This window comes from Phoxinus phoxinus, assembly GCF_949152265.1.
Source record: "Phoxinus phoxinus genome assembly, chromosome: 3".
Lineage (NCBI taxonomy): Eukaryota > Metazoa > Chordata > Actinopteri > Cypriniformes > Leuciscidae > Phoxinus > Phoxinus phoxinus.
Window position 1 is genome coordinate 4,036,354 of NC_136878.1, and position 72,089 is coordinate 4,108,442.

Consider the following 72,089-nt stretch of genomic DNA (forward strand, 5'->3'; position numbering starts at 1 on the left):
GTTACCCCCTGAGACGTTGGCTCCTCACCCCATTTCAAAACCCTCAGAGTGCAGAACAAATGCGTTATAATGATGCCCACGGTCGTGCGCGCTCTGTAGTGGAGAGAGCCATTGGCCTCCTCAAGGGTAGATGGCGTTGCCTTGATGTTTCGGGTGGTAGACTTTTATATCAACCAAAAAAAGTCTGCCAGATCATCATGGCATGCGCCATTCTACACAACATGGCACAGAGGAATGGTGTCCCTCTCCCCCCTGACCTCCCTTGCCTCCAGCATGAGGAGCCTTTTTTTTGCCCCCACCTTAATGTCGGACCACTTCGTTTTTATTTCAGGAACCGTCCTGTTAGCCGAACCAACTGCATTCACCGCTGCAGTCACATGTTGCCATTCCACACTTTTTTTTTTGTTAGTGATGCCAATGCTATGGCTACTAAACAAAATAAATTGTCTTTCCTCCACCTCCGTGACAAGAACCTCGATTTCAGTATCTGAGAAATTTCGTTTTTTCCCCTTGTTCTCCATTGCTGCCATTTTTTCGCATAAACTACCTTTTGCTGGCTCATATTAATATGCATGAGGTGATTTGCATGGCCTATATATGGTTGAATGTGGGCGGGTAAAGGGCGGGATGTACATTTTTTTCACGTGCGCAAATGATCAGGTAGACTGTGATTTATAAATGGAAAATTGCGTGCAGGTGTGCGTACGCACGGTTTTATAAGTCTGAATTTTTTTTGCGCACGCCATTTTTGGCTTTCGGGCGCACGTACACTTTTAGTAAGAATCCTACGCACAGTTTTATAAATGAGGTCTCTGTCTGCTGCCTGCCCCGACCCTAGCCTGGTATCGTTGCTGAGTTTGGATTGCCCCTTAACCCTGCTCTTCACTGTTTCTCTCTGTGTGCTTTTCTGTTTAATAAAACTCACTGCAAATGGATTCGCACGACTCTGCCTCTTCGTTACAGACATAGCCCTAAACAGAGTTCAGTACTAGAATGGCTGTTTACAGTTATTTACTGCACTGTAAAAAAAGTGTCCTTTTACAGGTAATGGTAAATTTCTTTTTACAGAATTTTACCGTTTTTCCATTATACAGTGAAATGCCTGTTATTATACAGATATTTGCTGTAATTTAAAAGTCCACTATGAAATGTACAGGTAATTGCTTGTATTTTGGTTTTAAATAAATTTTTATGTTATTTAAAATAAAATTGTCTGTATTTTTACAAAGTTATGTGTAATTTTACATACAATATTAAGTAATACATTACAGATTCTTTCTGTGAAATTAGAAAGCAAAGAAAAGAAGGTATAACTGCAGATATCAGCAGTCATTCAACATGTTTTTTGTGAAGATCATTAAGCATTTGGGGGTTAAAGTGAGTTTTTTAAGGTTAAATAATAGTATTTTTACATACAGTAGGCTACATACAGTATTGAATTTATTTATTGTATAGTCTTTTAATCTTGTATCATAAATACAGGAAAATACAGGAAAAAAGCTTTCCTGTAGCTCAAACAGTAGAGTGTTGGCACTAGCAACGCCAAGGTCATGGGTTCGATTCCCAGGGAAAACAAGAACTGACAAAATGTCAAATATGTACCTTGAATGCAATGTAAGTCGCTTTGGATAAAAGTGTCTGCCAAATGCATAAATGTAAATGTAAATAGACAGATAGATAGATAGATAAATACTTTATTCATCCGCTAGGGAAATTCAATCTTCCAGTAGTGACAATTAAAAAACAAACAAGACAAGACAGACAAACTGCCCAAAATACAATTAAATTAAACCCCGGTCACAGGGATAAATTAAAAAGACGTATTGCCTGAGGGACAAACGACTTCCTCAGTCTATCTGTGGAGCAAGACAGAGAGAGCATCCTGTTGCTGAAGGTGCTCTTCTGTCTGATGATGATCTTGTATAGTGGGTGTTGGGCATTGTCCAAAATTGAAAGAAGCTTTCTAAGAGTCCTTCCCTCTGCCACAGATGTTGAAGAGTCAAATTTCACACCAACCACAAAACCAGCCTTCTTCACCAGCTTATCCAGCCGTAAAGCATACCTTCTTTTGATGCCTCTCCCCCAGCATACCACAGCATAAAAAAGGATGCTAGCGATGACTGTCTGATAAAACATCTCCAATAGCTTTTTACAGATATAGAAGGATGCTAGTCTTCTGAGGAAATAGAGTCGACTCTGTCCCTTCCTGTATAGGGCATCTATGTTTTTGGACCAGTCCAATCTGTCATCCAGCTGCAGACCTAGATATTTATAGGTTTTGATTACCTCAACACAGTCACCTTCGATAAGCACATGCTGCAGTAGGGGCCTCTGTCTCCGAAAGTCCACCACCATCTCCTTTGTTTTTGAAGTGTTAAGCTGTAGTTGGTTATAGCCCACAAAGTCCTTTATCAGGGTCCGACACTCCTCCTCATCTCCATTCTTAATACACCCCACGATTGCAGTATCATCAGAATACTTCTGCATGTGACAAAATTCCGAGTTGTACTTAAAATCGGAGGTGTACAGGGTGAACAAGACCGGGGAGAGCACTGTCCCCTGCGGTGCTCCTGTGCTGCTGACTACAGTCTCAGAAGTGCAGTCTCTCAGTCGAACGTACTGCGATCTCTCATTAAGATAGTCTGTAATCCACGTTATTAGTTTTAGGTCCACACCCATCCTCATCAGTTTGTCCTTCAGTAGAGTGGGCTGGATGGTATTAAATGTGCTGGAGAAATCAAAGAACATGATTCTTACAGCGCTACCACCCCTATCCAGGTACGAAAAGGACCGGTGTAGCAGATAGAGGATGGCGTCGTCCACCCCCACCCTCTCCTGGTACGCAAACTGCAGAGGGTCGAGCGCGTGACTGACCTGTGGTCTGAGATGATGTAACAGCAGCCGCTCCATCGTCTTCATGACATGCGATGTCAAGGCAACTGGCCTGAAATCATTCGGCTCCTTAGAGTTTGACTTTTTTGGGACAGGCACAATACAGGACGTCTTCCACAGTTCAGGAACCTTCCCTAACCGCAGACTCATATTGAAGATGTATTGTAAAGGGTCACCAAGCTCTGTAGCACATGCTTTGAGCAGTCTTGGACTTACTTTGTCTGGGCCAGCCGCTTTACCGGGACGGAGTCTTCTCAATTCCCCACTCACCTGGGCAGCTGTAATGATTATGGGTAATGGAAGTGGTATATTAGTCTCAAATCCAGTGCTGTTAGTGTTACTACAGGGAGTAGGGCGATACAGTGCGGGAATGGCATCAGTACAAGCCCCAGTAGCAGCATCAGTGGGTACAGGGCAGTCAAACCTATTAAAAAAGTTATTAAACTGGTTGGCCCTCTCCACGTCCCCCTCCACGAGGTTACCACGCTTGGAGCTCAAACCTGTGATGGTCTTCATGCCCTCCCACACACTGTTTTGCTGCAACTTCTCATTTTGATCATCATTTCATTGTCTTATTCTCCCCTAATTTCATATATATTTTATGAATATTTTTCCAAATATACATTGCTGCACATCCAGGGCTTTGTGTGTGTGTTTGTGTGACTCTGTTTGTGTGACTCTGTGTGTGTGTGTGTGTGTGTTAATAATATTCCCTCAAATAAAAGGAAATATTATTAAAACCAAATATAACGTTTTCTAAACACAAAAAAAGTTGTAAATTATAAATCTACATCTTTCCAAAAGTTTCAGCCAATGTATTGCAAAAAGAACAGTGTTGTGTTCTTCTGTGCATACTGGACAGTAGGTGGCGGTAGAGGTTTGTGATATGTGGATATTGAGGATAGGAGAATAAGGAAGGTGAAGCGTGGCACGAGCTGCGATCTGTGCTGTACTATTTTGCGACTGATACTGCTGATTAAATAATTCCTTATTTAAGAATTTTCTTCATTCTTTCTTACTAAGAATATAACAAATTGGCGACGAGGTACTTTTTTTTTTTTTTTTTTGAATTGTTTCTACATTTCCCACGCCATTTTTGCCATGTCCTGGAGAACCTACTATTCCTTTCGACACGTGGCGGATGTTCCGGAATTATTTGCTGGTTGTTGGTGCATCTGGAGATGCATGGCCGGTCGAGCGCAAACGAGCACTACTGCTACATTGTCTGGGGACTGAAGGACAAAGATTGTTCTATTCCTTGCCGAATCAAGGTGATTCGATGGAAGATGCGATTGCGGCCTTGAAAGCGCATTTTTGCATGAAAAGCAAAAAGTTATTTTGCTTGTGAAACAAAAAGTATTTAAACAATTAATTAACTTTAAAAAAAAAAAAAAAAAGGAAGTCAGAGTTGCGTTAATATATATACTTATTTGTTTAAAAAAAGAAAAAAAATACGTAATTATGAGAAGTGCCCTTTATTTCACTTGAGCCCCTGCCCCTCAAAATGTCTGTGCACGTCCCTGTTTACAAATAAACAAAAAACAGAACACTTGCGAAAGTATCAAAATGCTCAGTGAACAGAGTTGCTCAAGAGTGAAGATGGCAGGATCCTGGTCACAAACCTCCAGCTGAGCAACTCATGGTGCCATTAATAAAACCGGTCAGTATTTGAGTTATTGGAGTTAAATAGATTGTAGTCATTTGACATGCATGACTTGATACTAATCTGAAACTGATACAGTAGAAGTTATTGAAAAGATGAACGAATGTATTTAATGCTCACTTTAAATGTGCACATTTAACATTCTTAAACAAGAATATAAAATAATGTCATATAGGCCTGTTTCACGTTTTTTATTTCATTTGAAAGGTGGAGGGGAGGAGGGGTGCGGGCCTCCAAATGTCTAGAACCGACCCGAAGTAAATGTGTGGTCTTTTTCAGATCTTTCAATCTAATGGATGAAATAAGCTCACGCAATTAACATAAATGCGAACGGAGACCACAGAACAACATACGGAGGGCAGTAGCTAGTTTCTGCTCTGCGATCCGCAAGAAGTGTGTGTTCGAAATCAGGAAGGGTTTGGTTTCATCTTCAAACTAAACTCGGGTCTTCAGCCGACAAAGTTTAAATCCACTAACCATGGTTAGCGAGCTTCCCATAATGTTTACTCATTAGGTGGAAGTTTACTCGGAAGATGGAAGTTAACAGGATGTTTTATTGACAAAAATGAGCAGATAATCATTAAGCAGGTATAATAAGTTCAAAGATAATCTGAAGAGCGGGATTCTGGCGGTGAATGAAATATGAATTCTTACAGGTTCGATGACTGGTAGATGAAGAGATGGATGATGGAGCTGGTGGGAAAGGAGACACGGAGGAACGATGAACGCTGGAGAGGATCCTGGAGAAGGTTCGCTGGAGATATCTTGGAGATCACTGGAGAAAGTAAGGTAAAGCCGGGTGCACACTGCGATTTATAATAGTCCTTTAACGATTGTTGCTTGTCAGATACAAACTTGATAATCGCTGTAAGCCATGTCACACTGTAAGATCTCAGTTGTCATTAATGACAGACTGTACAGTCAAGGCGTGCTAAAAACGTAAGCATGCAAGAAAACTTGTCCAGAGTTTTACATCATCAGTCAATGACACGTTCAGTGACTGAGGTGCATTACACACGGGATTGAAATGGTGGCTACAAAGAAATCTCGGTCCCACTTTATATTAAGTGGCCCTAATACCTGTGAACTTACATGGTAACTACATGTGTACATAGTATGTAACTACAGTGTAAGTACACATTGGTACATAGTATCTACAACTGTATTATTAGTGTAACTACACGTATGTAACAACCCATGTAATGGTATGTGTAAGTACAAATGTGTAACAGGACATTGGTAACAACACTTTTTTCACATTAGTAAGTACACATGTGTAACAGGAATTATGTAACTACATTTTGTAACAACAATATGTAGCCTATTTGTTGTTCCACTTCCACATGCAGTCTTAGATACTGCAGTTACCAGTTTGGGTATAAATGTATTTGATTTCCAACAAGTGGACAGTTCCTATGGAATTATCATGTAACGACACTGATGTACACAACAATTACCTTAACAATTACACTTTATATTAAGTGGACAGTTCCTGAGGAGTTACCATGTAACACTGGTATCACAAGGTGAAACTTTAGTTGTAATTCAACATTAGTCCTGCCAGTCATAAATACATGTATTCCAACTGGTAACTGCAGTATCTAAAACTGCATGTGGAAGTGGAACAACAAATAGGCTACAAATGTAGTTACATAATTCCTGTTACACATGTGTACTTACTGAAGTGAAAAAAGTGTTGTTACCAATGTCCTGTTACACATTTGTACTTACACATACCATTCTGAGGGTTGTTACATATGTGTAGTTACGCAAATGTTACCGCTGTAGATACTATGTACTAATGTGTACTTACACTGTAGTTACATACTATGTACACATGTAGTTACCATGTAAGTTCACAGGTATTAGGGCCACTTAATATAAAGTGGGACCGAAATCTCTAATGTTAATTTTGGTCACGGCTTGTCTTGAAAAACGGTGGTCATAGGAGAATAACACTGCAAGACTGTGAGTCAAATCTTCGGACACTGCCAGAATTTTGGTCAAATTTGATCTCAGCGGTCATTAATCGGCTGTCAGTTAACATGTCAAACTAATGATCAAAGGCTTCAGATTTTAGTCATCTTTCAGGATTTGCACAGTTTGCACCCGGCTTAAGTGTCCACTTCGTGTAAAACGAGACTGGACAATGAGTTTGGGTAAGGTGTGTGCATAGTGGAAGTAATGAGGGTGATGATGAGGTGCAGGTGTGTGTGATCAGAATTCAGGAGAGGGAGTGTGCTGTGATTGGCTGGTGTGAGAGCCTGGCAGATCTGTAACAAGGAGGAGAGTAAGCGTCCTTTGTGGCTGTTTGAACACATTCGACCACATGAGCGTTTACGAAAGCAATCTGGTCGAATGTGTTTACAACTAGGTCAAAAGTGGACAAGCTCAAAACTTTTTAAAACCCCATTTACACCTGTATTTAGCATCGTCCACTTGTGATTGGATCATGTAGGACTAACAATTTGTTTTTAATTTATTAAATATGAATAGAATAACTATTTTACTATACATAGGAAAATATACACAGTTTGGATATGAAAAGATTGTGCCAAAATTATAAAATATATTTTAAAATATGAATTTATTTAAATAAATGACCTTTTCAAATCAAAAATATAAATTTAATAGCAGTAATATGGTAGTTACAGTAACTTTTTACTGTACATGGTAATTACAGCTTGATATTGTAGAATTTACTATTTGTTTTACCGTAACTCCAACCACAAATTACAGTAGATAACTGTAAACAGCCATAGCTTACTGTTGGCAGGTTTTTACAGTAACTAGCAACAGTGTTGTAAGGTTTAACAGTGTATGCTAACACACATTATTACTAAAACATGATTTAAAAAATAAGTGCTAGATTTTTTTCTCCCACTTTGGAGACAATGTGGTGTATTGAGTTATTCACCAATCTACACAATGGAGATGAGTTAATAATCTAAATAGGTCAAATATTAATTTGCAGCAGAACAAGGTTGTTCCTCCTTCCTGGTCATTTTGTAACATATAACAAACAGCACAAATGCTCATTATTACAAAACTAAGAGAGTTGTGGTCCTGGATGCTGATTGGTCAATCCAGAGCTCCAGTCATAAAACACTTCAGCTACTGTGTTTAACTTAATAACCTTTTATCATTTGTACTTACATTTCTACCAGAAAGACTCGGGAGAATAGATACTCGATAATTGTACATTTATTAACAGCCCAGCAAGCCACATGCAATAAGTTCTTTGGCGTAGGCCCCGTCCGTAACTCGCAATCCGAGGGTACGGATTCAGCATTTCCCGCCTGAAGATGGCGGGGGCGCAGCCGACCCCCAATGCGGTATTGGAAGGGACCATCCTGGTGGTGGTGGGGAGGTTGAAGGGGAAATCCTATGGTGATAGGAAGGATGGACGGAGGAACCCATCTCTTGCTGGAGGGAAGAATCATCTTGGTGGTGGAGGGGTGGATGGAGGTGAGTGAAGCGTCAGCATCTGCGAACTCAGACAAGTGTAAGTACGGTTCTTTTATACTTCTAGTATTAAAACGTGATTGGATAGATGAGAAGATAATCAATGACGCAACAATTGAGTCTTCCCAGCAGAACTTACGCTAAAGCTTCCATTTATAGGATTTTGGACATTTAGGTTGTCACTTAGACATGTCTAACATTACCTAAACATAGTTCAATGTAAGTGTAATATTTTTATTATAAAGCCTCCAAACTGCCACAGATTGTATTGTTTACACTAATATGTCACTGTGAAAATGAAGATAATATTGTAAAGTGATCATATGATGTCCATTTTGTCAACAGAACCTTATTTTTTAACTTCATTGGAACAGAAACAATAATGGACAAGAACACAATATAAGTAATACAACTTTTTAATCTGCAATTATACTTGTAATCCAGTTTGTTATTGCTGATTTGATCATTGATGATCAGCTATTTTTAATGAAGGTCAATCATGCAGAAACATTTTTAATAGATATGAAGCACAAACTTTACCAACCTCCGATGATCTTATAATGGCACACAAATCACAGTTTGCAGAAAAGGTAATAATGCTGATTAAATGTTAAGTGATTATTAAAGATAGAAAATCAAATTAAACACTATTTAGGCTATTGTTAAATTAACTATATGCAGATCAGTTTAGTCTGCATTTTGATTGTCATTAATTGTGTTGAGTAAGTGTTAAATTTAGTCTTGTTATCGGCTGGATCCTGGATCATGTTACTCCGGAAGCCCAATGATCTCATGAATCTCTTCCAACACTTTTGCTTTATTGTTTGTGATGTTTTTTCCAGCGACCTCCATAAGATCAGTGATCATCTCAGCGCTGTAAGCACCTTGAAACGTGCAATATTTTTTCCTCCAGTCCTCAATTTTATCTGAAGAAACAGTAACACACTTAAATCAGAACACAGTTGATATGTCAGATATTATTCAGGATATTGTAAGATCATAACTTGCCTCCACAGTTGACCACATTAAAGAGAGGGATGTGAATCACGGTTGGAACGTTTTTGCCTTTGAACACATAGAAGTCCTTCGGTTTCTGGAAGTCCTCACTGGGAATGTTGACCTCAGGGAAAGGGATGTTTCGTTCTCTGCACATCTTGGCAGCGTCCTTCACTGTCTGCAGTGGAAAAGCATTGCAAATCACTTTATTAAAAGTGGAAGTACTTCCAGGGGTTCATGTTTAAGCCGAGAAAAACAGATTTAAAACATGTTTAAATGTTGTTGTTTTTAATTTTTAAAATGATACACAGCATTTCAGTATCTGTCAGTGGTTTTTATTTTATGTACATTTAAGGTTAGTGTGACCTCTGGTGGTCACTGTGTCATGAAGAAAAAAGCAGCAAGGTTTTTCTTTAAAGGGTTAGTTCACCCAAAAATGAAAATAATGTCATTAATGACTCACCCTCATGTCGTTCTAAGCCCGTAAGACCTCCGTTCATCTTCGGAACACAGTTTAAGATATTTTAGATTTAGTCCGAGAGATTTCTGTCCCTCCATTGAAGCTGTATATACAGTATACTGTCCATGTCCATAAAGGTAATATAAACATCATCAAAGTAGTCCATGTGACATCAGTGGGTTAGTTAGAAGTTTTTGAAGCATCGAAAATACTTTTTGGTCCAAAAATAACACAAAATAAGACTTTATTCAGCATTGTATTCTCTCCCGGGTCTGTTGTCAATCCTTCACAGTTACGCTGATGGCGTAAGACGCTGATGACGTGTTATCTGGTGCGCCCGAGCTTCATTTATAGACTGAGGGAAACGCACGCTGTAAAAGTGTCTCATCCGCGACATGCACATTTACGCACCATTAAAAAAATGATATCCACGCAAACAATGTAGAATAGCTTGAATATAGCGTGCGTCTTCAGACTGTAAACGAAGCTCGGGCACGCCAGATAACACGTCATCAGTTAGCAGCGTCACTGCGGAGTCCTGAACGCAGATTCACAACAGACCCGGGAGAGAATACAATGCGTAATAAAGTCTTATTTTGTGTTATTTTTGGACCAAAACGTATTTTCGATGCTTCAAAAACTTCTAACTAACCCACTGATGTCACATGGACTACTGTGATGATGTTTATATTACCTTTATGGATACGGACAGTATACTGTATATACAGCTTCAATGGAGGAACAGAAATCTCTCGGACTAAATCTAAAATATCTTAAACTGTGTCCCGAAGATGAACGGCGGTCTTACGGGCTTAGAACGACATGAGGGTGAGTCATTAATGACATTATTTTCATTTTTGGGTGAACTAACCCTTTAAAGAAAAAAAACTAATTTTGTGAAGAAAGTAAGTCATACGTGTTTGGAACGACATGAGTGAGAGTGATTGATGATTGAATTTACATTTATAGGGGAACTAATCCATTAACTTAGGTTATATGAGAGTATGTGTGCATTATTATATTAGAGATAATTATATATAATACCGTGAAAGGATCACCATCACTGAAATCCAGGGAAATGATGAGGTCAATGTTTCTCTCTTTTCTCAGCACTGAGAAGTAGGGTGAGTTGAGCAACAGTCCAGCGTCTATATAGTCTCTCGTCTCACTTTCCAGTAGAGCGACGGGCACTGCTTTAGCTGACAGTATTTGAGTGAGAGATCACGGCGAGACATTCGTTTTTTATTATTCACATTGAATTGCCAGTAATCAGCAAGTCTCTTCTCACCTGTCATGTTGTGGAGAAAGTCATATTTCCTGCCCCAGATCCACTGAACGATGCATCTACAGAAGCTGTAGAAAAAATCTGTACAACAAATACACTCATATTGACAAATACACTCAATACACTGAAAGTTTCTTCAGTGGTTTGATTGTTATCTAAAGGGTTCTTAAGACAGTCTTTGCCAGTATTGGGTTCTTGGCTTGACTATAAGGCTCTTTGGAGATTCATAAAAGTTCTTGATGTTTCATTATAAGTTCTTTGAATCAGTGTTTTCTATTTGTTTTAGCTTTAAAGAACTACATAGCTGGTTTTCGAAAGAACTACAAAAAAAAGTTCTAGGAAACTAAAAATGTTTGTCTATAAATCCAACTCCTCATGGACTGCAAACACAACACAAATGCACATCGTGACCTGAAGGCCTATAGTCCGATTCATGAACAAAAGACTCAACTTAACCATCAGCTGGTTCTTTTATTGTATTCAGACTCGTGGTTTAAATCAGTCTGATGAGTCCTACTAATAAACATAGCAAAACACCAAGAAAGAAAATATGCTTTAAAATGAGTGTGTGAGCGTTCTGTAAAGAATGTTAAAGGTTTATATTTACAAAGTATTTTTGCAACATTGCACTTTGTAGCAAATCACAGGCATATCTGTAGAGTGTGTGAACACAACAGCCAATCAGAAGTGTTTATCGCATTGTAGTTAATGCGTTCATGACCTCAAGGCTAGATTATTGTAATGCTCTACTAAGACTGCTTCGTTGATAATAACCAAGGGGGGAATCCATCCGCCGGAAACTGAAGCTTCCCCGGGGCCGCCATTGGCTATCAAGCCATCACCAGCTGTTAGCATTCCACTGACTCCTATTCATTTTGGCTTCACTTTGACAGCGAAAAACTTTACATATGAGGTGTTTAAAGACTCCATTTGTCCATTATTTATTTCTAAAGTTTTATTTCTCTGTCGTACAGGAGAGAAATTACCGTATAGACCGGCGGAGAAGCTCGCAAGCAATCGGGGGGACTTGGAGGCATAAAGTCTGATAAAGTCGATGGAGAAGCCCATAGAGAGTGATAAAGTTGCTCCCGCTGCTAGCTCATGGACAGCTAATGCTCACGCTCTCCGTCTCTGCGAGATTCAGAAGGGAATGATTCAGATTTCTCTCGGCACAGCTACTAGAAGACTGACAGCTGTCAGACAGGCTCACATCTACGTCGTCAAGCTCAGTTTGAGCCGGCGCAGTTCGCCTGACGATCAGGAAGTGATGCTTCTAATTGACTTCACTTTTCTCCGTTGAAACCTATGGGGTCGCTGTGTCTTATATACTGTCTATAATAATAACGGGAGTTTTCCAGTGGAGCGTTGTTTACCTCACATTGTAACTGACAGCTTCAGTGATTAAAATGGAAGCAATAATATATTATTTATAATGTATATAGCTAATATATATGGTTATACTTTATTTTAAGGTGTCATTGTTACAGTGTAATTATATATTTAAGTACTGAGTAATAATAATCAAGATCATGTACTTACTATAGGGTTATGGTATAGGATTTGGTTGATGGTTAGTTGCATGTAATTATGCATAATTTACTGTTATTACCATGGTAACTACATGTTACAATTATAACAAGGACACTGTAAAATAAAGTGTTACCATATATATGTAATGTGTTACTATGATCTATCCTTACAGTGATTCTTTTGTATTTAATGAATAAATAGGATAAATTAATATTTTTAATCTGATTTATTGTCAGTACTTGGCTTGCAGTTCACATGGATAGGGTTCTTTGCACTGTGTGTAGATGACCGCGTTCATCCGGCACCACCGAAGACTATTTTTGACCCAGGAAAACCTCTGACAATCCTTACGCTAATGCAATGAAACTGACAAGTAGCGTTTCTCAATATATGACAAGGAAAATAAAAATATTTACTAAAAGAGAACAAATGCAGTTTTTTCTCCTTCACAAAAATGTGTTTAGTGGTTCTCGAGATAAATGATGCGTCTCTAGGGTCCTAGTATGAGAAAGTTTGGGCATTAGGCATTACATTACTGGTTCAAACTTGAAGCTCAGGTGCTATATTTAAAATATAAAAATGCTTTGGTCTTTATTCATTAATCTGGCTTGAAAACTAAAAGTGAAGTAGCCTACATTGTATACATCAGGTCAACCTACCGAACGGCCAGAATTTGAACCAAACACTCAAATTGTTGCATACGTCCATGGTGTAATGCTCCATATACAGTTTTGCAGCTTCTTTATCAGTGACATCCAGTTTCCCCACCGGGAAAATCAGCTGACCTTTGCCTCCAGCGAGGTCTGTAAAAAGAGAAGAACATAACTGAGTTTTTCTTATCTGACAACATATAATTCCAGTTTGTGTAACTACAAACATAACTTACAAAAAAACAAAAAAAAAACATGTTTTGGCCAAAACAGTGGATTTGGGCAAAAGGCTACTTTCTGTTTGACCAATCTAAATATTTAACGTCACCACAGATCATGTGCCTTTAGGAAGTAGCACAGGGTGCTGAGCAGACTCAGACGCAGTGAAAGTGAACTGTTTTCTAGATTAATCAGCTTCATCTCATGTTTGTTGGCAGCATCCTGACCTTACTAATGTAATATAGTGTGCGTGCATATAATAATCAACCTATTTTGCATTTGAATTATCATCAGTAAAATATTTGAAAGAGAGTCTGGAGAGTGAATTTCCTAAACTTGATGTCTTTACACAGTTCTGACCAACTGTCTGCACTCTGCAGGGGTTCGAATCAACCCGAATTTTTCATTTATTAAACATTTAAGTAAATTAAGAGGTTTGATTTTTGATATATTATATGTTATAATATCCATTTTTGTTGTTGCAATAATTGTTTGTTTAAATTTAGCTGGAAAATGTAATACATTTTAAACACAGATACGATCTATATTTGAATTGAAATAGTATTTTTGTATTTAATTTAAAAAAATAAAAGGTATTCTTAAATCACTGTCAATAAACAGCAGGTTCCTGATGTGACAACTTACCACATATAATGTGATAACTATGGTGTCAGTGTCTGGTGGTTCCCTGGGGACATCTAGTGTTTAACCCAGGGAACCACCAGACACTGTGACATCCTGAGGGAGACGCACGCTATATTCAAGCTATTCTACATTGTTTGCGAGTGAGCGCTGTGTTTGTGTTTGAAGCTCCGTCGACTTGATTCATAAATCGTTGATTTTGTTCTTTACACTAATTTAGAAACGAGCATTTTCTATTTTTCCAGCGTGTGAACATATCTCCGATACTACTCTCTATAAAAAACAATCGGATTGCTTTGATATCGCTAGTTATATCCAACTTTCCGAACTTCCGTTACTATCTCTAACGATAGCCCGCTAGCATTGCTCGCGTGGCCTCGCCTATCGACCGTCTTATTTACACTCGAATCACTGAAATCGCTCTGTTTGTGTTGGAGTTTGTGTTTGTGCTTCTAATCGCTTGTTGTGTTTGAAGTTTGTGTTTGTGCTTGTGCTTCGAATCGCTTGTTGTGTTTGAAGTTTGTGTCTGTGGTCGAACCGCTTTGGTTGTGTTTGGAGTTTGTGTTCGAATCGCTTAACTGTTAACGTTAGTTTGTGAGCGTGTGAACATATCTCCGATACTACTCTCTATAAAAAACAATCGGATTGCTTTGATATCGCTAGTTATATCCAACTTTCCGAACTTCCGTTACTATCTCTAACGATAGCCCGCTAGCATTGCACGCGTGGCCTCGCCTATCGACCGTCTTATTTACACTCGAATCACTGAAATCGCTCTGTTTGTGTTTGAAGTTTGTGCTTGTGCTTCGAATCGCTTGTTTGTGTTTGAAGTTTGTGTCTGTGTTCGAACCGCTTTGGTTGTGTTTGGAGTTTGTGTTTCGAATTGCTTAACTGTTAGTTTGTGAGCATGTGAACATATCTCCGATACTAACGTTACTCTCTATAAAACACAATCGGATTGCTTTGATATCGCTGGTTATATCCAATATTCCGAACTTCCGTTACTATCTCTAACGTTAAGTTAGCCCGCTAGCATTTGCACGCGTGGTCTCGCCTATCAACCGTCTTATTTACACTCGAATCACTGGAAGGATACGGGTTCTATCCATGATTTCAGTCCTAAATTAGTAGTGATATTGGTAGCATCACTGCTAATTTATTGTTCATCTGTCATAATGGCGAATATATCGGATGTGTGTCTACCTCTGAGTGCAGGTGAGGACACGTTTGAGCTGCATTCGGTGCGGTTGGAGCTGGAGTCCGTGGAGAAGCAGATCCGTGATCTGCTGGGGAGGCAGGCCGAGCTGCGAGACCGACGATCAGCGCTTGAAGCATCACGCGCCGATGCTCACAAGTCAGTGGTTATTAACTTTTCGACTCCGGCCTCCTCTACTCCGTGTATTTCTCTGCACAGGACCCGAGCACCCCTGGTTTCGTTTACCCCGACACCGACACAGCACCATGGACCCTGGATGATGCCACAGCGGAAGACACGAGCCAGGACCAGAGCAAGGACCTCTCCGCCCCTCCCGGTCTTCGAGATCTCCACCCGGAACCGCTTCTCCCCTCTTCGCGAGACGGAACGCGACGACGCTGTGATCATCGGCAGTTCCATGGTCCGGCACGTCCGCGCTACCTCAGGTAAAGGTATGGTGCGCACTCACTGCTTTCCTGGTGCTCGTGTTCTCGATGTCGCTGCGCAGGTCCCCGAGATCCTGAACGGTGACGAGCGCGTCGGAGCTGTCGTGCTGCACGCGGGGGTGAACGACATCAGGCTGCGGCAGACGGAGGTTCTGAAGAGGGACTACAGGAGCCTGATCGAGACGGTACGCAGAACATCGCCTGAAGCAAAGATCGTCGTGTCTGGACCGCTTCCCACGTACCGACAAGGACAAGAAAGGTTCAGTAGATTGTTTGCACTAAATGAATGGTTGATGTCATGGTGTAATGAACAGAGACTGCTCTTTGTAAATAATTGGAATCTGTTTTGGGAGCGACCTAGGCTCTACCGTGCTGATGGCCTGCACCCCAGCAGAATCGGAGCGGCTGTTCTGTCGGACAACATCTCCAAGACGTTACACACCATATGACTAGTAAGTCAAAGTCCAAATCACATTCTTTGCTGTCCCAAATTAATTGATATAAGTACCAGTGTAGAACACTATATAGAAACTGTGTCTATTCCTCGTTTAGTGAGGCCAAACAATAAATCTACTGCAGGATCTAAGAAAAATCTAATTGTGATTAAACCAGAAAATCTCAATATTAGTGAACAAAAACAATTTCTAAAGCTAGGTCTTCTAAACATTAGATCGCTTACACCTAAGGCGGTTATTGTAAATGAAATGGTCACTGATAATAGCTTCGATGTACTCTGCCTTACTGAAACCTGGCTTAAACCAAATGATTATTTCGGTCTTAATGAGTCCACTCCACCAGGATACGGTTATAAGCATGAGCCCCGTCTGATTGGTCGTGGCGGCGGTGTTGCAACAATCTATAGAGATATTCTTAATGTTACTCAGAAAACAGGTCACAGGTTTAATTCGTTTGAAGTACTTGTTCTAAATGTTACGCTCCTAGATGTAAGAAAGAAATCCCTATTATCTCTAGCCTTGGCTACCGTATATAGACCGCCAGGGCCTTACGCTGATTTCCTAAAAGAGTTTGCAGATTTTCTCTCAGATCTATTGGTCAATGCCGATAAGGCAATAATTGTTGGAGATTTCAACATACACGTTGATAACACAAATGATGCGTTAGGAGCTGCGTTTACAGATTTATTAAACTCCTTTGGGGTCAAGCAAAACGTTAGTGGTCCCACTCATCGTCTTAATCATACTCTAGATTTAATTATATCATATGGAACCGATCCAACCGATATAGATATTATACCGCAAAGTGATGATATCACTGATCATTACATGGTAACTTGCATACTACGTACGGCTGAAATGTGTCATGTTGCGCCACGTTATCGACCAGGCAGAACAATCCTTCCAACCACTATAGATAGATTCTTGAATAGCTTACCTGATCTATCTCCGCTCCTCAGTGAACCCAAACAAACAGATGAGCTAGAGGAAATGACTAGCAGTATGAGCACCATTTTCTCTAGTACATTAGAAACTGTTGCACCAATTAGATTAAAAAAGGTTAGAGAGAAAACTAAAGCACCATGGTACAACAGTGCTACGCATGTTATCAAGAGAGAAACTCGTAACTTAGAGCGCAAATGGAAACAAACTAATTTAGAGGTCTTTAGAATCGCGTGGAAAGACAGTATGTCACGTTATAAAAAGGCTCTAAAAGCAGCCAGGTCTGAGCATCTACGCAAACTAATAGAAAATAACCAAAACAATCCAAGGTTTTTATTTAACACCGTGGCTAGATTAACAAATAAACAGACATCACCTGAACAAAATATTCCGTTACATTTTAATAGTAATGATTTCATGAATTTCTTCACTGAGAAAATAGAAAGCATCAGAAACACAATTGTAAATGTACAATCTTTGACAGCGTCTTATGATTCAGCCTCAATTATCGCCCCTCAAGAACAACTACAGCGCTTTACAACTATAGGACAGGAAGAGCTAAATAAACTTATCACTGCATCTAAACCAACAACATGTTTATTAGATCCAATACCCACTAAACTACTGAAAGAAGTGTTACCTGTAGTGGAAGAGCCTCTTCTCAATATTATTAACTCGTCTCTATCTTTAGGACATGTTCCAAAAACATTCAAGCTGGCAGTTATAAAACCTCTTATTAAGAAACCACAATTAGATCCAAATAACCTAGCAAATTACAGACCCATTTCAAATCTTCCATTTATGTCTAAAATACTAGAAAAAGTTGTGTCCGCTCAATTGTGCTCTTTCTTGCAAGAAAACGATATCTATGAAAAGTTTCAGTCAGGATTCAGGCCACATCATAGCACAGAAACTGCGCTGGTTAAAATTACAAATGATTTACTTTTAGCTTCTGACCAAGGCTGTATCTCAATACTAGTTTTACTCGATCTTAGTGCTGCGTTTGACACTATAGATCATAAAATACTCTTAGATCGACTTCAAAATTACACTGGTGTTCAGGGACAGGCATTAAGCTGGTTTAGATCGTACCTATCAGACCGTTACCATTTTGTCCATTTAAATGGGGAAAAATCAAAGATAACATCAGTAAATTATGGAGTGCCACAGGGATCTGTATTAGGCCCCCTGCTATTCTCAATTTATATGCTGCCACTTGGTAATATTATAAGAAAACATGGAATAAAATTCCACTGTTATGCTGATGACACTCAACTATATATTTCATCTAGACCAGATGATAACACTAAATTATCTAAAATGACAGAGTGTGTTAAAGATATAAAATATTGGATGACGTGTAATTTTCTTCTATTAAATTCAGATAAAACGGAGGTATTACTGATTGGTCCAAAAAACTGCCCACAAAACCTCTTACAATACAACCTTAATCTAGATGGACGTCCTGTTACTTTATCCTCTACAGTAAAAGACCTGGGTGTTATACTAGACCGCAACTTGTCTTTTGAAAATCATATTTCAAATGTCACAAGAACAGCCTTTTTCCACCTTAGAAACATTGCTAAGCTACGTAATATGCTATCAGTTTCTGATGCAGAAAAGTTAGTTCATGCATTCATGACCTCGAGACTAGATTACTGTAATGCTCTATTAGCTGGTTGTCCTGCATCCTCAGTAAACAAGCTACAGTTAGTCCAAAATGCAGCTGCTAGAGTTCTTACTAGGTCAAGAAAATATGATCATATAACACCAATTTTATCATCTCTACACTGGTTACCTATTAAGTTCCGTATCAATTACAAAGTATTGTTACTGACCTATAAAGCCCTAAATGGTTTAGCTCCTGTATATTTAAGAGATCTTCTATCGCCATATATTCCATCGCGCTCTTTAAGATCGCTAAATTCGAGGCTTCTGGTCGTACCTAGGATATCTAAGTCCACTAAAGGAGGGAGGGCGTTTTCACATCTAGCTCCTAAACTCTGGAATAGCCTTCCTGATACTGTCCGAGGCTCAGACTCGCTCGCCCAGTTTAAAACTAGATTAAAGACGCATCTCTTTAGCCAAGCTTTCACATGATGCATCTCATACCTTTTATACTACAGTTAAATCAGATCAAATGCATTCGTATTAAGAACAGCAGCTACGCTAATTATTTCCCATCTGCCTTTTTTTGTTGTTATCTCGGGACGCCTGTCCCGAGATAACTCAAATAGAGTTTGTCAGCTCCAGTTAGTATCCAGCCTCTCATGGAGACTTCAGATGCCCCAACGCCTGTGATGAGACGACTCGACGCCTGTGAAGAGACGACCCAACGCCGGCGATATGTTATGCCCTAAATTTCATGATTAACTAACTGTATTTTTGTATGTATATTTTTGAAATGCATTTTCTGTAAAGCTGCTTTGAAACAATGTGTATTGTGAAAAGCGCTATACAAATAAACTTGAATTGAATTGAATTGAATATGGACAGTAGATGGCATATTAAATTTGACGTGAACGCAAGGCTGTGAGGGACATACTGTCCAGTCAATGGGTTGTACTGTTGTGCACTTTGTGTCAGTCATTCAGGCGACAAAACAAGAGGACACAAACTCAAGAAAACATGCAGTGTGGATATTAGATGTGATAGGACAGTATTACAACTGAACATTATGTCTGAACAGGCACAATCTGATTTTATTTGACATCAATATAAACATTTTTTTTTGTGGAAATGTTCAATACATCTGTTTGTTTGTTTGTTTGTGTCTCTTCAAAAAAACAAAAACAAATCTTCACTAAAAGGTTTACCGGTCAGTGTTGTTCTGATGGATTCATCATGAGCAGAAGGATCTTTGCCATCCAACACACAGAGATTCATGTCCACAAGGTCCAAGATCACCTGGAAACCCTTGTCTATAGATGGGTCTGGATCTTCTGAAGAAAACATTGAACACATTTTTTTTTTTCAAATATTGTACTACATGTAACTTATTAAAAACTAAAATCAATAATACATTATTTACCTTTCCCCATTTCCTCAAGTATATTTTTTTTGCTTTCAAATAAATCTGAAAAAAAAAAAACAGTTCATATGACAATGAATTCCACCTTACACCTTGATAAATTGACCGTTCGCAAAGACCCGCCCCCCTTAGTTACTGTCGCTATGTCCGACAAGCTACGCCGCTCTCACGCCACACCATGTTCTCACGCAGTGAAAAATACATCGCGGAGCAGAGAGGAGACTGACAACACACTGACAGACAGGACAGACCAGCTTACTTTTCGGTTACTTTTGATATTAAACATATTATACAAAGTCTCAAATTTGGTAATTTTTCAAAATAAATTTAAACAATTAATACCGTTTTGTGGCTCTTTAATGTGTCTGACAGATCTCTGTAGAGCATCAGTTAAAGGCACACTATGTAGAATTCATAATAGGGCGAATCATCCTGGTAGTAAAGCTTGGAGGGGGGAGTAGCGCCCCTGATAAATCTCGCGAGAATCACAACTTGCTTTACGGCAACGCCGTCACACACATCAACAACATATGAAGCACGAAGACACTTTCGTGCATTTCAGACGTGATACCTATGCGTGATACTCGACGATGGAAAAAGAAAAGAAAACGCGGTCGGAAGAGAAAAGGAGAAGAGAATCTGACCGCGTGAGGAACCGGACAAGAGTTACTCGGTCAGGCTTTCTCTCGTTGGCGCGAGCTAAAAAGCAGCACTGGATGCAACAGTGAGGCTGACCTGGCGATCTTGTTGATGGACTAGTAAATAAAATCTCTTATTTGTAAACTTGTTTGCATTCTATGTTGTATGTTGTTGCGCTTGCTTGTTATATGTAAGTTTTTTACGATGCTGTTCATTCATCCATTATATCAGACGACGCTGTTGACGTTGATTCCTATGATTATCATGAGAAACATTGTCAAAATCTCACATAATTATCAGGACATAAATATGCATGTAAACGAGCACAATTTGCAAACTATTATGATACATTGCAATAACGATGTCTAATGACACCATAATGGCCAATGTTATGAAATAATGCGACGTACATTTAACTTTATTGATGTCATCTGGCATTTTGTAATGTTTACATTACAATAAAAAAAACACAAATTAAATTATACAGTAGGCCAGTAGACTATAGGCTATTTACTTGTGATTTATTTGCAATCATGTAAAAACATTATAAGCCAGCAAACGCGGTAGGCTACTTTATTATTGGTATTTACGACAGTGCAAGTATTCCACATTCTACATAGTATGCCTTTAAAGCTGCTTGTGAACCGATCATCTCTTCCTTCTAGTTAATTTATATCATCAAATAAACATGAATGAACATAAGAAGGAATGTTGTTTTAACCGCGGAAAGACGTCAATACACTCCGTTTTTCAAGTTCAAATCCTCCCATGTTAATCTACTAACTCTCCTGACTGCTTTGTCGGACAAAATGGCGGATGGCGAAGTATGATTGGTCAAATCACCTGTCAATCAAGCTCCCTGCGAATGGTCAATTGACTGTAAGTTTTAGGAAGAAGCGTAAATCTTGAGAACAAATGCAACTGTACCTTTTATCTTTTGCCAGAGGAATTTCAGAATCTCGCCTCCATCAGCTAAAGCGCTGCCACACAGAGCTGCAGAAAACACACAATACCAAACAGAAAGTTTAAGATAAATGGGACAAAAACCTAATATCTTATACAGGTTTCAGATAAATAGGGTAAGGTGGATATCACATTTCAACACGTTTATTGAGTTATTTTGCTTGACTTTTTATCTGTGACATTTAATCAAATTTTGAGGTTTAATGATCAATTGATTTTGTTATTGGATATTACTGATCTGTAAATTGATTTTATGTTAGCCATAAAAATCTAAGAAGTTTGATCCAGACAGATATTGAAAGTCGATCTGTTTCCTTCTCCGTATCATCTGCATATGCACACGGAGAATCAAAACGTGCAGCCCTGCTAGTAAGGGCAGCATCCCTAAAGAAAAAACAACAGCTTGAAATTGAAAAGATGCAGCTCATAGCCAAAATGGAGAAAATAGAAATAGAAACAGCGCTTGCAGAAAGCAATGCTAAATTAAAGGTACTGAAAGAGCAAGTACGCTCAGAGGACGGCACCTGATTCACCAGGTCATTCATCCGTGTGGAAAAGTAAAATGAAGGCCATCTCAAATCCAGTGTTTCTTGCAGCGCTACAATTAGACACATCAAGGGCCACAGACCACAGTAATAATTGTCAAGTAGATGACAGCATTATTAAAATTATGCAGAAGCAAAATTACTTGACAGAATAGCTTGTGAAACAGCAAACACAAATTCAGCTTCCAAGTAAAGACATCCAAGTGTTTATTGGTTTATTGTCCACTGACGTTCAAATCCTTCATCAGGTCCTTTGAGCATACCACAGAACATAAAACAGACAATGTAAAAGACAAGTTATATTATCTAGAACAATGCACTGCTGGAGAGTCACAAGAGATGGTAAGAAGCTGTGTATATATGCCATCAAGCAAAGGTTTCAAGGAAGCAAAACAATTGCTCTAAAGGCATTATGGAGACGAGCTAATAATAGCAAGTGCTTATATTGATGAAGCTTTAAAGTTGCCTCATATCAAGTCTGATGATGGAAAAGTCTTGAGTGCATATGCTCTGTTCCTGATTGGTTGTCGGAATACAATGGAATATGGAGAATTCATGGAGGAAATGGACAATCCTACTAATATGAGAGTTATACTTTCAAAGCTAACATACAAGATAAAAGAAAGGTGGAGATCAGAAGCTTAAGAACATCAAAGAGCGACAAGCATCCAAAGAGAGGGTCCATGGCCCCTTTAGCTTGACGATCAATAAGGTCAACCTAAGCAGTAAGAGCAAGATTTACTCAATAGGTTGACCTTATTGTTCGTCAAGCTAAAGGGGCCATGGACCCTCTCTTTGGTAACTTACTGGACCATCGCAATGTTGTAACAGCAAAGGTGAATCAGAAAGAGAAGTATCCTACAAAAAAAGGAATAACAAGGAGCCTCTTTGCAACCAAAATTTGCATTGAGGAAAGAAAACCTCAACATGTGTCAAGGAAACAGGTCAGTCCACCAAAGATACTCAATGCCTTTGAGTAACCATGTATGTTTTGCACAAAGAATCATGCTCTCGAGTCATGCAGTGAAATAAAAAAGGTCAGCCACATATGGTACGTTTGGAATTTCTGAAGTCTAAAGGTTTATGCTTTGGATGCTTAACTCGAGGCCATCTTAGTAAGACTTGCAAAAAGAGAATTGAATGTAAAGAATGTTCCCCAAAACACCCAGACATTCTACACATCAAGGATAACCAAAAAGGAACAAAATATGTTTAAATCAGACAAGAAGATCTCATGTGCCCAAGTCTCCCTTAAACACCAATAAAGATAACTGTGTGCTGTCAATAGTGCCAAAAGTCAAGTCAAACAAGAGTGACAGATATGTAGAAATGTATGCTTTCGAAGTAGGAACTGCAAAGGAAACTGAACCTGAAAGGGAAGCCAACTCAGACTCTACTGAACAGTTTTTGTAAAGAAAAGACAGGAGAACAAAAGTTAGTAAACAGGTTCATACTCACAGACTTGGAAGTGTGGTACATATCATGAGGTGTACCACCCAAAGAAAACCCAAATTCGAGTGGTTTTTGATCGTACTGCTTCGCTTCAAGGCATGTCTCTGAACAGTCAATTGCTACAAGGTCCAAACCTCACAAACACACTTATTGGTGTCCTTACCAGATGTAGGCATGTCTTACCAGACATACCAATAGTCATGATGGCAGATGTGGAGTCGATGTTCTATCAGGTGAGGGTTCCTGAGGAGTATGCAGATCTGCTTAGTTTTCTTTGGTGGCCAGAGTGCAGTTTAAATGCACCTATAGAAGAATTTAGGATGATGGATCATTTATTCAGAGACGCTTCGTCATCTAGCTGTGCCTCTTATGCATTGAAAAGGACAGCAGAGGACAGAAAAGATGTAGCATCTCCAAAGGCTGTTGAAACAGTTTTGCACATGCGTTTCTTGATCAGTGGGTCAGATGGCTAGAAGATCTAACTCATTGTATACAATTCGCTCACCAAAAATGCCCGCAGGTCCCCCTCAGGTACCCTCTTGGTGGAAGTGAGCACAGTCAGAAGTACTGTCTTTAGAGACATGATCTTAAGCTCTACTTACACCAGCGGCTCAAATGGAGCTCTCTGCAGACAAGAAAAGACCACAGAGAGCTCGTAGGAGAGGATGAGGCACGGCTTGGGAGGATTTAACATACTGGCGCCTCTCAGAAACCTAATGACCAGATAGTGCATTCCCAGCAACCTACCATCAACTACATCTTGATGTGCTGCGATGGCGGCAACATACTGTACACTTTCAAGGTGGAGGGGACAGCCTGCGCTCCCACCTCTCTCGCAAGAAGGAAAGCACTGAGCTGATCTGGCATTTCTGGGGGTCTTCTCGACGGGAAGAACACCACTCAGTAAACAGACTCCAATTCAAAGTATAAGCTCGCCTAGTAGAGGGAGCTCTGGCTTAAGTGATAGTGTCTACCACCGCCACTCAAGTCCTCCATGTCTCCATGCCTCGTTCAGGGAATTAAAAAGCAGGCAGTAGGAGAACTTTTGGAAGACAAACAGGTCTACCTGTGCAGCCCCAAATCGACTCCAGATCCCCTGGACCACCTGGGGATGGATTCTCCATTCTTCTAAAGCGTGACCCTGCCTTGGCGTTTCATGTACGCAACTGTCGCAGAGTTGTCCGTACGGACCAACGCGTGCTTGCCCTGAAGCAATGGTTGAAACCGGCGCAGGGCGAGCAACACTGCTAGCAACTCCAGGCAATTTGTATGTCACTACAGTCGAGGTCCCATCCAGGAGCCTGAAGCTGCATGCCCGTTGCACACAGCGCCCCAGGCCGTTCTGGAGGCATCCATTGTAATAACGTGACTGGACATTTGTTCAAAGGGCACTCCAGCCCGTAGAAAGGAAAGGTCTGACCAAGGGCTGAATGTGCGGCGACAGATTGGTGTGATGGTCACACAGAGTTTGCCGCAGCACCATGCCCATCTCAGGACTCGGCCATGTAGTCAGTGCTGAAGCACTAATCCTATGCATCAATTCAAGCGATGTTACCTAAATCCACCCCGCTCATATACTCTACTCTGTCTGCTAGAGGCACACCTCAGCCCATGAGTGCAAAGGGGCAGTGGCTTGGGCCCAGTAGCCACCCAGTGCATGTACCTGAGATAGGGTACAAGTTTTCCCTATTAGTGGGCCAATATGGAGCAATTACTAAATTATCAAATGTTTTTAATTGTTTACCCTTAATATATTGGACATGCTAAATTCCTCTTCAAATACTCAATGTGTTGTTGAAATTGAGGTCTAAATGATTTTTTATATATTTCTAGTCAATGTTACTGTTTACATTTCAGTTTTGACATGGAAATGAGTAACTACTACAGACCCGATCACCATACATGCCAACCCTCCCAATTTTTCCGGGAGACTCCCGAATTTCAAAGCCCCTCCCGAAAATCTCCCGGACCGACCTTTCTCCCGAATTTCTCCCGAATTTCTCCCGATTTCCACCTGTACAACAATATTGCTACACCATCCGTCACTGGGCGCCGTTTCAGACCGAACAATAATAAAGGTTACACACCTAGAAGTCAAGCGCGGCAATCAGAACGGAAAAAGAACGAAGCAGTCTATGGGTTTGCGAGCCTCCGCTGCGCGCGCCTCTGCTGACTGCGCGCGCGCCTCCCCACGAGGCATTTATACTTCGCGCTCGCCGGTGTACTATTCTTTGAAAAGACAGGGTGCGACTCGGTGTAATTGTCCTCTAAACCATCAGGAATCAGCGGTGAGAAGAAGTCAGGTACACTCGTGAATGTTTATTTTAGTACACTTTAGTAGGCTACACCAAAACCACACTACAAAAGAATCGTGCAAAGCAGTAAAACAGATTATTCCTTGTGACATTAGAAAAAAAAAAAAAATGGATATGAGAATGTAATCTACAACTAAACTAACATTGCCTGCCCAAACCCCCCCCCCCCCCCCCCCCACGCCGCCGCCGAATATCTCCCTAATTCTGAGGTCTCAAGGTTGGCAAGTATGCCGATCACCGGATCAATACATCACAGAAACTATCGATCTATTAGTTTGTTACCTTGCAGGTACAGCATGTCAATTTCAGGCTGCTTCTTGATCATAGAGCCTTTTTCAAACTGACTGCCAAATTTGGAGGCTTCCACAAACGCTCCGGTGAGGGAAAAACCTGCTTCATGTGGAGTGATCTCGAACCAGGGGTCTGCAGACAGAAACACATCTATATAACAGCCGACACAAGCACATTAACTGTCTCTTTCTTTCAAACAAACACACAGACCTCCTTCCTTTTTCTGTTTGCATTGCTTGTCGATCACTGTGTAAATGGGAAGCGGGTCTTTACTGTGCTGATCCAAATATTCTGTAAGTGTGTGTTCATCGATCTATAGAGATATGTTATTGTAGTGGAGATCAGGGACAGTTAGAAAAATTTCTTCAATCACAAGCAAGTTAAAGTGATAAAACTTGCTCAAATTATCTTTATAAAAGAAACGCGACCTAGAACTAGTGCACAATCTGAAATGTGTTTATTACTTTATTATTTTACATATTTATTTGAAATCACAAAACTTTGTTTATTTCCAGGTTAAAATTAGATTATGAATCCCATATTTACATTTTTTGCAAGTATGTTTCCTTTACCAGAGGATGGCAGGTAGATGTTTAGTACTCAATGTTGCAATATTGATACTATTGATTAAATATTTTATATTACAATCTATTAAAATTATTTAACACAGAACTTGTTAAACCTGAATGTGACGACCTCATAAATCACGTAAGTCATGAAGGCTGTGTTATGAATAGTTACAGACCTCTTTCACATATGTTGTGACGATCATCGCTGCCCAGAAGTCAGTCAAGCTGAAGATGTCTTTCTCATAGTAATATTTCTTCAGTTTGGCAAATGAATCTCCCCAGCTGACTGCAGGACCGCCGAGTCTCTGGATGATCTTGTCTTTCACAGACTCTAGTTTGGTGGACCAGTCTGGTTCCTGATATAAGGAGGCCATACACCTTCAGAGGAACAACATACTGCTGTCATTTATGACATTCAACCCTTCTCTCTCTCTCTCTCTCTCTCTCTCTCTCTCTCTCTCTCTCTCTCTCTGTGTGTGTGTGTGTGTGTGTGTGTGTGTGTGTGTGTGTTCTTTCTCAGGGTTTGTACCAGGTAGATCCAGAGACTCCGCTCAGATAAAGGACACAGTCCAAAAGAATGGTTTTCTGGAAATGAACTAAGGATCCCAGCAAACCCACCATGGCTCTTTCTCCTCCTCCAGAACCCACTAATGCAATGTTTGGCACTTTATCCTGAAACACACATGGTTCAATTTTGCAAACATTTGATATATTTAGCAGCTACAAAAGCATTGTGTAGGTTATTTCAAGAAGATATAGTCAGACTCGGAGGTCGCATTAACCAAATTTTTTTTTTTAGCTGTGATGGAAAAATCTAAACGACATCCATAATTTTTACAGATTACACTGAGGGTGATCTATATATGCCTATTGTAACATGTAACTGTAATTCCCACCCATCCCCTGTCCAGTTGGTGGCGAGTGTGTTCCAGTGCGGCAGCAGAGCGCAAGTTCAGTCTCCAGATTAAAATGAAAACTGACACGAGAAATCGCCCACTATACCTTCAAAAAGGGATTTATTTAAGGGGACAGCCATTTTTAGGGGTGTCCGAAACCATAGTGGACATTATTGAGTGCACTCATTCAATCCCACAATGCTCTGCAATAACAAGTGTACAACTGATGAACACTCAACGACTGTCCGAATTCGCTCACTTGTTTTGATTTACTCCTTTAGGTGAACTGTATTAGTGGACTAATGAATAGTGATTAAGGGTTTAGGGGGCGACTTCGGATTTAACCAGAAAGACTGTCCAAGCCGATGTGTTTGATTAGGCTACAGTACAGAGTACACACAGATGAGCACCCAGTTTAAGACCATTTTATAATTATAATTCCAGTTTGTTTTGTTTTAAATGGTGACCGTCATTAAAACTTGATGGATTCATTCAAATATGCATTAAATATTAAAGAACAGAAAAAAAGATTACGTAACACTGTGCATATATTTTCCAAAACGCTCCTCTCTAGAGTTATTTTTTCTTGCTGATTATCAAGTTTAAGTTTACAACGGGCTTTTCTGAGGTATAATGTTACGTGACATTGTTTGCAACACTGATTGAGAGATTGCATGAGACATGATACAGATTTTGGTAAGTTGAAGGCTACTGTATCTCTAAACATATTTTCTGATGTTCATTCATGTTTATTTAGGCTATGTTTACACGGAAACAATCTGAACAGAAAACGCAAAAGTGGCGTTGCGTTATCACTTTTTATTCTGCGTTTAGACGAGCGTTATTGGCGGGAAATCTGCGTGCATATGGTGACGCAAAAGTGTGTGAAATTCGATGTAGTGTGCACTCCAGGCGGCTAGGTGGCAATGTGAAGCACTGAAAGTGAAAGAGCCGCTGACACAGTTCTTCATGTTTAATACGGTAAAGCTGCTGCTTTAACCCTCTGTGCTCTTCGCGTGTCACTCAATAATGACAGATTTTTATTTTTTATTTTTTATTTTTTGTCAATGAAATTAATGCTATATTTTAGTTTGATAATGTTTTTTTTTATTTTCCTGTACTGGTGCATGCCTGTGACGTAAACACGTACGCGATGCCTTCACTGTCTAGCAGACTTTTGCGTTTTTACCGTTTTTACCCTTTAGACGGGAACGCGATGGTGGAGCGTTTTTAAGATTCCACTCTGGAGGGTGGTTTCACTTTTTTGAGTTTGTAAGCCCCAAAAACGCCGTTGCCGTGTAAACGAAAGGCACATCCGATAAAATATTTTTACGTTTTCACTCGCGAGCGTTCTCGTGTAAGGGCCTTAGTTCTGTAATGTAGTAAAGAGGGATGATCGGGTTCACTCACAATCCACGACAAGTTTCTCTAGTTTAACATTATTTTCATAATATAAATAAATGCATAGCCCATATGCATGTCTGTAAGCTTGTGAATAAAAATGAAAATGTGAACGAAAATAGAAAAAAGAGCTATTAATTGTCTTTTTATCATTAAAATATGAAAATGTTGACGATCATGTCCATTAAAATAAGTAACAGACAGTGCGAAAGTCTAACGTGACCCCGGAGTCAGACATATAAAGTATAAGATGTTGTACCACACTGCAGCGAATGCCAAGTTTCTGCAGGCTTTGCTGAACAGTATTTCTCCTGTCGACTCTAAACTTCTCCTCATTCTTATTCAGAGAGTGTTTGATTCTCACCTCACTGTTGCAGCGACAGACAGACAGACTGACCATGAACATCATCATCACACACTGCTATTTAATATATTTGTATTTGTAACACATAAATATTCTTGATTTGAATACAATTTGCCATGGGCCTAATGTTCATTTTAAACAGTTATTCTCAGAATGATCCATTTTGTTATACACTTTAATTGTGTAAGTAATGTAGTAGTATATGTAATAAAGTGCACTGCTTCATCATTGTAGGAATCTGAGCCGGATTACATACCTTTCCTGGAGTTTGGATGAACTCATCTATAAAACAGTAAAGTTGATATTACTTTAGAAAATCTTTTGAAAACAACCAGGGGTCCTGAATCCCACAAAAATTTATGTGTACAGTGTATGTTAATATGATATGTTTTTTTTTTTTTCAAACAGCAAATTAGTACATGTTATATGTAAAGTAAAAGTAAATACAAACTAGGGCTTTCACAATATCAGATTTTTCACACTTCGACCCCGGTTATCATGGCCAAAAGAATACACGGTAAAGATATGTTGCGATATCTTTAGAAACCTTAAACAAAATGTTATCAGTCAAACTCATCTTTACTTTGTTTATTTTGTGTTTTGCTTTCTTACACGCAGGCACAGAACTCGCATGCTAATTTGCAGTCGGCTGTAGTCTGTGCTGTGTTCAAGCCGACGCGAGGCGACACTGTTGTTTTTTGTCGGTCGCTACTAATTCTTTGAAGTCGTCTTGGTGTGTTACGTTCATATTCTGAGGGCATCTGCTTACCTGAATATAGTACTGTATGCATCACCAATCTATCCTATACTATAGTAGTATTTCTTTATAATGGATTTCTTAGGGTAACGCATAGCGTGAAACTTTTCGTCCATCTGGTATAGCCTGTTTAGTATTGCCTACATCACTAAGGTATGGCTTTGGTCATTTTATATCACTGTGGCGAGGGGGCATGGTTTAAGGGGCGAGGTCTGTAACGGGAGAGAGAGAAAGGAGACAAGAAAATGTAAGTAGTCTTTTAACACCTGTGTCTTGTTGCAGTAATTGGCGTGGAGAGACCGGATAAAGCCGCTGTGGAGTGAGAGTAGCTATGTTTCCATCCACACGTTTTTATCTTAATTAAGTGATATCGAATGAAAAATGCCTTATGGAAACAGTAAAATTCAATTGAATTTCATGAATATCGACTCAAATGAAATGCGTTCGGTCTCATCGGATTTGATCTTGATCGATATACGGCTTATGTGATAAACGCTGATGGAAACGTTATTTGCCGAATAAATAATGAATAGCATTTTGTTTAGCAAAACTTTGTTCGCAAATGTTCGCTTGAATGTTGTGCGATTCAGTGCGAAAATGAATGGAAACACCTTAAAATGTCTCAAATCAATTCGATATACTAATTTGATCGCAAAACAGCATGTGACGTTGGATGGAAACACACTTTCACCAGCTTTATTCGCGTTAATTTTTTTTACCGAACTTCAGATAATTCGATTGACAAGTGGATGGAAACTTGCTAGTGATTAGGCTTGTTCGACTTGAACCGGCGCTACACAGACCAAACGGTTTATGACATCAAATGCTCATTATGCTTTTGAATCGTTCTCGCGGTACTTTGATGTCATAAACCGATCGAGTGGCTGACGACATAGTGAAAAGGGGCTGAGCCTTTCTGGTGGAAAGAGTTGATGACAAGCTGTGGAAAGAGTATTTTATGAGAGCCTGTTTTGCGCTTTGGCGAGGCTACGGTGAATTCGCTGTGTATGCGCCTTTTGTTTGTTCTAGTTGTTTTGAGTTTTCCAATAAAACGTACGAGTCCCAGTCACGCCGGCCCTGTCTTCTTCCTTCCAACACGTGAACCTCATCCCAAAAACTGTATTATTCCATTAAGCTACTTTAAGCGTTTTATATGTCTGGACGGAAGGAGAATCCTGGAGTATGGGAAACGTCTCGGTTACGTATGAAGGAGGGAACGGAGACGTATTTCGTTCCCTGAAGGAGGGAACGGGGACGTATTTTGTGACCGACAAATAGGAATCTCGCTAGAGAGGCCAATCTACTTTGAGAGAAACTTAACAAGCCAATACACATTGGCATGCAATCATTTGCATCAGCTGCGCAGCCTCGCAGCGCGGGTATATAACGAGCAGCTGGTGATTGCACTGTAGTTTTTTGCTGAGGAGCGAAGCCTGATAATCTGGCCGCCCCGGCGGGCGGCAGCAGATGTGGCGACGGGACATAGGTCTCCATTCCCTCCTTCAGGGAACGAGGGTTACATACGTAACCAAGACGTTCCCTATCAGTCGGTCACTTCGACGTATGTCGTGACCAACAAATAGGAATCCCTACCAAAGCGCCACAGCTGCTGCACCCCATCCAGCGCCCTGTGCAAGCCTCTACACCTTCTTGCCTGGAAGGATGATAGGAGGAGGCTTACACAGAGTGAACCTGTCACTGTTGTTCCGTGATAACCCATACAGTGAGATTATTGGATAACACTGGGAAAGCGTGCCCGAACTGAAGGAGGAGAACGCTGCGGAAGCCACATTCTCGAGGAGTTAAGTGGAGAAATATGGTAAATGGACTGCATTTATATAACGTTTTCCCAGACCCAATGGCCCCCAAAGCGCTTTACATGTTGCCTCACATTCACCCATTCATACACCGACGGCGGTGTCAGCCATGCAAGGCGCCATCCAGCTTGTCGGGAGCAGCTGGGGTTAGTAGTCTTGCTCATGGACACTTGGTCAGGTGGAACCTTGGTCAACTAACCTTCCGGATAGTTGTTATAACATATGGACTAACCCGAGGGTTGTACAGCATATGAGTAATGGGTGACTTAGCCCAAGGGAAAGACACAGGCTTCTGTTTAGGAGCAGCCGTGGAGAATATACAGATATGGGATACCCGTAGGGTAACAAATATGGGACCCAGCCTATATACGGTTCTCAAGGATTCAGCGGATACAGGCCTGGCACCGGACGCTCCGCCAAGTCCGGGCCGAGGGTGTTTGGAGGACTCAAAGGTCTTTCACACTGGAGAATAAGGGTGCACAGTAGGGTGCAGCAAGCTGACAGAGCCGGGCCTCTCAGTGCTTCTACCCATCAAGGGTGAGAACACGGGAGGAGACCGGCTCTACACGTAGGCTGTAGTATCTAGCGAACGTGTTAGGTGTCGCCCAGCCCGCAGCTCTACAGATATCTGTTAGCGAGGAGCCACGTGCCAGCGCCCAGGAGGATGCAACGCCTCTCGTGGAGTGTGCATGCAACCCGCCAAGGCGATGGCATCCACTATCCAGTGGGCCATCCTCTGCTTGGAGACAGCCTTTCCCTTCTGCTGGCCTCCGTAACAGACAAAGAGCTGGTCTGAGGTCCTGACGCTTTGAGTTCTGTCCACATATATACGCAGAGCGCGAACGGGACAGAGCAAAGCCAGGGCTGGGACTGCCTCCTCCAGGGGCAGCGCTTGCAGTTTCACTACCTGGTCCCTGAAGGGAGTGGTAGGAACCTTGAGCACATAGCCAGGCCAGGGTCTCAGTACAACATGGATGTCACCCGGCCCGAACTCTAGGCACGATTCGTTGACCGAAAATGCCTGCAGGTCCCTTACCCTCTTGACAGAGGCCAGTGCAACCAGCAGCAAAGTCTTCATGGAGAGAAGCTTTAAGTCTGCTGATTGCAACGGCTCAAAGGGAGCATCCTGAAGTGCTTGAAGCACCAGGGAAAGGTCCCAAGAGGGTATGGAGGGGGGTCGAGGAGGATTTAATCGTCTCGCCCCCCTAAGGAACCTGACGACCAGGTCGTGCTTTCCAGCTGTTTTGCCATCTATGTGGTCGGCTCGTGATAAGCTGAGATAGGGGCAGCATGTACTTTGAGGGTGGAGGGAGGCAGACCCATCTCGGGACTCGGCCTTGAAGCCAGTGCTGAAGCGGTCTCATATGAAGCAGCCCGAGCGGGGTTACCGCTGCCATATGCCCCAGGAGCCTCTGAAAGAATTTCAGTGGGACCACCGTCCTGCCTTTGAACGTGTTCAAGCAGTTCAGCACCGACTGAGCACGCTGCTCTGTGAGGCGCCCTGTCTGTGCGACCGAATCCAACTCCATACCGAGAAAAGAGATCCTCTGCACAGGGGCGAGTTTGCTCTTTTCCCAGTTGACCTGAAGGCCCAACTGGCTGAGGTGCCTGAGCACGAGGTCCCTGTGTTCGCATAACTGATCTCGAGAGTGTGCTAGTATGAGCCAGTCGTCGAGATAGTTGAGGAGGCGAACGCCCTGTTCTCTCATGGGATTAAGGGCCCCCTCCGTGACTTTCGTGAAGACACGTGGAGACAGGGACAGTCCGAAGGACAGGACCTTGTACTGATATGCTCGACCCTTGAACGCAAAGCGCAGAAACGGCCTGTGTCGAGGAAGAATCGAGACATGAAAGTACGCGTCCTTCAGGTCGATCACTGCAAACCAATCTTGGGGACAGATGCGTCCGAAAATGCGTCTCTGCGTGAGCATTTTGAACGGTAGCTTGTGGAGGCTCCGATTCAAAACTCGCAGATCCAAGATCGGTCGTAACCCACCACCTTTCTTGGGTACAATGAAGTAGGGACTGTAGTGTCCTGACCTCATATCGGCTGGAGGGACCGGCTCTATCGCGTCCTTCACCAGTAGGACTGCGATCTCCGCACGCAAGACATGGGCATCGGCTGCTCTCACTGTAGTGGAGTGGATGGCCCGAAACTTGGGTGGACACCGGGCGAACTGAATCGCATAGGCGAGCCTGATCATCCGAATGAGCCAGCGAGATGGACTGGGGAGCGCTAACCAGGCTCGCAGAGACCAAAGCGGGACCAAAGGGACAAGGCGGAGTGGGGCAGCGGGGTGGAACACAGGGGCTCGGCTCGGGAGGCTCTCTCTGGGAGGTGACCCGGAGCGGAGTGTGAGTGTGCTGCGCAACACTTACCTGGTTCCACGGGGCAGGAGGTGCTTGGTTGCGTTCTCGAACCGCACGCTGCTGCCCACTGGCGATAGAGGAGGCGGATGAGAGTGGTGAGGATTCTCTCCCCCCACTGCTCTCCAGGTCCTCTTCGGACCCAGAGATGTAAGAAACTGCTCTTTTATTGAAAATTTGGGTGCTGCTGGGGGGCCAGCGGGGGAACACAAACAAAACGAAACTGAAGATTTTCCACCCGGCCCTCTTCCGGGGCAGGGAGCGATGCGATCATCGTCTCCTGGAGAGCAGTCCCTTCCATCTCTGGGTCGCTCGTCCTCAGGCCGCTTACCCCTGGTCTTGCCGGTCTTCTTGGCGGGGCCCTGGACGGGCGGGGCGGCCTGCCTGCGACTGGCTCCACAGCGCTGTTTAGGTGGAGGCTGCCGCTGCGGCGCGGGAGCAGGGGCAGACGCAGGAGGATGCCCCCGGTGACGAGCAGAATGTGTCTGATGACCTCAGTCTGCTTTTGTACAGCTGAGAACTGCTGGGCGAAGTTTTCGACCTCGTGCCCGAAGAGGCCGGTCTGGGACACGGGGGAGTTAAGGAACCGGAGCTTGTCGGTCTCCCGCATGTCGGCCAGACACAGCCAGAGATGGCGTTCCTGGACCACTAGTGTGGACATCGCACGACCCACTGACCGCGCGGTGACCTTCATCGCACGAAGCGCGAGGTCCGTTGCGGTGCGAAGTTCTCGGAGAACCAGTGGGTCGTGACCACTCTCGTGCAGGTTCTTCAGTGCCTTGGCCTGATGAACCTGCAGCAACGCCATGGCGTGCATGAAAGAGGCAGCTTCCCCACAGGCATTGTAAGCCTTGCTGGTTAAGTCCGACGAGTACTTACAGGCCCGTGAAGGAAGATACGGTTCTCCACACCAAGTGGAGTTAGTGCACAATTGCATAGCAACGGCCCGCTCCACTGGCGGGATACGCGTCTATCCCTTAGCTGCCCCGCCATCAAGGGTGGTGAGGGAGGAGGAGCCCCCGGGACGGTTTCTGGCAGTAAAAGGTGCCGCCCATGTCCCCGTGAGCTCCTCATGCATCTCCTGGAAGAAAGGCACTGGGATGGGTTGCTGAGAACCAGCACGTGCCACCCCGAGATACCAATCGTCCAACCTCGAGGGTTCGGGACATGGATGAGGGTTCCACACGAGCCCGACCCTGTTGGCGGCCCGGGAAAGCATGGCCATCATCTTTCGGGCACCGCTGACCCACCCGAAGGGGGCAGCAGCGCCGAGTCGTCGTCCGCGGAGAAGTCTGACCCACCCTCCGATGCAGCGATCGACATCTGATCGTCGCGGGGAGCACCAAAGGAAACGACTGGTACACACCTCGTGGATGGTGCACATTCCGTTGGTGGCTCAACTGGCTGCGGAGCATGAGAGGGTCCCTATGGGGTTGGTTCCCCGAAGGAAGCGTGCTTACCGTAATCCTCAGGTCTCCCGTGCCACCGCCCGAAACAATCCTCTGAGGAGGATTGGATCGAGGCAGAGACACAGGGACTCCACCCCTTTGCAGGAACGAGAGTCTCGACTGAAGCTCCGAGATGGTCATCTTCCCACAATGGGTGCATGACTCATCCACGAACGCTGCATCCACGAATGCTGGATGGCAGGTGTAACCATAGCAAAAGTTGTGCGTTTTAAAACGAAAGCCTAATAGTATAAACATAGGTATTCCACGTATATATATATACAGTGTATATATATATATATATATATATATATATATATATATATATATATATATATATATATATATATATATTCCTGAGGAACTCTGCACTTACTTGCTCAGGAAGGGTTAGGGTTAACCCCTAACCAACACTAACTATAAAAATAAACTTATTTTCAGATAGACAGAGCTATTTAGTTGTGATTTCACTTATTCCAGTTGTAGTCTTTACATAAAATATCTTTGTTTTGTTTATGTTCTGATTGGTTAAAAATTGTAGCAGTACGTTTCAGACATACACTTACCAGTATTTATATTATAGAATATTTAAGTAGATGTTAATGTATGGAAATACAATCTCCCACAATATTTTTCACCCTCAAACTGATTGTGTATTTATTCACTTGTGTTAGTGTGCAGATCACTGTTATAAAAATATTTATTCACTTGTGTTAGTGTGCAGATCAAAAATAAACTTATTTTCAGATAGACAGAGCTGTTTAGTTGTGATTTCACTTATTCCAGTTGTAGTCTTTAATAGAGTCAGATAAATACATTTTTAAAATTCTTTGTTTTGTTTATGTTCTGATTATTTGTTCAAAATTGCAGCAGTACGTTTCAGACATACACTTATTTATATTATAGAATATTTAAGTAGATGTTGATGTATGGAAATACAATCCCCCACCATATTTTTCACCCTCAAACTGTATTTATTCACTTGTGTTAGTGTGCAGAGCACTGTTATGTTATTTAGTCTAATTACTGAAAAAGGCTGCATTGATTCATTAAATATACTGCTGTCACATTCTTATTATAATCATATTGAGCCTTTTAATTGCCCCACTATTGCTGAAAGACGTCAGCTATAAGTAAAATCAAGTCAAGTCACCTTCATTTATATAGCACTTTTAACAATATAGATTGTTTCAACATAAAGCCTTAAATTATATACTCACTACTCCTGTATAGTCTTGTAAAACTTGTGCCATTTCTTCAGCAACACAGCAGCCGTCTTCTTTCTGACAAGGCAGAAGATGTCCTTTTATAGGGCTCTAAAACTAAACTGCGTCATTAGGGGGCGGAGATGGTTAATATAAATGTATAAACACACACACACAAAACAAGGGCATAGATTTGGTTTGAACATTGGGGTGGATATGGTTCCCATAAATGTATAAACACACACGTATAAACACACACTCACAAAACAAGGGCGTAGATTTGGTTTGAACATTGGGGTGGATATGGTTCCCATTAATGTATAAACACACACACACACACACACACACACACACACACACACACACACAGAGAGAGAGAGAGAGAGAGAGAGAGAGAGAGAGAGAGAGAGAGAGAGAGAGAGAGAGAGAGAGAGAGAGAGAGAGAGAGAGAGAGAGAGAGAGAGAGAGAGAGAGAGAGAGAGAGTTGTGGCGGTTGTTGTGTCGAAGTGAGAATTTTGTTCCAAAGCAATGATGAATGATTCACAGTTTAGCCCACATATACTTCTGTTGTGCTCACTGAAGTGTTTTGGAAAAAGTGACCTAAGTATTGAGAAATGTGTTCTAGCGACTGTAAAACACTTTAAGGACCTAAAAACTTCAGTTTGACAGAACTTTCTAAATCAAAGTGCCATTGGTCAAACTAACTTTGTTAATTTTGGTTATTTGGGGGGTTAAGCCCCCTTGATTCAAAGACAGCATTGAAATGGGCCCTGACACTGACTGATATAGATGCCAGAAGTGTCTGCTTTGCTCATTGTGTACTGTCCAAAATGTAAAAAACTATTAAAGTATTATATAACAGTGTTTGGCTATGGTCATTACAAGTTCTTCTGATGATAAAGTAACTTTATTAACTATTTAATTTACATACTGTATACAAAAAATAGTCTGCTAATAACAAACTAAATCCATAAAATATGATCCCACGTTTGTAACCTTTAAAAGGTTTACATTTTTACATGTGTTCATTTAGCAGACGCTTTTATCCAAAGTGACTTACAAAAGAGAACAATAGAAGCAATTAAACTAGCAGTAGGACAACAGTATGTAAGTGCTTTGACCCTTCGCAGTTAAATCTAACGTAGTACATTTTTTTACTACGTTTTACAAGTGCTGCCGAAAAAGATACGTCTTCAGCAGTTTCTTAAAAATGGCTACGGACTCAGCAGCTCTGGTTGAGTTAGGCAGATCATTCCACCAGCAGGGTTCTATATAGAACCATTTACAGTTTTTCTCAATTGTTTACACACATTTTCTGAAAGCATGCCCTTATATTCTCAGAACTCTAAACACAAATCAAAACACACACACAATGGGCAAAACCCCTCAATTCTCCTGCAAAATGAAACTTTACATTCAAAACAATGTTATTTCTTCTCAAAATGGTATTTTGTTTTCAAATGACACACACAAACCATCTTATGAATAGACATTTATAAGAACCAGTTGAACACTTATGTGCTCAATGGAAAACACTATGATGAATGGAAAACGTCTCGGGTTACGACTAGGGCTGTCACATTTGAGAAAAATCAAATTCGAACGGATATCAAACACCAAGCTATGTATTTGTCGTTAGAAGGGAATTTAGGCACGTAGCCAGGTCTCGGGTGCACGATGGCCTTAACTCCGCCTGGGGCAAACTCCAAGCAGGCTGGCGTTACTGCCAGGGCTTGAAGATCTCCCACCCTCTTAAGAGAAGTAATAGCTAAAAGAAAGGCCATCTTGAATGTAAGGTCCTTGGGCGAAGCCGACTGAAGGGGTTCGAAGGGAGCCAGGGATAGCCCTTCGAGAACCACTGCCAGGTCCCAGGATGGAACCCTGGACCTGATTGTCGGTCTCATCCTCCATGTACCACGGAGAAAACGTATGACCAGTTGGTGCCTCCCCAAAGGCCCATCACTCAGTGGTGCATGGAAAGCCACAATGGCAGCCACGTACACCTTCAGTGTGGACACAGAGAGACCCGCGGAGAAACGATCTTGGAGAAACTCCAGAACTGAAGCCACCGGCCAGTTAACTGGATCTAACTCATGTTCTCTAGACCAAGTGGAAAAAAACATTCCACTTGAGGCCATATAATCTCCTAGTAGACGGAGCCCTAGAGCTAAGTATGGTTTCAACCACCCCGGCTGATAGACCAGCATATAGGTACTGAGCCACCTCAAGGGCCAGACCCACAATTTCCACAGCTCCGGCCGAGGGTGGAATATTGTGTCCTCCGCCTGAGACAACAGATCCCTCCTGAGAGGAATCTGCAATGGCGGAGCTATCAGGAGTGAAATTATGTCTGAAAACCATACTCGGGCCGGCCACAACGGGGCTACCAGAAGAAGACTGATGCCCTCCTGACGGAACCTCCCCAGGACTCCCGGGAGCAGAGCGATTGGGGGAAAAGAGTACCTCGGCCAGGCCTGTACCATGGCATCTAACCTCAGTGGGGCTGGATGAGTGAGGGAGAACCAAAGTGGACAGTGGGACGTCTCTCGAGACGCAAACAGATCCACTTCCATATGTCCAAACCTCTGCCATATCAACTTCACCACCTTTGGGTGAAGTCTCCATTCCCTGGGCCTCAGCCTCTGCCTCGACAGGATGTCTGCTCCCTGATTCTGAACCCCTGGGACATATATTGCTCTGATAGATAATATTTTCCCCTGGGACTGTAGAATAATCTGAAGCGCCAGTTTGGATAGAGGGCGCGATCTGAGTCCCCCTTGTCGGTTCAGATAAACTACCACTGATGTATTGTCTGAAGGTATCAGGACGTGGTAACCCTTAATGTCTGGGAGGAAGCTCCTCAGAGCCCTGAACACAGCCAACATGTCTAGGCAATTTATATGCCAAGAAAGATGATGGTCCTGCCACATACCCCTGGCAAAGCGGCCGTCCATGACCGCGCCCCAGCCAGTGAGGGAGGCGTCCGTTGAAACGGATCTCCGGCGACATGACGCTCCTAACACTGGCCCTTGGGACAGGAACCAAGGTTTCTTCCATATTGATAGGGAACGAAGGCATCTGCACGTAACCCTGATTATACGGAACGGATTCCCCCTCGGGGGAAAACCCTTTGGTTTTCAGCCACCACTGAAGAGGCCTCATGTGTAGAAGGCCCAAAGGAATTAGGTTGGATGCCGCTGCCAGGAGGCCCAGCAGTCTTTGAAATCGCTTTACAGTGATGGCCTGGACTAGCTTTATCCCTGACACCATGGCCAGGATTGATTCGACACGCGCGGGAGACATATGTGCCCGGATCGTAACCGAATCCCATACCACGCCCAGAAACATCGTTTTCTGAGCTGGTTCCAACACGCTTTTCTTCGTGTTGACTCTTAACCCCAGGTTCTGAATGTGGCCAAGGACGACATCTGATGCCAAACTGCCATTTCCCGAGACTTGGCTAATATGAGCCAGTCGTCGATGTAATTCAGTATACGAATGCCCTGAAGCCTCAGTGGAGCCAGAGCTGCATCCATACACTTGGTGAACGTGCGGGGAGAGAGTGTTAGGCCGAACGGAAGAACCCGATATTGGTAGGCTTCGCCCCCGAAAGCGAACCTCAGGAACCTCCTGTGACATGGAAGGATGGAGACATGAAAATAGGCGTTTTTTAGATCTATCGTGACAAACCAATCCTCGGATCTGATTTGATTCACGATGATGGTAATAGTGAGCATCTTGAACCTGAATCTCCTCAGAGACCGATTCAACTGCCTTAGATCTAAAATCGTCCTCAGCCCGCCATCCTTCTTGGGAACTATAAAGTACCGGCTGTAAAACCCTGACTCCTTGTTTGGCAGTGTTGGGGAAGTTACTTTCAAAAAGTAGTGTTTGCTAGTTACTCGTTACTTCTTAAAAAAGTAATCCGTTACTTTACTTATTTACCCCCTTTGGAAAGTAACTTTTTACTTTTACGTTACATTTATGTTGAGTTTGGGCAGAATCCAATATCTGTAAATGTGTATAGGCCTAAAGTTCTACTATGAACTCTACTTATTGATAAACTAGAAGAAAAAAATTTGAAAAAAAGAGAGATTTTAAAATAGAAAAATAAATATTTTTATTTAAAAAAACATTTGAAAAACCTGTATAAAGTGAACACCAAAGAACAATGTTAACTATTGAGCGGTGGTGACGCGTTCATGACGCAAAATGTCACAAAGAACCGGCAAAAGTAATGATTATGAATATATCAAATATAGCAAGGAGACATTTCAATTGTTTATTAATAAACGAGTGTTTTCTTTCGGTGTTGGCTGACTCGCGATCTTCGCAGTAGTGAACGCGCCAGAGATAAAATGCACATTTCATATGGATTATATAAGCAGAGAGTCTGTTTTCTTTCGTTTTTAATAGTTTTGTTTAAAAGTACACATTTCAAGCTTTCAATACATTTATCAGGTATTTGAGTTAGGGTTCATTTATGAGGCGAGCTCCAGTTCACGCGCCGAAACGGAGCTCATGAGAAGTCCTGATTATATTGCCTGCTATATTTAGTTCTTATTTATTAAATCCAGGCATTTGGTTGATGAAACATTGATTAAAATTAAGATACAATTAATACAAAACGAAATTCACTTTAAAGAAAGGCTTTCTACAAAAACAGACTTAATGAAGTGGTCAAAATCATTTCTGCCTACTCCATTTGTCTCCCGATCGCGCATCTTATAATCTTACACATGCTTTTCATTTTTCATATAATCAACATAGATTAAATAAAACAATTATTTTATTTAAACTAAATATGAAACTAAATTGTTTTCTTTAGTAACTAGGCTACAACACGTAGGACTACAGTACAGAGAAATATAATGTCGGAGCGGGATTTGAGTGAACGCCGTCTTACCGGTGAGCATGTGGGGGAGAGGTACGATTTTCGAACAATCATCGAATATATTTTTGCTTGATATGCCAATCCTTAATATTTGATGTTTTAAATGCCTACCCATTTTCATCCGGTGGGTAGTTACTTTTGGTTTGCGCAGTGAATTGACTGCTCTGCTTCCAGCCTGTCACGTAGACCGTGTGGAGCTTGTGACTATTGCAATCGTGCAGCTGAGAAGACAGTGTCACTGTCAAATCTGTTCCTGGGAAAAGTAACGTTGTGGCGAATTGTAAAAGTAAATACGTTTCGTTACCAAATTTTCAGTAGTAGCGCGTTACACCACTTTTTACCCGAAAAAGTAGTTACGTACTGTAACGCGTTACTTTGTATAACACTGTTGTCTGGTAGGCCCAGGTGAAAAAGACGTAGTATTAAATGTATTAAAAATATATTTGAAATTCAAATAGTATGTTTATAATACATTTGTATTTCCAACATGCTTATTTAAAGTGCATTTAAAATACATTGAATTGCATTTTAACGTATTTATAAAAAATATACTAAAAGTACATTGGTAATAAATGTATGCTTAATTACACTTATAATAAATATGCTAATTACAAGCATACTTTTAATATATTAGTATCCACAGGAGTAAATCACGCACATCTTATTTTCAAATATGGTATGATCCATGTAGTAGTAAGTGACAGATCCGCACACCGAATAAGTTCCCATTCAAAACATTTTTATTAGTGACGTTTCGGGCCTCACATGGCCCTTCCTCAGACTAACAGGAAGTATACAAAGAGTTACCTTTTAAAGTCTGTATCACGTGACCACACCATCACACAAATTGGATACACCCATCAACATGCATTGATATTTACATATTTATACATCGTGTCCAACACAGATTAAGAATTATATATTTACATATTTACATATTGATTCCCCCTGTTAAATTGTCTAACATATATATTTTAACCAAGCGGCAACCTCCCCGTCTCTCTCTTGAAACCAATACGGAAGTGAATTAAACGGCAGTTCCTCGACTGGCCGCTTGAGGCTGGCTGCAGAAGGGAGTCAAATCTGTATCTCCCGCATGTTAAAATGCCCAACTTTACAGCAGAACAAAACATGTTTACAGCCTGGTTCTCTCTGTGGCTTTGCTCTATAAAGCTAACTTTGCCCTTCATAACAACTGTGAGGGGGGTGCATTTTTTTATAACTCGCCCGTGTAGTTGATTAATATTTAAAGTTCTGCAAAATTAAGGGTGTGTCCACTTTTGAGTGACAGGCGGATTCCCGCTGATGTAAATGCTAGCCGGTTAGCAGTCACTTCACTTCAGCAAATTCCAGCTGCTGAATTTGCCATCTCTGCCGTGTTTGTGCTTTTATTCGGGATTATTTCATATAATTTAATACACCCATTACCTCGCCCACGGCTTTGGATTCCGCCGTTTTTCGTCGAGAGAACAGCCAGCGCTGTATTCCAGTCGTTCTCCTCTGTGAACATGCACTAATGGATGTGATGTCTGACAATTTCGTTGCTTTTTGGAGTTTTCAGATTTAAAAACGTCTATAGATATAAAGGCTACACTCGTTCTGCGGTGCCGTTGCTCTGGGACAGATTATAACGTTAACATGTGTATGTACCGTCAGATGAAATCCTGCAGGTGTCTGTGTTTCTCCGTCCATGCAATAAATGCACATCCTTGAATGAGCGCGGATTTGTAGCGCATTTACTTGAACTTCATAGGTAGTATATATCTATTGACCCATTTGAGAATTGAGATGCGGCCAAAATCAGAATTTAAAATGGACTGAATAATAAAGCTCTCTATGAACTTGACGAGCGATGCCGCGCTGACGGACCGTAGACTGTAATAAAGAGTGACTGACATGTATGCACATAATCACGGTCACACACACACACACACACTCTCAGAGTAGCCTAATATTGTAAAGTTACTGCATAATACATTTTCAACTAGCAGAATAACTTAGCTGCACAGAATCGCGATACACAGTCTCACTTGTAGCTATGTCTTTTAACTATTACAATATTTCGAAGGGCAAAAACAGGACCTTTTAATTGCCATTCAGATTTTAATCATCAACTGTCAGTGTCACTTTAGCGCGAGCCCCTGTGCAGTCGCAGACTTGGTACTGTGAGTAGCATATAGCATTAGCTCCCAGGCCTGCTAACTCCATAACGTCGCGCTAGGTGGGCGTGGTTTCAGATAGCCAGGCTCCTCAGCTCCGCCTCTTTGCCCATATTCTGTTATCCGGGAGTGACGAGCGGTGACGCGAGGCCAAGATGGCGACGGCCGGCTCCGCCCACTTTAGGCTTCAAAAATGCTCTTCAGAAACCTACGGGTGACGTCACGGACACTACGTCCATATTTTTTTACAGTCTATGATTTTAACCCTATCTCTTATTCCAGTGTAAAACACATATCAGATGGTACATCATTTAATCAGAAAAATACAAGGCAACTGTTTTTTCAACATTACCTTATTTGTACAGAAAGAACTAAGACATTCAAAGAGACTATATGTATTACCATTCATAAAGACTTTCCGTATGTCAGGAAAACCATCTATGAAAAGACATAGAGAATCAAAAACATTATTCAAAAATCCATATTAAGGTAAAAGTTAGATGGGGATTCGGACCATTTTTAAACTTGATCAGACAAGTAAAAAAGCATCTGTTATAAACTCAGCATTTCATTATTTATATACAGAGGAACAAGTTATTCAAAGATACTATACCTATAAATAAAGAGACTATAGAGAAACTAGAAAAGTAGAGAATCAAAGAAACCACATTGTTATTCAAATCATCCATTAATTTAGAAACGGTCTAATATCAAAATCCTCATTGAGGCCTCTGGGAGCTAAAGTGTTTAATGTGTAAATCCAGAATAGTTCCCTCTTTAATAGTAAATTATCCACATTACCACCCACATTACCACCATTACCACCTTACAAGCTGGCACTTGGAGGGTTTCAGTTTTAAACCATGCTCCCTAAGCCTATCAAAAGTCAGCTGGAGACTCTCTAGATGTTCAGTAAAGGACTTCGAGAAAATAATAATATCGTCAAGGTAAATAAGTAGATGGGTGAAATTTAAGTCCCCAAAACAGGAGGTCATCAGCCTTTGAAAGGTGGAGGGTGCGTTTTGCAGCCCAATAGGCATTCTATTGGCCTCAAACAGACCCATGGGAGTGCTGAATGCTGTCTTGTACTTGTCGTGTTCCGCGACCTCTACCTGCCAGTATCCCGACGTAAGGTCAAGGGTGGAGAAGAACTTTGCTTGCCCTAAAGCCTCTAGAGCACATATGTCAGAGTCAAGGCCCGCGGGCCACATCCGGCCCGCGAGAAGGTTTTTTACGGCCCCTGGGATGATCTTGATTTATTATTAGAACCGGCCCGCAGCCCGCAGCAAGCCGGCAGCCCGCAGATCTTCTTGGAGATAGCGGGTTAACTCCGTGTCAGCGCGCGCTCTGATCGGTAAAGGGGCAGATATTTCAGACCTCCGTTTATTAGGGAGATCTCCAAGATTTCTCAAAGCCGCACCCGTCTAGAAAGGATGTAGCAAAGATATTTAATGCTAATGCATGAGGCATAGGCATAGTTTCATTCATTTACGATGAGATGCGCTCTAGTTCACAACGCAAGTGAACGCCGGCGCCTCAATGTCACGGTTATTATATTGTCTGCTATATTATTAAATACATGCAATTGGTTGATGAAACATTTATTAAAATTAAGGTACAATTTGTACAAAACGAAATTCGCTTTAAGGAAAGGCTTACAAAGCAAAACTTATATGAGGTGGTAAAAATAATTTATGACGATTTACAAAACAAAACTTCATTAAGTGGTAAAAACCATGTCTCCCGATGTATTGCGCATATTATGATCCTATCTAAAAAATTATTTTTTTTTTTTTTTTTTTTATGTTTGTAAAAAATATTTTAATAACACGGTTTTGGCGGTTATAGAGTTCTAATGACGGTGTTTAACTATAACCGTCGGTCTCACGGTCAAATACTAACCGTCACACCCCTACGCACCAATACTACATTTCCCACAATGCAACGGTGACGCACCGAGCAGTAGGCTGCTTCATTTCAATATTTATTGGCACAGCAGTCGTCAGCATCACAGTAAAATTAACTTTCAGATACCCATCAAAAATGGCAAAACGGAAGGTGGACACTGAGAACCGGGGGTTTCAAACAAGGTGGGAGTCGGAGTATATGTTCACGGAGGTAGCTGGAAAACCTGTGTGTCTTCTGTGTGGAGAAAGTGTGGCGGTACTGAAAGAGTATAATCTGAGACGACATTATGAAACGAAACACGCGGACAAAAACAAGAATATGGACATGGAACAAAGGCTACAAAAGGCAGAGGAATTAAAACGAGGCCTCAAATCTCGACAGGCTCTGTTCAAAAAAGCCAAATCACAAGGCCAGGCTGCTGTCAAGGCCAGTTTTATTTTGGCAGAAGAGATCGCTAAATCAGCCCGGCCATTTACGGAGGGGGATTTCATAAAAAACTGCATGATTAAAGTTTGTGACGAAGTTTGCCCAGAAAAAAGGCAACTCTTTTTAAATGTGAGTCTGAGCAGAAACACCATTGCCGAGAGAGTAGACCAGTTGTCCATCAATCTAAAAGAGCAGCTTGTGAAAAAGGGAAAAGATTTCATTGCATATTCCTTGGCTGTGGATGAGAGCACCGACATTTCTGACATTGCCCAGTTGTCAATTTTCATCCGCGGAGTGGACTCCAGCCTAAGCGTGACAGAGGAGTTTTTGGCTTTACGTCCTATGCATGGCACAACTACGGGGCATGATTTGTATGAAGAGGTGTCAAGATGTGTAAATGAGATGGAGCTGCCTTGGGAAAAACTCGTGGGTTTGACAACCGACGGAGCACCTGCGATGTGTGGACACAGGAACGGACTGGTGGCGAAGATACGGGAAAAGATGCAAGAGGAAAACGCGACAGGTGAGCTGACAGCTTATCATTGTATCATACACCAGGAAGCGTTGTGCGGTAAAGCCTTGAAAATGGAGCATGTAATGAGCATCATCACGCGCACAGTTAACTTTATCAGAGCCAAAGGTTTGAATCACCGCCAGTTCAAGGCATTTCTGACGGAGTTAGAAACGGAGCATCGTGATTTGCCTTATCACACAGAGGTGCGATGGCTAAGCCAGGGAAAGGTGCTTCAAAGATGTTTCGAGCTTCGTGAGGAGATTTGTCTGTTCTTGGACAGCAAAGGGAAAGACACAACACAACTCCGAGACGAAATGTTTCTGTGTGAAATGGCTTTTCTGTGTGACATTACGAGTCATCTGAATGCAATGAACTTGCAGCTGCAGGGTCGGGATCATGTCATCTCTGATATGTACAGTACAGTGAAGGCATTTAAAACCAAACTGACTCTGTGGGAGACGCAGATGCGGAAAGAAAATTTGAGCCACTTTCCCAGCTGCCAGACCATGAAAGAGAAGCTCTCTACCAGTGCGTTCCCGAGCGCACAGTTGGCTGATAAAATAGGTATGCTTGCCGCTGACTTTCGACGCCGATTTGCTGACTTTGAAGCACAAAAAAGCAGGTTGGAACTGCTCGGTAACCCATTTGCTGTTGACGTGGAAAGCTCACCACCAAACCTCCAAATGGAGTTGATTGACCTCCAATGCAATGATGCACTGAGGGCAAAATATGCGGCAGTGGGTGCTGCGGAGTTCGCCCGTTTCCTCCCCGACACAATGCCCCAGCTGCGCATCCAGGCTGCTCAAACGTTGTCTATGTTTGGCAGCACATACCTGTGTGAACAACTGTTTTCTTTGATGAACCTGAACAAAACATCACACAGAAGTCGACTTACTGCTGAACACCTCCACTCAATTCTGAGGATTTCCTCAGCTCAGAGCCTTACCCCGAACATTGATGAACTTGTGGAAAAGATGGGACACCACCAAGTATCACCCTCAACCTCAAACAAGTGAACATTACTGTGCAATCACATATTTAGAGTTTTTACTCAGTTCAAGTTTAAAAGTTAAAGTTTAATATTTGTTTTCACTGCATGTTACTTCTCCTTAAACAAAGTGTTGTTTTTGATTAATAGATTTTTGCACTTTATTTTATTGTATTTCAATCCAATTATATTTTAAAAATATTTCAGTTGAGTGGATGATAGAAAATTGCTATTATTGTTTTTTTCTTTGAAGTAAATTTAGCCCACTTTTGCTAAAATAGAAAATATAGGCTACTGATGGTGCCTTGAATACCGGTTTCTTTCATTTAATGTTCATGTTATGGGGATTTTTATATAAAGGAAATTTGTCTTTTGTGTCTGTTGAAAATTAAAGATTACTGACAGAGCCATAAGAAAATATTGCTTTATTTATCTGATCATATTGGAATATATTTGTTAGGTTTTCAGTAGGTTCAATTAGGTTCACTAGACTATATGCGTCATTTAAAAATTTTTCAATGAACATTCGAACAGTCCGGCCCTCGGCTTGTAGCTAAATTTTTTATTTGGCCCTCCGTCCATTTGACTTTGACACCCCTGCTCTAGAGCTTCCTCTATCCTTGGCAGAGGGAATGCGTCACAGGTGCTGCAGGCGTTGAGCTTCCGGTAGTCGATACACAATCAAAGTGATCCATCCTTCTTGGTCACAACCACCACAGGGGATGCATACAGACTTTTACTGGGGCAAACGACTCCTGCTACCTCCATCTCCATCAATAACCGCCTCACATCTTGCCACTGGGAGGGGGGTATTTTGCGGTATGGCAGTCGGAAGGGCCTTGGGTCAACCAGGGGAATCTCATGCGTTACAGTTGTGGTGTGACCATAGTCCATGGGATGCTGGGAGAACACATCTGCATTTTTGTCCAGCAGATCCTTGAGTAGAGCACGTTGGTCCTCACTTTCCACCGCTGCTTCACTTAGGTCAACCCTGCAGGTTGCCACCACTTGGTCCAGACTGAGACATGCCCCTCTCTTCCCAGCTTCACCATGCTTTTTATCTGGGAACTCCACCACCTTGTCCACCAGGACTGCGCTGGCCAGATTTGTGTGTCGTTTGATTGTAATGACTCGCTGGGAAAGATTCATCACTCTAACTGGAGCACAACCTCTTTTCACATTTGCAAGCACTTTGGCCACCAGGATGTCCTGGGGGAGCTGCAAGGAGGGATGGCCTTCTATCAGGGCTGTATAAATCTTCCTTTGGGGGCCAGCTTTAATCCTACACCTTAAATCCATCTCTTTCCCACCAGGGATGTTTATTGTACGACCAGTGTAAACAGCAGGACCTACAACGTCATGCATTTCACTTTGCTCAGCGCTCCCCACCTTCAGTAAAGCTGTGTACCACTCGGGATGCTTCTCTTTGACCTGGTAAAGAAACTGCGGGCCATAAGCTGCTTGAAGATGGGTTCGGGAGGCTCGAATGACATTGGTTCCCACCAACAGAGGGACTGAAGAGCGATAGTTGGAATCAGGAACAACGAAGGTAGGTACAGCCCTGAGCTCTTTCCCCAGCACCTTCAGGTCGATGTGTAGGACACCATGGTAGGGCACGGTCTGACCTGCTGCACCCTCTATTGGTATTTTAGAAGGCTGTAGCTGCTTCTTCTGTAGAGCTGGGTGGCTCTGTCAGTAGTTGTGTGTAATACTGGTGATCTGTGAGCCAGAGTCAATTAGAGCCCTGCATGCCTTTCCATTGACTTCTACATCCCCTTCGTACCTGGGTCCCACTAGGGGTGTTTCCCCTCCTTCAGTGCAAATCTTCTTGACAGGTGGGTGGGGCCCTTGCTGTGTACCCATGGATGCCCCAGCTACCATGGGTACTAAGCGTTTAAATGTTGAGCAGAGTGCATGTGTCCGTCAGCGGGAACCTTAGGCTGCTGGGCTCCAGCTAGGCTCGGATCCGGAAGCACTGCTCGGCACACTCTGGCTGTGTGGCCTGGCCCTCCACACCGGTAACAGACAAAGCTTGAACTCTGGCTTGCTTTTCCCTTTGCTGGCTGGACAGCTATTGCGGAGGAAAGGGGAGGAGAGGTCATTTTCAACTCTAGTTGTGACAGCTTAGCCATTTGTTCTTCTTGAATGAGGGCTAACTTCTTAACCATTTCTGTCAGCTCTGATAATTCAGATGTGTGTTTTGACCTATCTATTTTGGTATTTCCACCCCCTTCTGATGTTACATGCACCTGAGCATATGTTTTCTTTGTTGTACTCGGCGTCTGAAACTTCTTAGTTTCTCTCGTTAGACTTCGGAGCTCTGCCTGCAGTTCTCGGAAACTCAAGAGCCTGAGGTGCACCATTGGTGCGATTCTGGTGTACACCTCTTCGTCGGAAAGGCCTCTCATGAACTGCCGTGTTAGTTTGCTATCTCAATCCAGGAATGTCTGTAGACCTTATGCCTTATGCTTCGGACTCTGTGTCCGTATGAATTAGCTCAAATGATCCATAGGGAATTTTAATAACTAATCATGAATATGATTAATATATTGCATATTACAGTTACATTAAATTATCGAAATTGAAGATAGACTATATGAATATATGAATAATCAATCACAACGAATTATAATTCCTCATTCATACATCAATAGTCTCATTTCAGATCGATTATGAGGTAATCTTTAAGGGAAATTATGTAATCATCAAATCGGTGTTGTCCAGCAACGACCGTAAGATTAAACTATCAATTTCTCAATAAAGTTATCCTTTCTTATAAACTCCAAGAAATATTAACTTTCTGGCCGTGAACATTAATTTTCCTGTGTTTATAAAATTAAAACTAGTAAATAATAAGAGCTCTGGCAGCTCTTGGATCTTTAAATCTCATTGACTCGTTTTACAAGCATTTTCACGGAAACAGTTGAATATATTGTTTTAATAAATGCAAAACTACAGAATATAGGCTACTACACAAGATACACGTTTTATATATCTATGTACATTTACTTACAGTTAACAAACAAGACAAACAACAGATGATGAGAGAGTGAGGGTTGGAGAGAGAGAATGGGGGCGCGCGCGCCGAAGCACGCGCGGAGGTTGTAGAGAGAGAGAGAGAGAATGGTCACGAGTGACCATAGAACAGTAAACATCACAGACCCTTGAGAGAGACATCAATCAAACACCTTAAAACATTAAAAACTCGTCAGAGCTTGATACTTGCAAAAGGTTCGTTTGCGTGCACGAGCTGTGTCCAGCCTGCGCGTGTTCTTGGGAGCAGAGTGCGTTCTCTCGGGAAGCTTCGAAAGCAGGGCGCGTGCTCGTTGCCAGAGCACGTTTTCGCGGGAGCTTTGAAGGCTGGTTGCAAGTGGAGTTGCTGAAGGAATTCAGGCTTCGTTCGTTCGACTCGTAGGTGGAAACGAACAAAGGAGAATTTAAAAAGGAAACAAAAGACTGAGATAAAACAAATAAAAGGAGGGAACTCCTGAAGGAGTTCAGGTCCGAAGATTTCACATGATGAGTAGACGAAGGCAGGACGCGAGAGCAAGAGAGAGCAGGAAGAGCTTTGCTCTTTCCTTTAAAGACTGTATGGGTCACTCCTTCGTTCGGCGCGTTGTCCAATCACCTTCAGTGATCTGGGAGCGGGAGAATCTTCTTTGTCCTGCCAGAAGACCCCAGTCTGTGTAGTTTATGGCAGAGCTTTGCCTTAGTCATTTCTATGACTAAAAAGGATTCATCTAGTAATAATCATATCATTGCAGTCTATTATCGAGATTCAACTCCGTTAGGTCTCAAGATTTAAAATGGTATCAAACACATTCAGGTTGGATTATATGATAACGAAGTTACATAAGATATACAGATTAGAAGCATTTAGATTTTGATTAATACACGTTACAACTTACATTAAATCCCAAAACTATCATGACATATAAATGGCAACACATAATACATTTGGTAATGTTTTAAATATGATTCGTTTAACGAAAAGTCTCTTGTGTGTGTGTGCGTATCTCTCTGGAGACGTGGGTGTTCTGTCACGTGTGTTCCTTGGAATTTTTTTGGGGTGTCGTGTTACGTGTCTCTTTGTGTGTGTGTGCGTATCTCTCTGGAGACGTGGGTGTTCTGTCACGTGTGTTCCTTGGAATTTTTGGGGTGTCGTGTTACGTGTCTCTTTGTGTGTGTGTAATGGAGAAAGAGACAGAGACCTCTTGTTTGTTCACACAGCAAATGAAGTGTTTGCAAGGAATCACGATTCACTAAATTTGATAAGCACCTGTCCGGATGTCAATGTTGCTACATATCCCCCTTTTTGTTCGATTAAGTCAGAGGATGGACTTCATCGAACAACAACTTAGCACAATGGATGACAGGTGGTTTGCTAGACTGATGGCTCAGCCCACATGAGGTTGAGGTGGTCGATGGTGTGGGGTTCTGTGAGAAACCGCCGACACGGCTTTGTGAGCTTGGCTGTGGATGTTCACATCTCGTTGAGTCTGGCACAGGGTGAAGGCCAAGACGAGTGTCAGTGCGTGGTCGGTGACCTTGGAAAGATACGACAGTATCCGCTGCGGTCCAGGTTTGGACACAGGTGAGGTATTCAGGCTGGGCGGTTGCCCATGCTTGGAGGGCTGTGTTGACAGGAGCAATGTTCGTGAGTTGGGACCCCCTTTTCTCAAACCAGAGATCTCCTTCTGGATCTAGGGTGACGTTGTAGTTCTTAAAGGATGGGAGTTCCAGTGCTGTCTGGTACTCTTTGCTCGGAAGATGGTACCATGACAGGTTGCCGAGGTGTGAGATGGCACCTGTCGGTACTTGAGTCGGCATACTCTGGCTGAGCAGGTTGACACGGCTGGTTGTATCATGCTGTTCGTGAGTGACAGTGGCTGGGTGCGCAGGTGTGTTAGCCAGCCATCGTTCACCTACAATCTTTGCTTGTGTTTCTGTGACTTGTGTGCGAGGCTTAGCTTCAGCAGGGCAGCGTGTGTGGCTGACCAGGGGTTGCAACTCGCAGATTCCTTCAGTGTTGTCTCTGAGGAAGGGCTTGTTAGGGCAGAGATAATGAAAGTCTTTGGTCAAGGTGCACCCGTGCAGGTTTGGGGCCGGGTACAGCAGGGTGTCGCTGTCGGGGTAGGCCACCGCGTCTGGAGTGCATATCTTGAACTGGGTCCTGCTTTTCCAGGACCCGCTGTTGACAATGTCTTTGAGCCTGGAGGTTTGGTTTGACTCGATGATGGGTAGGTTTAGGAGAAAACCCACTTCTCTCTGCTCGGGGTTGACGTGAAGTGGGGTGGCGCAACCCAGCGAGTAAGCAAGGTGTGTTTGTAGAGGGTCAGCCGGCGTGGTGATGCTGGAAGCCAGCACAGTTCGCACAAGGCTTAAGAGTTTCAGGTACGGTGGGATTGCACCTGTGGCTAGGCTGTCAGTGGAGGAGCTAACCTCCCACAGCATGTCTGTCGTTAGTGCTGTAAACAGCGGAGTCTGGGCAAAGTCTTTCTGGAAGATATTAAACAGCGGTTTCATTGAGTTCACAGTCTGGTTCGCTGCGTTGACACTGGACATACCAATGTTAAAAAGAGTTCTGGCGGCAGCTACGGCTCTGAGCAACGCTCCCAGGAACCGTTCGGATCGGTGGTTGGTGCTTAGGAGTCCTGATTGCGTGGCAGTCACTTTCTCCAGTTGGTTGAGCAGATGTTCGACCTTGGCTTTGGCGTGAGGGAGGGAGTCCTCTGTCCGTTGGGCACTTGCCCAGGTGTATGGGGCTGCGGTGCTGAGGTAGTGTGCTCTGTAGACCGGGCGGGACTGGATGAGTCGACCATACACTGGCTGAGTGTAGGTTCCGCAGTCGGTGATCAGGAGTCTCAGTTGTTCTCTCGGTGGCAGCTGTCCTCTGGATGGCTGACAGCACAGCATGACGACCCACAGCAGCAACCTGGTACAGATGACAGAGAGAGAGAGAGAGAAAGGGAAGGAAGAGGCAAACGAGGGTTGTCTTTGGTTGGACAGGGCAGTTCTTTTGCTTTGTGGGTGGCAGCTAGGTTTAGCTCGCCTTGGCCCATGTTTTGTCACATCTTTCTGCCAGCCGGTCGCTTGCTTCAATGTCTCGTCAGTGACTCTGGTGTTGTGTTGTGCCGCACATGATGCATCATAGATAAACATTGGCATGACCCCCCTTTTGCAACTGTTCACCACAAGCTTTTGCGCTGTGATGTCAACAGGTGCAGAACCCGTAATGTTGTCTGCATGCAGCGTGTGCATGTCATGTAGCGGTTTGAGGCACTGGCTGTCAGTGAGTTTAGACGGCGTGCAAGGGTGGCAGGAGGGGTATAAGTGGTGGCAACGCAAAGTCTTTGTTGTGGTGTCAGAAGCCCGCATGTCCGCTATGTTGGGTGTTGCAGACAGCGGAGCCCGCGTAAGCGGGACAGTGTTAGGCCGTGTAGCCTGTAAAAGTCTTATGCAGTGTGTAGTCGCTGCAACTGTGAGGGCGGGAGGGTGGGTCGGGTGTGACCACCGCTTTCCGTTTAGTGCGCCAGGCTTGGCGCGGGCAGGAGTTTGGTCATGTGGCTGCAGGTCAGTCTTGACCTTGGCGCAGCATTTGTTAAAGTCTTTTGTGGGCTGGAAGGTGCAGGGTAGCGAACTTGAAACTTGACCTGTTGCTAAGTCTGTGTCGTTGTGACTGGCTGTGGGAGTTCCCATGAACTGTGTGACCTGACAGTCTGGCTCTGTGGAAAGTCTCGTGACCTCTGTGATCTGACAGTCTGGCTCGGGTGGCCTGTGTGACTGGATGGGGAGAGGTTCTGGCACTTGGGCCCAAAGAGTTCGCTTTTTGAAGTCCAGTAAGGGCTCGAAACGATCCAGCAGGTCTTTGCCAATGATGAGTGGATGAGTGTTCATTGGTGAAACGTACACAGGGTGAGTCAGCGACATAAAACCTATTGACAGGTGGATTAGAGTTAGCTGTTCGAGCCGGATGCTATTTTGGCTGTATGAATGCACATTTAGCTCACAAGTGGGGGATTCAAGAGTTCGATTCTGTCTCTTAGCTTTGACTTTGAGTCTTTTGAAAAGTTGAGATGAGATCACAGTGAGGTCTGCTCCTGTGTCTATCAAGGCTTCAAGTTTCACTTCCTTCTCCAAAGTGCAGGCTAGGTAGGGTTTCCTGGTCACCCCCCTTTCAAGGAGGTTTCCCAGAAACTGTGGCACCGGGGCTGTTGTTGTCAGCCGGAGTGAATGGTAGATGTTGTCAGTTTGTGATGCAACAATGAGTGAGTGAGTGGAGCTGCTATTTGGTGATGTAACAGCAAAGTTCATGGGTTGCGATTTGATAACAATGTCTGGTGGGTTGTCCCCGGGAGGGATGTGTGGCTTGCTGCGGGGGCAGCTAGCCGGAACAGCACTTCCTGGGACTTTGTGATGTTGGTCCCAGGTGTGATGTGTTGTGCTGTTTCGTGTGGGGTGTGCAGCTGTCAGCTGTGGTGCTAGAGTGGAGCTGTCAGTGTGTGATGTGACAGCTAGCTCTGTAGTCTGTGGGGGACGAGCAGTGTTCGTGGTGCTTGGCTCAGGCCGATGGCAGTCAGACAGGGTGTTGGTTTCAGTTCTTATGCTTAGACATAAGATGTCTGGTTCGTCCTTGTCTCTCTTGCGATGTTTCTTGTGAAGAAACTCTTTCAGCATCCTCACGATCTCTGCTGTCTCCGACGTGGCTGCACTGTGTTTTTCTGGTGTGCGATGAGGCTTGGGCTTACCAGTAGCATGTCGAGAGGGGTTCCAGGGCTGGCTTTCTGGGCTTGGAGTTCTGGACGGCGGGTGATGCAGGTCCCAGAACCTCTTAGAGCGCTCGCTCCGATGCTTTGGATGAGCACCGTCACGGTTGTGCTGCCCTCTGCTGGCTTGGAACGGTCTTGACTCTCTGTGGTACAGTCTGTGACTGTGGTGCTGTTGGGCACCTTCTGTGTCTAGCTCTGAGCAGTGCTCAGAGACAGAGTAGGTTGTGGGGTCTTTTACAGTCTTTTTGGAAATAGTCTTTTGCTTGGTGTAAGCTTTGTGGACCAAGTCACGTAGCTGTTGGGTGGACATGCTACGTGGACAGGCCAGAACGCCTAAGTGATGACTAACTGTGGGATGCAGATTTCGGAGGAACAGCGTCCTGAAGTTGACATCTTCTTCCATACCGGGCTCGTTTCGTGCTCCGAAGTAGGCGTGTCGGAGTCGGCCGTAGTAGGTCTGTGGGTGTTCAGGTCGGGCCTGTTTGACGTCCATGGCGGTGAAGACCCCTTGTTCTGATTCTGGATCAGAGAATTCACGGATCAAAGCTTGTCGCAGCTGCTGGTAGTCCCTTTTGACAGTCTCTGGTTGACGGTCTAGGAAGCTGCGCACGTCACGGCTAGAAGTAATTCTGAGCAGGTAAAACTTGTCCCAAGCTGTCACGTTGGCGACAGTTTGCAGGTGAAAGTCAATGTCTTGAAGGTAAGCATGTACATCATGGCCTCCGGCAAGGTTTGGAGTGAACGTGGGGATGTTTCTGGCCAACTTGTCAAAGTTTGTGGGGGGAGAGCTGTGGCTGGGGGCCCAATCCGTCTGGGGGGGATTCTGACCCTTTTCAGCTCCGCCCCCTTCAGCTTTGGGAGCCGTGCCGCGTTGAGCGGTAAGTGTTCTCTGTGAGGGCTCCCCCCTTTCTGCTGGCAGGGGTTTCTGTTGGCTGGCTGGTGTGTACCGGCTGGTCAGGGGAAACTTTGTGGTGTGTGTTTCCCCTACCCGGTCACTGTTAAGTCTGTAAGAATGGCTCAGTTCTCTGTGAACAATGTCAAGTTCGTCTCTGAGATCATGTCTCTGCAGAGTAAGCTCATGGATTTCAGCTCTGGCCACCTGTAAGTGTTTTTCACAGGCTGTGGCTTTAGCGTTTTTGTCTCTTAGTTCAGTCTTTGCTCTCTCAAGGAGAGCGTCACTTTGTTGGAGTCTTTCGTCGAGTTCTTTACAGGTTTCTTTCTCCGACTGTTCTCTTTGGTCTGTGTCGATCAGGAGAAGTAGCTGTTCTAGACGACTTTGGGTGTGGGCCTGGTTCCTCCGGGCCTCCTCTGCTTGAAGCTTTAGCGCTGCTGCTTCCTGCTCCAGGTTGATGTGGCTCCTTTCGCTGAGCCGTGCCTGGGTGACGAGTTTGTGTGCGAGGCTTCCGACGATTTTGGCCCAGTCCTTGTAGCTGTAGCTCTGTGTCGGATCGTGGGTCATCAGTTCGACCAGGTCGGTGTCCAGCTGTTCTCGGCTCCGGGGCTCTGTGTCAGCGGCGTCTCCGGGCAGGAAGTCGGTCGTCATGGCTCTCAACCACAACTCGAGTTCGTCCCACTGGGCAGCCATACTGGACGGCCGTGACCTTGGCACACTGTAGGCGAGAGAGATCACAGAACACACACACACAAAGAGACCAATGCAAGTTCGTTTTAAGGTTAACGAGCTATGATCATACGGCTATGCCGTTTATGAGAATTTTGGGGCTAACTGATGCCAACAGTTAGACAGTTCACGGAGCCAATTAACTTGGGTCGTCTGAGGACCTGCACTAGGGGTTGTGACGAGCAGTAGCCTGGCGGGTCATGTGGTGGCCCCGGCTGCTGGTGGTCACTCCACTACTTAGTTTCCTTGATGGCTCTCTCAGGTTACTGTTTCTAGGTGAAATGAAAGAAACAAATCACAACAGAACAAAGGATAGGACAGATCAAAGTGAAATAAAATCAAACAATAGTAACACGGTATGTGTCAGAGAGAATAAGGAGGCCTAAGCCTATTACCACTGCCAGAGTTTACGATAGGGCCTACAGGTGAGTGGGGGCTATCGGGGTTGAAAACCTAGGAAGATGGTGAGGCTTGGAGAAAAGGATAGGGGCCAAACACTTAAATGACCGGGGAATATCTAATATTCTGTGGCTTATACTAAGTGTATGGGTTTTACCTTATTTAGTCTGCCTGGAGTGAAATGAGGTCACTCAGGTGGGGGCCAGCGGCGCGGTCAACCTTCTCGACGGTCCCAAACACTCGAACGCAGTGGACCCGGGCCCTCTGTTACTCTGTGTACCACGGTGCGAACTTCTCAAAACAACTTGCGACCTTAAACACAACCTGGCAACGCCAAGGTGTCAACTGCCAGACAGCACGACAAAAATGGGGTTTTCACCGGAACCCGGCCCCTGCAGCAGGCCCTGGTTCAGGTAATTGTCCCGAAATTGCCTTGTGTGTCAGCTGGCGTGGTTGACCTTACCCTTGGAGTGCCAAATTGCTGATGTAGCAGTTGCGTGCCGCCCCAATGGTAAGAGACAGAAGAGTCCGAGACTCACGCACGGCCGGTGTCGGTCGTGACGGCCAGGTGACCCCGCTCGCTGGAAACCAACCAGAGATGACTGTCAAATCACCACAGCGCCCTAGGGAGAACTACACATAAACACACAAAAAGGGGTAAACAGGTGAAAGTTAAAGTCAATTAAGGCTTTCTTGTTTAAACCAAGTTTAGTAATTATGTATGTAGAAATAAAGGCAAAGGCTTTGAAATAATGGTAAAACAAAAAGGGAATTATGATAATGTTGGTGATTATCAGAATAACCTAACCTAAAAGAGAGATAAGAAAATTAGGAATAAAAAAAAATTGTAATAATTTTTTTTTGGAAAAAAAAAATAATAAAAAAATAATTAATAATAAAATAAAATAATGGAAAGACAGGATGACCCCAGAAGAAGAGACAGGCCGCAGTAGTGGGTTTGTCCCACAAGGGGGCGTATCTCTTTTCAGTGGTCAACCTGGTTGGACAGACAAACTCATTCAAATTAAATTCAAACTAGCTTGAATTCAAATCTAAATAAGCCTGTGCAGAAATGTAAACATCAGAGTGATATTTTATAATAATCCAGATGACGTTAAAGCATCAGTAATTACTATGAAATAATCAGAAGGGAAAGATGAAATAAGTACACACTTCAAAAGAGTGAAAGGAGGAAAAGAGTGGCACCGACTTAGTATCCACAAGGCCACGTGGTGGCGCTGTTTCCTTCTAGTGGATGACAGTGGCTGACAGCCACACAATTTAAATCCCAAAATTTAAATCTGGTTTACCTCGAATTTAGATAAGCGTGTAAGGGGATTGAGAGATCAGAATGATATTGTACAATAATTAAGATGCATTAAAGTATCAGTAATTATTATAAAATAATCAGACGAGAAAACAGAAATAAAGCAATTCACACAGAATTGGAAACAGAAAAACGAGTTGAATGAACCGCTTTAGCGGGAGGCGGCCACTAGGTGGCGGACTTCCCTCTAACTGGGCTCTCAATGGCTGGGCTGGGATTTAATTTAAGTTTTAATTCACCTCTTGTTTGAACCAAACTCAAAGTAAATGTACCAGTCACAAGCAGGAAAATGGTCTAACACAAAATAATATTCGCACGAGCAAAGCTGGAAATGCCAATAATTATTGAGAATTTAGACATAAGCTAATTCACTATTCATCATAGAACACTTGAATTTAGCAGTACGAGAGCATTATCTGAAGCGGCCACGAGATGGCGTAGTTGCGCTCATGCAGGCTGACGTCAGTGGGAGGCTGTGCTCACGCAGGGTGACGTTGTTGGGGCGCGTATTTTGAGACTTAAACCCCTAAAGGACCTCTGGTGTTTAGTCCGCGGAATTACAACCAATGTTAAATGTGACTCGAGCGCTCAGCTCGGTCACGCGCCGATTTTCTGCAATAAAAATCACAAAGGGACAAGATCTGCGGATCTGTGGGTGCTATACTGCACAAGAGCGTGAAGCAGGGTTTCTTCGCTGCAAAACACAATTGTGGGCTACTCCCATAGACATTTATCCAAATAGCACGGATTTAAATGTATTAGGTTTTCGATTGATTAGCTACGTCAACTTTAAACCAGGAGTTTTATCGTTTTGCTGAATATCACTGGGTTAACCACGAATTCAAAACGACATTTGCATGCAAGGCCTAATATGTTTGGAAGGAATCTCGCTTAGAAACATATTTATTAATACCGGTAATACGCACGTGAGAATTATTCGTTCACAGCGATTTCAACAAATATTAGAAATGTATCGACTGCAGAGATATTTCTTCATCTCTTAACAGCACATTAGTAATATTAAATACTGCAGTGTATAGCATTTAACAGTGCCAAAATTGTCTAGGCATATTTTTAGCAACTTGTTAAAGTGTAACGTTACTGACTTAGGCTTTTTGCCTGGTCAGTTAGGAGTGAGTTCGCGTTTGCGACTTATCTCACGATTTCATAACACATGTGCACAAAATTATTAATAACCATATAAACAGACTGGAACTGGATATTGCTTGTAAAAACAAAGTTTGAGATCGCCCATAAATTCTCCACCAAAATAATGTAGACCTTATTTCTTATGCTTCGGACTCTGTGTCCGTATGAATTAGCTCAAATGATCCATAGGGAATTTTAATAACTAATCATGAATATGATTAATATATTGCATATTACAGTTACATTAAATTATCGAAATTGAAGATAGACTATATGAATATATGAATAATCAATCACAACGAATTATAATTCCTCATTCATACATCAATAGTCTCATTTCAGATCGATTATGAGGTAATCTTTAAGGGAAATTATGTAATCATCAAATCGGTGTTGTCCAGCAACGACCGTAAGATTAAACTATCAATTTCTCAATAAAGTTATCCTTTCTTATAAACTCCAAGAAATATTAACTTTCTGGCCGTGAACATTAATTTTCCTGTGTTTATAAAATTAAAACTAGTAAATAATAAGAGCTCTGGCAGCTCTTGGATCTTTAAATCTCATTGACTCGTTTTACAAGCATTTTCACGGAAACAGTTGAATATATTGTTTTAATAAATGCAAAACTACAGAATATAGGCTACTACACAAGATACACGTTTTATATATCTATGTACATTTACTTACAGTTAACAAACAAGACAAACAACAGATGATGAGAGAGTGAGGGTTGGAGAGAGAGAATGGGGGCGCGCGCGCCGAAGCACGCGCGGAGGTTGTAGAGAGAGAGAGAGAGAATGGTCACGAGTGACCATAGAACAGTAAACATCACAGACCCTTGAGAGAGACATCAATCAAACACCTTAAAACATTAAAAACTCGTCAGAGCTTGATACTTGCAAAAGGTTCGTTTGCGTGCACGAGCTGTGTCCAGCCTGCGCGTGTTCTTGGGAGCAGAGTGCGTTCTCTCGGGAAGCTTCGAAAGCAGGGCGCGTGCTCGTTGCCAGAGCACGTTTTCGCGGGAGCTTTGAAGGCTGGTTGCAAGTGGAGTTGCTGAAGGAATTCAGGCTTCGTTCGTTCGACTCGTAGGTGGAAACGAACAAAGGAGAATTTAAAAAGGAAACAAAAGACTGAGATAAAACAAATAAAAGGAGGGAACTCCTGAAGGAGTTCAGGTCCGAAGATTTCACATGATGAGTAGACGAAGGCAGGACGCGAGAGCAAGAGAGAGCAGGAAGAGCTTTGCTCTTTCCTTTAAAGACTGTATGGGTCACTCCTTCGTTCGGCGCGTTGTCCAATCACCTTCAGTGATCTGGGAGCGGGAGAATCTTCTTTGTCCTGCCAGAAGACCCCAGTCTGTGTAGTTTATGGCAGAGCTTTGCCTTAGTCATTTCTATGACTAAAAAGGATTCATCTAGTAATAATCATATCATTGCAGTCTATTATCGAGATTCAACTCCGTTAGGTCTCAAGATTTAAAATGGTATCAAACACATTCAGGTTGGATTATATGATAACGAAGTTACATAAGATATACAGATTAGAAGCATTTAGATTTTGATTAATACACGTTACAACTTACATTAAATCCCAAAACTATCATGACATATAAATGGCAACACATAATACATTTGGTAATGTTTTAAATATGATTCGTTTAACGAAAAGTCTCTTGTGTGTGTGTGCGTATCTCTCTGGAGACGTGGGTGTTCTGTCACGTGTGTTCCTTGGAATTTTTTGGGGTGTCGTGTTACGTGTCTCTTTGTGTGTGTGTGCGTATCTCTCTGGAGACGTGGGTGTTCTGTCACGTGTGTTCCTTGGAATTTTTGGGGTGTCGTGTTACGTGTCTCTTTGTGTGTGTGTAATGGAGAAAGAGACAGAGACCTCTTGTTTGTTCACACAGCAAATGAAGTGTTTGCAAGGAATCACGATTCACTAAATTTGATAAGCACCTGTCCGGATGTCAATGTTGCTACATGTCTTACCTCCTCTTTGCTTTTCCTCTACTGTTCTCCACTTTGCCTCCAGTGCTATAGCATAAGAACAGGCAGACTCCCCTGAATACTGGCTCCGCTCATAGAAGTCAGCCAGAGTGTCTAGGGAGCCTCACGTGTCGCTGTATTCGGCCCTCAGTTCCTCCAACGCTTTCTCCGGGGTCTGATCATGTGGAGGTAGGTTAAGGATGAGATTTCGGGCTTCACCCCCCAGGTGTCGCACAACAGTAGAGAAGCGAAGGTGCATTGGGAGCTCTATTGCCTCCAAGAGATATTGCATGTCACAAATCCAGTCTTCTACCAGTATCTTACAGTCTGGATTTCCCGTGAAGACTTGAACATTTTTCACTTGATGAGTTTGCATGAAACCTCCATAGGCTGCCATAGGAAGGCACTGGTTGGCAACTGCTCGAGCAGGAGGCCTGAATTGTGTCATGTGTGGGTGGGCAGACTGGCTAGCAGATGCAAGTGGAAGAGGGACTGGAGAGCGAGCATCAACATGCACGTTGAGGTGGGAAACTGGAATCTGTGTCTGTTGAGACAGCTCAGGAGGAGCATCAGCAGCTGCCTGGTCTAACACTACCTGAGGGCTGTGTAGAGATATGTTGGGAGCCCATGCACTAGCAAATGGGGGTGACGGAGTGGCTCCACTATAGCCTGAAACTTGAGCGGTGAGAAATGCGGCCTCGGGGGAATGCACTTGAAAGGCCTGCTCAGCAGCTACGTGCTTAAATGTAGTATTCGTCACTGGTGGGCTCTGAGGACTCCTGTAAACCTGTAAACCTGGGGGCTGGGCCTAATAGGCGGGGCTGGATGTGGCGCGGCAACTGGATAGGGTTTGAGGACTGCTGCACAACTGGCATCTCAACAAAAACATGATGTGTGGAATTTTGCCAAGGCACAGCTTCTGAGGGCCCATGTCTACTGCGTTTGCGAACAGAGGCATCAACCGACCTATCTATCTGGCCACCTGGTCTTGTATCTGGGCTGTTGTCGAAGCAAAGTGGCGGTGCCTGCCCGGAGGCCCCAGGGCCTGGCAGCCTTCGTGCATGGGCTGGCGTCACATACTGGTCAGCATAGGGCGAGTTCGTATGGGCTGGTGGGACATGCTCCGCTGGCGTTAGGAGACTAGATGCACCGGTGGAGGAGCACTGTATGTCTTGTGGGGAGTTTGCATAGGTCTGCGACATCTTAAAACCCAAATGTGTTTACTTTGTGCAAGCAGATTAGATGGCAGTGTAATTAGATTATATGGAGGTGCTGCATCTATGTAAAATTATGCAATCCCATAGAAATAATAACGTTCTAAAATAAGCTATATGTTTCAGTGAGATCAGCCCAATGAAAAATTTAACCAGCTTTTCCCAAAAAGTTAACAACTCATCAACTAAAATGGCTTGTCAGTTTAAACTTAAACAATTTAAACTAAAGTCTCAATGAGTATCAAGCAGATGCACAGTAATCTTAGATACATTTCACAAATCTCAAAATGCAAAAGTCTAATCTCTTTTCCATAAAACTATCAGATATGTTTTACATCAACAAATTACTGAAATTTAAACAGTTAAATAACAGTTAAGATCCCCAACAGACTGTAAAGGATATAGCTGTGATGGCCCAAATTCACCAGTCGGGTTATGAATTCCAGTTTGTTCATTAAATATAGTTCAGCATTCAAACCACTGGCTGTAGAATTCTCTTTCTCTTCGGTCTAGCAGTGCCACAATCCGGGTCGCGGCACCAAAGATGTAACCCTCTTTCTCTCTGTCCACGCGTGTGCTGGTCTCTAGCACCGCCGGCTGCTACTCTGCGTTGTGTTGTGTATGTTCGTGGGTGGTGGTAAAGAGCGGGGACTCAGACACAGAGGGGTTCGGGATCGTGGCTTGACCGTTTATTCCACAGCACGGCATCTATAGTGTTGATAACATGAACTCAACTTAAGTTTTAAACTAGCAAAGTACATTTCAATGCACATGCAATTCAACAGCAAGCTCGTGCTGCTTACCATAATACCATTACCATAAATAGCTTTGCATTAGCCACCGTGCATTAATCACATTTTAAAGGAAAAACAAAACATTTTAACTCTCTGCATTACTCTGCATTTCGGTCTTTAGCAGTTTAAAACACAATATATATCAATAAACTGAACTTTAGTGCATTAATAACAAATATATTTTACATTTCTTTTTTCCATTACCAATAACGTGGCTTACCTATAGTGTTGATAACATGAACTGAAAGAAAAGATCACGCACTACTCGCGTATCAACACTATGGTACATCGAGAGGCTCAAACCGCGCTAAAGGCACTTTAATCTGTCCTAATACAAGTGTTATAGTGACACCTTGTGGACAACACAATATACTGCCTTACATATATAAGGTTTTATTATTACTATTTGGGTTCTTCCTGTTTTTTTTTTTTTGTAGAGTCTATCCTTCTTCTGGATAGACTTTAGGATTTTTTTAGTGATCCATGGATGAGTTTCCTTTTTATGTTTAATTGTCCTTTCTGGAATAGTTACGTTTATAGCATCGGTTATTCAATCAATTAAGAAATTATAAGCAAAATTGGGGTCTATGGCATTGTAAATTTCATTCCAGCTTTTACTTTGGAGGTGTTGAATTAGATTTGCAAGTGTTTTGTTATTAAAAACTTTTACCTTTCTATTAGTACAAGGATCAGATACTCTTTTTTTTTCCAGTTTGTAAATAATACAACAGGGTAATGATCAGAGATGTCAGAAAATATTACACCGGATTTACAACCAGAATTTTGTAAATTTGTTATAATATTGTCAATTGTAGACTTACTTTTCTCTGTAACACGTGTGTGTTTATCAATAGTAGGATATAATGATGAGGAGTAGAGGGTATTTAAAAAATCAATTCCCTTTATATCTTCTTTAGAAATGTCAATATTAAAGTCACCAATAATAATACTGTTTTTGTGCATCTGGTTTATACTGAGAAGGAGATTATCAAAGTGGTTTCTGAATGCTTCAAAGTCAGAGTTCGGTGGTCGATATATTACTCCAATGATGATACATGCACCACTCTAACTTCTAGGAATAATGAATCAGTGTGGTCATCATCAACTGTCAAATCGTGACGCTCCTTCACAGAATAAAGAGAGTTTACATACAAGCATACACACGGTTAAAATGGTGTGTGTGTGTGTGAGGGAGAGGCGCGGGAGCGAACGAGAAGTGAAAGAGTGTTTACTTATATTTGTGTGTCTGTGAGAGAGAGAGAGAGAGAGAGAGAGAGAGAGAGAGAGAGAGAGAGAGAGAGAGAGAGAGAGAGAGAGAGAGAGAGAGAGAGAGAGAGAGAGAGAGGGGCGCGGGGGCGATCGAGAAGTCGCAGAGTGTTTACTTATATTTGTGTGTGTGTGTGTGTGTGTGTGTGTGTGTGTGTGTGTGTGTGTGTGTGTGTGTGTGAGGCACGGACGCGATCGAACAGTGGAAACATGTAGTATAATTTACTAGTACGTTATTGCTACTACTATATTATTAAATCATTCAATTTTGACCATATGGCCTAAAGTTTTTTTCCCCCCCTTTTTTGCGAGAATTAGGTTATGTCCATTTAGCTTTGTCCATCAAACAAAACAAACAAACCATAAATTCATGTTTCAGGACAGTTTTTGGGAAGAGGATAGAAATGTTTTTAGTCTTGTATTACTTACAATGCACTGACTTATTAGCTGAATTATGAAACATTTTTTAGATTTATATCTATACCTATCTATAAAATTACTTGAAGATGATGTCAAGATACTATACAAAAAATATTAACATAACCTTTTATTTTTCCCCTTTTTTAGTCATTACAGTCTGATGGCTGAAAAGAAAACCACCCCCTTATGGCAGCGCTTCACCCAGCCAACACCAAGTGCAATATATGATATAGAAGGCCAAATGCAATATATGCAGCAAGTTGGTAAGCATGGGGGCTGAGAAAGGCAAAAGTAAAAATACTACAAACATGTGGAATCACCTGAAGGCAAACCACATCCAGGATTACAAAGAGGCAGTAAAAGAAAAAGAAGATGCAGCGGCTGCTGCTTCTATGGGGTTATTATTGTTGCAATATTCCAAATAAATAGATTAATATTCACAAATAAATGTAAAGAGATTCACAAAAATGTATCGAATGCACAAATGAATAGATTAAGATCCACAAATAAATGTAAAGAGTTTCACAAAAAATTATAACATTCACAAATAAATAAAATGAGATTTGCAAATAAATAAAACATTTACAAATGTTTTCTTATTTTACAAACACAACTCTGCCTGGCATTTATTTGTGAATCGGTTCCTGTGCATTTGTAAATCGCTGCACACATTTGTGAATCGGTTCCTGTGCATTTGTGAATCCCCTCACGCATTTGTGGATTTTGAAACACTTCTAGCGCAGACGTGCAGAGAAATCCACAAATAGGTGGACTCCACCCACCGCCTACTCAAGCCAATCAGATAACGGCCACATCGAGCTGGCCAATCGTAGCACGTTATCGCTTCAACCAATCACGTCAGGCTTTACACTCGGGGCGGGAAGTGGGAACTGATTATTGCATCAATGAAAGGAGCACTGGAGCGCAGTAGTAGCGCTGAACTGTGTGTGGTAAAAACACTCTGTTTTCAAAAGATTGTTGGAGTTTAAGGCCTCTTTATATTTCCATCAGGATACACTCAGGGAATTATGATAATCAGAGATCCCGAGCATCATGAACAGTCTCTACACCGGCAAGAGGCGCGTCAAAAGCAAATAGGCACTGTCTGTTCACTGCTGCCGCTGCAGTTTCAAATAATGTAAAACTAGCATGTTTGAAATGTTAACACACATTCCCTATGTGACGTCTGCTTAGCTTTATATGCATAATCGTGCTCTTAACGGCTCTGATCGTAGCCTGCTTATTGACTAGTGCTGGTTACTATCATATTTCGTGACAGTGTACTGGACGCGGGGCATTCATTGATAGTAAACGGATGCCCGCACTTCTGATGTAGCGGCTACTTCACGCAATTAGGACAAATGTTTTTGTATTTATACATTTAGGCTTATATTTGGTATTCTACATTACATTTATTTATATCCTATTGCTATTTGTCACTGCGATTGTGCTTTAAAAGGCAAAATCGTATAATGTCATGCATCGTGTCCACCCTGTGCGAGGCAATCTACACTGAGCAAAGCCAATGTGCAAAAACATTTGTCCTAATTGCGTGAAGTAGCCGCTACATCAGAAGTGCGGGCATCCGTTTACTATCAATGACTGCCCCGCGTCCAGTACACTATCACGAAATATGATAGTAACCAGCACTAGTCAATAAGCAGGCTACGATCAGAGCCGTTAAGAGCACGATTATGCATATAAAGCTAAGCAGACGTCACATAGGGAATGTGTGTTAACATTTCAAACATGCTAGTTTTACATTATTTGAAACTGCAGCGGCAGCAGTGAACAGACAGTGCCTATTTGCTTTTGACGCGCCTCTTGCCGGTGTAGAGACTGTTCATGATGCTTGGGATCTCTGATTATCATAATTCCCTGAGTGTATCCTGATGGAAATATAAAGAGGCCTTAAACTCCAACAATCTTTTGAAAACAGAGTGTTTTTACCACACACAGTTCAGCGCTACTACTGCGCTCCAGTGCTCCTTTCATTGATGCAATAATCAGTCAGTTCCCACTTCCCGCCCCGAGTGTAAAGCCTAACGTGATTGGTTGAAGCGATAACGTGCTACGATTGGCCAGCTCGATGTGGCCGTTATCTGATTGGCTTGAGTAGGCGGTGGGTGGAGTCCACCTATTTGTGGATTTCTCTGCACGTCTGCGCTAGAAGTGTTTCAAAATCCACAAATGCGTGAGGGGATTCACAAATGCACAGGAACCGATTCACAAATGTGTGCAGCGATTTACAAATGCACAGGAACCGATTCACAAATGTGTGCACCGATTTACAAATGCACAGGAACCGATTCACAAATAAATGCCAGGCAGAGTTGTGTTTGTAAAATAAGAAAACATTTGTAAATGTTTTATTTATTTGCAAATCTCATTTTATTTATTTGTGAATGTTATAATTTTTTGTGAAACTCTTTACATTTATTTGTGGATCTTAATCTATTCATTTGTGCATTCGATACATTTTTGTGAATCTCTTTACATTTATTTGTGAATATTAATCTATTTATTTGGAATATTGCAACAATAATAACCCCATATGCTTCCGCCAATCTCAGTCAGCCTACTGTAGCACAAATGTTTGATTCGCAAAGAAAATGGCAAAATTCTGACCGAGGTCAAAAAAGATTGATACACAAATACTTGAAATGATTGCTACAGACAACCAGCTATTTACAGTGGTCTCGGATGTTGGCTTTCGGCATTTAATTGCAACACTGGAACCCCGGTAGCCTCAAGACTGAAAAATATTACAGCACAGACATGCTGGAAAACATAATGAAAGGTGTGGAGAGGAAAATCAAAACACTGATCACCTCAGAGAATGCGGGCCCTCATTTGGCGTTGATGAGTCTTACATGCCATTTCATTAATAGTGACTGGGAAAGAAAACAAGTGGTACTAAATGTTAAAGTCGGCATGAAATCAAAATTGACCCTATTTACTTTGTTAGCGGATATTACTAGTCTCGTGGTGAACAATTAATCCGTGCAAGTTAATACACAGAAAAAAACTGTTTGCCGAAGTTATCTTTAATCAAAGTTTGAAAAGTTACTTCCGGGTCTGGAATGGTTCTTTTTCTGATGACATAGGTTTGACGGCTTGGGTTGGTTAAACGCTTAACCACTCCCATCAAACCATTACTCTGCTATGGGCGAGAGATGGAGAGGAAGAGCGTTTAAGTAAAACCCTGCCCTCTGTTCAATATTCCGTTTCACTCGGAAATGCGTCACAACACTTGAGAAAAGTCGTTTGCAACTTCCGGTTCACGCGGACTTTAAGGCCATGTCTGGCTCCCACACTGGAGAATACATCAGCAAGATGTTCCTTAGCATGCTGACACATTGGGACATCACCCCCGACAGAGTTGTGCTTGTGCTCCGAGACAGTGGTGCTAATATGATTAAAGGCCTCAGATTGGCAGAAATACCAGATCTCAGCTGCAGTGCACACACATTACAACTTGTGGTAAATGAGGGCAACAGCAGTCAGAGAGCAGTGGGGGACGTTATCGCCAAGTTAAAGACATGTGCTACACACTTCAGCCACTCTGTGCTCGCAAAACAGCGTCTGAGTGACATTCAAGAAGAACTTGACCTCCCCCGGCACAGCATAATTTAGGCTGTTCCCACCCGTTGGAACTCCACGTTACACATGTTGCAGAGGATGCTGGAGCAGAAGCGTGCTCTGAACATTTATGCAGGAGAACATGGAAAGTTTACAACCCCAACTGCAGACCAGTGGGCCCTCATCTCAAATTTGATCGAGACACTGGGCCCCATTGAGGAAGTGACTTTTGAAATGAGTAAGGCAGAGGCGTCCGTCTCCTTTATCATTCCCAGCATTGCTGTGCTGAAGATGGTGTAATAGCGTTTTTAATATTTCCTAATGATTTAACAGATTAATGCTGTATGTTCTCTGTCTATATTCTGAGTTTTCTGATGTAACGTTGATTCAGCTGGAGAGAGGTGTGAGCCCGAGAATTATCTGTATCTTAAGTTTCCATGCTTGGGGAAGCTGTGCTTCTTGTGTAAACGGTGGGGGTGATGGACTCCCTTGCATTATAAAGTAGCAGGCCAATCTCTCTTGAGGAGGAGTGTAGTGACTGACTGTCTCTGACTCTGGCCTGGCTGCAGGGCTGGAGTCAGGGAACCATTTTCTTGCATGAATAAATTACTTTTCTTTATAAATACAATTGGATCATGACGTCTCTTTTCCCGTGATGCTGTCTTTTGGTTAAGTAATTGCTTTTTGCCACAACAATGGTGCTTCAGGCAGAGGGTCCCACTACACTGTAAAACTTTTCACTGTAAATTTACAGTAAAATACTGGCAGCTGGGTTGCCAGCCACATACTGTATTTTTACAGAACTAGTACTGTAAACAGCATTTACAGTATTGTACTGTAAAACATTTCACTGTAAATTTACAGTAAAATACTGGCAGCTGGGTTGCCAGCCACATACTGTAATTTTACAGAGCTAATACTGTAAACAGCATTTACAGTACTGCACTGTAATTACCAAATACAGTATATACTGTACCACACAATTTTACAATATTAAACTGTTGTCTACACTATTACTATTAATTACTATTATAACTATTATTCTTTAAAGTTTCATAAGAGTAGTCACACTAGGAAATAGAAAGAAACCAACGTTCGGTTTTAAAAAAATTATTTTGGTAAAAAGCAAAGACCAGAACATTTCCTTATGTAAACATATTGGCTGACAAGTTTTTAAAACATGTAAAATGAAAATGTAACACTAAACAAAAAACAGTTAACACATAGTACTTAATTAAAGGGATACCCAAAAATGAAAATTAGTCCATAATTTACTCACCCTCAACTCATCCTAAGTGTATATGACATTCTTCTTTCAGACGAATACAATCAGAGTTATATTAAAAATGTAGTGGCTCTTCCAAGCTTTATAATGGCAGTGTCTTTTTTTTAAGTCCATAAAAGTGCAAACAAAATTCTTTTTTTTGCACAACTTGGGCAGTTTTCTTTCAAGTTACTTGTCCTTTCTTTGTTTTTGATCCATGTTCAGGATTGATGTCAAAAAAGCATCTAAAAGGCAGAAAAGAAAAAGAAAAATGAAATATTATTGACTGAGTGTATATATTTAGAGAGAGAGAGAGAGAGAGAGAGAGATGTCTGTTTTAATTTACCAGACTAAAATGCATGTTTGAGATGGCTTAAAGGAACACTCCACCGTTTTTTCATATTAAACTATGTTATTCCCTTAACTAAAAGGAGTTGATACACACCTCTCTCGTCTCAGTGCGTGCACTTAATCGCTCTGGCGCGCCGTGACACTTTGATAGCACTTAGCTTAGCCCAGTTCATTAATTAGGATCCAGACAGAGATGAAGTTATAAGCAACCAAACACCTCCACGTTTCCCTATTTAAATACAGTTACACGACCAAGTATGGTGACACGAAATAAAACATGCCGCTTTTCTAAGAGGGTAAAATGGAGAACTATAATGTATGGCGGAATAGCACTTGCAGCACTTCGACTCTGCGCAGTAATATCATCACTTTGGGTCTGCTACAAACAAGTCACAATCATCTACAGAGTGATGATATTACTGCGCCGAGTCGAAGTGCTGCAAGTGCTATTCCGCCATACATTATAGTTATCCAATTTACCGGCTTAGAAAAACGCCACATTTTATTTTGTGTCACCATACTTGGTCGTGTAACTACTTGTGTAACTGTATTTAAATAGGGAAACGTGGAGGTGTTTGGTCGCTTCTAACTTCATCTCTGTTTGGATCCTAATGAATGAACTGGGCTAAGCTAAGTGCTATCAAAGTGTCATCGCGCGCCAGAGCGATTGAGTGCACGCACTGAGACGAGAGAGGTGTGTATCAACCTCGTCTTAGTTAAAGGACAAGTTCGGTATTTTACACTTAAAGCCCTGTTTTCAGATCGTTTCTGATGAAATAGAACGGTTAAGATAAAAATTTGGACACATGCTGCTGTCCCGAGAATTTTCGGTTTCTGTGGTAGCACCCCCCCACCTCCACAATGGCTGCATAGGTGCACTGGAATAATCCTTCCTAAAACGCATTAAACTTTCGTTTACAAAGACGTGAAACTCACCGAGTGGTCAGGGGTTCTGCTACCACAGAAACCGAAAATTCTCGGGACAGCAGCATGTGTCCAAATTTTTATCTTAACCGTTCTATTTCATCAGATACGATCTGAAAACAGGGCTTTAAGTGTAAAATACCGAACTTGTCCTTTAAGGGAATAACATAGTTTAATATGAAAAAATGGTGGAGTGTTCGTTTAACTGAAAACAACTTGCACTGACATATCTTAA

At 42.4% G+C, this 72,089-nt stretch overlaps 2 protein-coding genes and 1 long non-coding RNA gene across 4 annotated transcripts in view; 1 reads left to right on the forward strand and 2 right to left on the reverse strand.

Annotated features, from left to right (window-relative positions):
* Positions 1-7,131: 7,131 nt before the first annotated feature.
* On the reverse strand, positions 7,132-37,021 carry LOC306996103 (cytosolic phospholipase A2 gamma-like). Of its 2 annotated transcripts, XM_079608232.1 has the most exons (15): positions 36,916-37,021; positions 29,563-29,588; positions 29,202-29,310; positions 27,175-27,317; positions 26,822-27,023; positions 26,287-26,389; positions 26,068-26,208; positions 21,438-21,503; positions 19,872-19,916; positions 19,657-19,782; positions 12,951-13,094; positions 10,765-10,842; positions 10,521-10,675; positions 9,029-9,194; positions 7,132-8,946 (listed from the first exon to the last, which is right to left on the reverse strand). In XM_079608232.1, the coding sequence occupies exons 1-15, from the start codon at positions 36,946-36,948 to the stop codon at positions 8,789-8,791; spliced, it is 1,695 nt and encodes a 564-aa protein (XP_079464358.1). In that variant the 5' UTR covers positions 36,949-37,021; the 3' UTR covers positions 7,132-8,788. The 2 variants fall into 2 exon arrangements, with proteins under 2 accessions (XP_079464358.1, XP_079464359.1); XM_079608233.1 differs by lacking the exon at positions 29,202-29,310 and having other exon boundaries at positions 36,916-37,016.
* Positions 37,022-45,996: 8,975 nt separating this feature from the next.
* Positions 45,997-47,817, forward strand: LOC306994774 (general transcription factor II-I repeat domain-containing protein 2-like; the record flags this gene model as incomplete). Its single annotated transcript, XM_079605567.1, has 1 exon — positions 45,997-47,817. One exon carries the CDS (start codon positions 45,997-45,999, stop codon positions 47,815-47,817), a length of 1,821 nt encoding a protein of 606 aa, XP_079461693.1.
* Positions 47,818-70,463: 22,646 nt separating this feature from the next.
* Positions 70,464-72,089, reverse strand: part of LOC306995910 — a 4,730-nt gene continuing 3,104 nt past the window's right edge. Inside the window, exon 4 of the long non-coding RNA XR_013796947.1 lies at positions 70,464-70,824. This is a non-coding gene — a long non-coding RNA (uncharacterized lncRNA). The remainder of the gene's footprint in view (positions 70,825-72,089) is intronic.

Excerpts from the sequence above, each read along its gene's own strand:
- LOC306996103 (XM_079608232.1), bottom strand. The coding sequence starts at position 36,948 with ATGGCACAAGTTTTACAAGACTATACAGGAGTA. Across the intron at positions 10,843-12,950 it reads GTTCAAATTCTGGCCGTTCG|ATTTTTTCTACAGCTTCTGT; the intron begins GTAGGTTGACCT and ends TTTGTTGTACAG. Across the intron at positions 9,195-10,520 it reads GTGATGGTGATCCTTTCACG|ACAGTGAAGGACGCTGCCAA; the intron begins GTATTATATATA and ends TTTCCACTGCAG.